The sequence below is a fragment of the Pinus tabuliformis genome, chromosome 8, assembly GCF_031772625.1.
Source record: "Pinus tabuliformis cultivar Carrire ecotype Pingquan chromosome 8, CPIR1, whole genome shotgun sequence".
NCBI lineage: Eukaryota > Viridiplantae > Streptophyta > Pinopsida > Pinales > Pinaceae > Pinus > Pinus tabuliformis.
This window is the reverse complement of record NC_142294.1, coordinates 214,938,672-215,010,760: the sequence shown is the minus strand read 5'-3', so window position 1 is coordinate 215,010,760 and position 72,089 is coordinate 214,938,672. Positions and strand designations below refer to the sequence as shown.

The following is a 72,089-nucleotide window of genomic DNA, read 5'->3' as shown; positions in this document are numbered from 1 at the left end:
CTTTTCCAGTTTCCACAACCATAAATAAATCACAAGTGATTCCCACTATAATGTTTTTCCCTTCATTCAACTTGGAATACATGTCCCATGACCTTGGTCTTATTTTATTTACATGGAAAATAAACCAATGGTTATTACAAACCCCTCCCCCTTGGGTGAACATTGTTCTCCATGTTTAATGACATTTATAACAAACAAAACATGTTTCCATGGAGATTTATAAAACACCTCAATGCAACATTTACATCATACCAAACTGTTGAAACCATGAACACCATACTTCTTATTGGAGATTTGTAACAAAACGCGATGCAGTATTTATGACATACCTCTTATTGGAGTTTTATAACATAACTCATTGTAATATCTACGTTAGACATATGCATAAACATAAACCGAAACACATAAATCAAACTCATCTACTCAAGTAGTAAATAAAGAAGGATACATAGCCCACATCTGATCATCCATCTCCCATGTAGCTTAATCGGGGCCAAAGTGCTTCCACTACACTTTAACCTTGTCGATTTCTCAGTTCCAGAGCATGATTTGTTTCCGTTGCAAAATTCACTGAGGTTTTGGATGGAATTCTCCCTCTGGTTTCACCTGTAATAGAAACCAATCAATCACATGATCAATGCCCTAGACATATCTCTTAAGCAATGAAACATAGAAAACATCATGGACTTTCATTGTTGGCAGTAGTGCAAGTCTATAGGCCACTAGTACAATCCTCTCAATATCTCAAAAGGCCCATAATACTGAGATGTCAACTTGGCACATGATCCAATCCTCAAGGATCTCCTCTTCGGCTTCACACACAAGTACACATGCTCTCCAACCTGAAACTCCTTGAATGATTTATTTTGATTTGAATAACTCTTATTATTGTCCTGTGTTTCCTTCAAATTCCTATTAATAACCTGCATCTCCTACTACAACTTAGCTAACATATTTGGAGCAATCAACACCCTTTTCACTAAATGACTCTAGTTTATGGGAGCATTACAACTCCACCCGTAAAGAGCCTTAAATGGAATCATCCTCAAGGATTCCTAATGCCCATTATTATATGAAAACTCTGGCAGTGGAAGATACTCCTCCCACTTCCTTTGTTGATGCATGACATACATGCTCAAGATGTCCTCAAGAATCTTGTTAATCCTCTCTCTCTCTGTACATCTGTCTGTGGATGATAAGTTGTACTGAAATCCAACTATGTCCCCAAGCCTACAAACAACTACTCTGAAAACTTAGAAGTGAAATTGGCATCTCCTTCTGATATGATCTTCTTGGGAACACCATGCAACGTCATTATCTCCCTGATGAAGATCTGAGCTACCTCCCTAGCTAAATTAGTAGGCTTCACTACAATGAAGTGAGCTACCTTACTCAACTTGTCAACCACAACCATGATGGAATCATGTTGTCTTGATGTCCTTGGAAAACCTATAATGAAGTCCATGAAAATGAATTCCCATTTCCACTCTGGAATCAAAACAGGTTGCAATAAACCAAATGAATTCTTACGTTCAACTTTCACCTACTAACATTCTAGGAATCTAGCGACAAACTCAGCCACCTCTTTCTTCAATTTCGGCCAATGATATAACTTATTAACTGTTTTCAAAGTATCCTGATATCCTGGGTGACCTGAATATGACTTGACATGAAACTCCCTCAAGATAAGCTTCTTGAGCTTACTACTATCATGCACATAAATCGTTTTCCTAAATCTAACCAAGCCATCTATCGTGAGGTGATACTCATCATCTCTATCACCTTCACCTCACTGTTGCAACCACTACTTCAGTTGTTGATACCTATCATCATGTTTCCCTACCTGCAAGATCTCCTCTAGTAAATCTGTCCCATAAGAACTCACAACTAAAATATGATTCACCTGCACTCTTCTTTTAAGAGCATCTGCAACCCTGTTCTCCTTTCCCTTAATGTATCTGATCTCAAAGTCAAACTCACTGAGGGTATTCATCCATCTAGCTTTCCTAGCATTTAGATTGGGTTGGCCAAACAAGTACCTTAGCCCACTATAATCACTCATCAAAACAAACTTCCTGCCAAGAACATAATGTCTCCACATCTTCAATGCATGAATGATAGCTTCCAACTTAATATCATGAGTCACATAGTTTTGATCATGCTCATTCCACTTCCTTGACCCATAGCATACCACCTGCCCTTCCTACAACAAGACTCCACCAAGTCCTTGCCTGCAAGCATCTATACACACCATGAAATCCTTATTGGGATTTGAAATCTTCAAGACAGGAGCATTTGTAAGCAAATGCTTCAACTGCTCAAAACTAGTTGCACACTCACCATTCTATTCAAACTTCTTCCCTTTCCTCTATAAAGACTTAATAGGATAAACAATCAGTGAGAATTTTGTGATGAACCGCTTGTAATAACCTATTATTCCCATGAATGATATGACCTCATCCACATTCCTAGGATTTGGCCCTTGCATGATAGATTTAATCTTTTCTGGGTCCACTGATATCCCTCGTTGGAAACAACATGTACGAAGTAATGAATCTGAGACTGAAAGAAACTGCACTTGCTAGGATTATCATACAAATGATGTTATCTCAATAATCTCAACACTGATCCTAGGTGCTCTACATGCTCCTCCTCATTCTTAGAATACATCATCAATGAATACTATCATAAACTTGTCCAGATAAGGATGCAATACATTATTCACCAAACACATGAAAGTGGCTGGAGCATTAGTAAGACCAAAAGAAACCACCACAAACTCATAATTCCCATACCTAGTACAAAATGTTGTCTTGTAAATGCCTTCTTCTTTGATGCACACATTATGACATCCTAATCTCAAATAAATCTTCGAAAATAGTGTTGCTCCATTTAGCTGATCAAACAAATCATCAATCTGTGGTAATGGATACCTATTCTTGATAGTCACCTTGTTCAACTTCTTGTAATCAATACACAACATCAGAGCACCATCCTTCTTCTTCACAAACCACATTGGTGCACCCCAAGGCAACACACTTGGCCTTATGTATCCTTTATCCAACATTTCCTTAAGCTTCAACTTCAATTCCACCAACTCCAAAGTACTCATTATGTAAGGTGCCTTATATTGTTGGTGCTACTCTCGACATCAACTAAATATGAAAATATACTTCCCTATGAGGAGGGAACTTTGAAATCTCTATAGGAAACACATCCTGAAACTGCTGTGAAACTGAACACCTCTTCATAACTTCATCATCCTAAACATCCTTCCCTTTGTCAATAGAAATATGAATTCCAAATAATAGACATTCCTTTGTGTAATTATGCTTCACCTACATAGCTATAACCATTCTCACTAATGTAGGATTCTTCTTTCCCTGCAAAATTCTTCTTTCCCCATCATCCCAGGAACTCAATAGCCTTGTCATAGAAATCTACCTTAGTCCTGTGAATGAAAAACCAATCCATACCTAAAATCATAATATATGATCCCAAAGGAATCACATTTATATATGTTGATGTAAACATACCATTCAACTCAAATGCATAAGATCTCACCTAATAATCAACTCTCCTCTTAGTCCCTATAACCAACTTGTTGGTGGAAAAAGTTCCCTAAGGCAAGGGTTGAAAACCTCAATAGAGTAGGATAAGATAATGAACAAAAATCACTCATACAAGAATGCCAAACATATGAACTACCGAACATGGATATGGAAACATACCCAGAGGCCCTATGTATGAAGATGTTCCGGTAGGGTCCAAACCCTTTTCTTCCTCCAAGATGTGAAGATTTGCAAATCAATCACTTAAGAATATTCATAATAGATAATTCAATGTGCATACATAGTAATATGTTAGAACATCATATATAAATGTATAAACCATCATTCATAGGATGAAAACATATATTAGGAACAAGACATGAACTTCTTTATTGATTAACAACAATAAGTACATGAAATATACAACTTGATCCAGGCCAAAGGCACCAACGAAGCCTTCCTCCATATCTTTCTAGCCCGAGCCATGAAGACAACCTCTCTAATAGGTGCAAGTAGATGCTAGATAAGGATGTTGAGAATTTACACAAAGGAAATTAGGGTTTGCTAGAGATTTGGAGTGCATGAGGCACGAGAAAAGTAGACCTGACCTGGGAGAAATTTAGTATAATGTCGATATCCTTCTTCTTATATGTATTAGGTCTACCCAAGGGGTGTATATATACTACCTCAAATTGGTTATTTAATTTATGCCACAGGCTCCTGTAGGTGGCCTTTTGGTAAAACCCGTAAATCTTGCCTGAAAAATAGCATTTTATTTTATTTTTTCATATTTCAAAAGGTGTACGCGTGTATGATGTTATGGTACCCACATATGTACACAATTTAGTAAGCAAAGAGTCTCATTTGGAATTTGAGATATTTTTTTAATATAAATTCAAATCTTCATAGGGAAAGGGACTTCCTAGGGCCATAAAAGATCAAAAAGTCTACAAGAGTGTTGAATGATTCTATAACGGATGCCCCATAATATATGAGGTCAGAAGGGGAACATGATGGATCAAATATATTTAGTATAAAGAGAGGAGTCATTCGAAAACCCTGGAGGAGATCACCAGATTCCAACCCATTGAATACATGTAGAAGGAGTCAGAAAGAAAACTCATGTTTGAGGTAAGCATACCCATGCTTAGAAGTTGTAAAACATGTTTCTTGGTCAAGCATAAAGCCGATCTAGAATGTATATATAAGTGTACAAAAGGATTTGAAGAATACATAGTGGATCATCAAATCATAGTAGTGAATGAACACAATGAAGCTATGTCTCAATATCACATATAGTAGAATATCTTATCAATCGTAACAATTCTCCCTTCATTAGGAAAACATAGATTGCGAAAAAGAGATGATCCCCGTTAACAACCTTGCCCCATACAGAAGTAGGGAAGGCAGGTATGATCCCATTAGGCCTATGCGAATGACCATTGAATGCAGTTAGTAGAGTAGGAGAGTGAAAAACTTCAAGGGATCAGATAGCTTTCTAATATGACATGGACATGACACATGAGGAAGCCCCTTCATCAACTATGGTTCGAAAGATGGTTGTCTTATGATACATAGATTTAATATGAAAATCCATATGATTAGGGAGTCTCTTTTTAGCATTTGACGTATCAAATATAATCACTAAAGATTTTTTCAGGACAACTACTATGATCACAGTGAGAAAAGAACTCCTTTTTGTAGGACACAACTAGAGTACCTCTAACACTAACATAACACATGGGATTTGAGCTAAATCTTCAACAATGGAATAGTTTTGAGCAACCCTAGCATTTGGATTGTAAGTAGACCGTTTTGGGGAGCCTTTCTACATCTGAGGTAGAGGTTGAAATATGGGTATATCTATATGAAGAGGTTCTAGAGTATCGAAATCATTTTTAGCCTTAGAAGATTCTGGCTCTCCATAATCATGAGCTCTAGTTCAAATATCAACATGAGACTTAACCATATAGACATTCCATGTAGATTCCCCTTCCTGGTTGCCCCCTATAGGGGTTCCAATATTAGCATTCACCCAACAAATAATTGTTTCCCTTGGGAAAAAGGGTTAGTAAGCATAGCCTATAAAATACAGAACCTTGCTAAGCTAACAAGCATTGAGCATCCTAAATCTTGGGGCAAAGATGAGTAAGATGATCCCTATTGCATAACTTGCATGGGAATTTAACCTTCTTTCTAGGATCTTTCTTGCCCTCACCAGTGTTTTCACTGGGTTTATTCGAATTCCCCTTCCCTCCCTTATATTTTTTCTTTCCACAACCCTTCTTCTTCCCATCAGATTGTTGATTTCCTTTGGGATTTGAGGACTGAACAACATTCACCGCTAAAGGTTGGGAAGTAGGAGACACAAACAATGTAGTCATTGTCACAGAAGCAAAATGTAATGAAAACTATTGTAATTTATTGAAAAAACTAGCCATATTACTATTGATTGATCCTACAACTCTATCGACATGGGGGACTGGTTTCAGTTTGGCGAGATCGATTTTCGATCTAGAAGCATTAGGAAAAATCTTATAGTGGACTACATAATGACATAAAATAAGCTCTAATTGTTGGGCTCTAATGATAGCATGTTCTTCAGTGAACACTCCAAAAAGTGAAACATCCTTAAATATATCTAGTTGTAATGTTTTCAAAAACCATTCTAGAAGAAATTCATCAGGGATATAAGCCTTGATCAACCTCTTCTTTTTGCGCCACTCTTGAATGTGGTAAGAAATATGGGTAGCCTTGTCTTGCTCAAAATTGGTCAGAAGTTTAGTTCTGTCATCATAATAGATAGGCAATTGAAAATGGTTGAGAAAAATTGTAGCTAACTCACCAAAGTAGAAAACGACCCCCCCCTTTTAACTCGATATACCATTTCACCATATTTCCAGTTAAGGTGTGTTGAAAGAGTCTCAACCTAATTGAATCATTAATCAAGGAATTTAATTAGCACCATAAGTGAAACGTGGTTACATGGTCTCCCAGATCCTTGCCAGACTTCCCTTCAAATTTGGGTATATTATACGTAAGTTTAGTAGGGGCCGGAGGCCAAGCAGGGTTTTAACAAATAAGATCATTAGTCAATTTTGAAAGATCTAGAAAATTAAGAGTTTCCATGAATGGTAAGTGCAAATGAACAACATAATTCCAAGCTTCGAGAGTGGAATTCCAAACATTATAAAAAGGGTATCTTGGATTTTAAGAGGCACCAGGCTACCAAGGATTACTTGTAGAAGTGACTGAACCATAAGAAAACCTTGTAATCTAGCGGTATACAGAGTGTATCCACCCCATACTATAGGATTACTAGTCATAGGAAAAATTCCTCCTATTGGAATATTATATGAAGGGGAGAGACTTTGGTAAGGTCTCCAAGCACTAGCTAATGGAGGAAAAACCTGTGACGTACCAGTAGTAGGGAAGGGCATACTCCCCTGCTGACTAAATAAATGAGATAGATTCTCAGACCCGAAAACAATGGCAAGAGGATATACCAAGCACTGACTTCCTTGACAAGGATTAATGTTTTGAGCATGGCCAGAGAAAAGCATTGATCCTACATTCAAATATGGATTGGAAGGAGGAACATGTCCACTTCCAAATGAAAAACCTTGTAAAGATGTTGAACCACTAGCCATCGAAGTCATAGATACAGAAGCAGTAGAAGGTAAGGTTGATGAGGCTAAAGGAACCCCATTGGATGGCATTCCAAAAGGATAAGCACCAGTGAAAGGCATAGAAGGTTTGGTTCCCCCACTCAAACCTATAATGTAGGTAGACCCAACAACTATTGTACTAGGTGTAAAAGTAGAGATAGAAATAGTTCCTCTTCCTATAACTGAAGAAGGAGTATATACACCAGCCATATTGGCATCCATACTTGCACCACTAACATTGACCATTAAGAAGAAAGAAGGAGAGTGAACAGGGCTAGTCGACCTATGAGTTAGAGTACCCACATACGATACAACGTAAGGAAGATGAGACGAAAGCGGTTCCATAGGAGTCATAGGGGACTCAGAAATGTCTTCAATTTCTACTTCATCTTCCAATTGGAAGAGTATTCTAGTGAGCACTAGAGCATTTATGCCCAGATTATGGACTAGACTAGTTTCACCCTATGAAATAAGAGCCCTCAGAGAAGGATCTGTCTCCGTTGCATTAGTTGGTATTGGTTCAAAAGAACCAACCAAATTACTCCTATGCATTCTAGGTGAAGGCTCAACACTCTCATGTGAAAGCACACAAAGCCCTCTAGATAGATGAACTGGTTGATCAACCACTTTGTTATATAAAGGACAATTAAAGACTCAAATCACCTATGGCAAGCTAGAAGCGCAATGTACTCTTTAAAAAAAGTCCTAACGATAAAACCAAGCAAGAAACTTTTAAGTATTTCCACTCTAGTTGATTATGATCGGACACTAAAATAAAAGAAAATGAAGATAAGGACCCCACGAAGGTAGTTTGGGATGATGAGGGCCCAAGCCTACCAGCGAAGGTATTAGAAGAAATTATGATGACCTCCATAAAATATCCTTTGCCGGTGCAAGTACCCAAGCTTTGTAAGGGCACCCTCTAGAAGTAATATGAAAGCGATGCAACCATGGAAAATTTTAGGGGCTAATATTCACAAATGGGCTAATTTTCCATGCTTTTTCGAAAAAAACGTTTGTTAATTTCCATTTTTTCCAAAAATTATTTGCCCAAATTTTATAGTATAAAATTATTTTACTTTAAAATCACCAAAATTTAATATAGAGACTATATAAAATTATTAGAAATTTAAATACTTTTACAAAAACATCGCCACACATTTTACAAATTGCATATTATGTACTAGTGATATTCGCTAAGGTTTCTAAACTTTAAAATAAATTTCCATCCTTAAAATTTTCCCTGGATGCAACGTCTTCCTCAGGTACCACAGGCGTTCCCCCCCCCCCCCACAGTCACCTGTGTGGTCCATAGGAAAGGAAACTAAGGTCACCAACTCGTGATCAGATGCTGAGTGGAGCACACATGGGTGGGTAATCCAACAAATATGAGAGGGGTTATCTCTCTTTCCTTATCTTCACATGTCCTCATGCTTGACTCGTGTGTTAGAGGAGCTTTCCGAGATAGCTTAACGACATTGGATTTCCACTCATTAATAAGATTTTATACTTTCTGTTTAAGTGACCTTGGAGAGTTTACTCTCCACATACCTATTCCAAGGCTATAAATGCCCTAGACTAGTTGATGTTCCTTTGACAAAAAGAAAATGTCTAGTTCATTTTAATTTTAAGCACTCATTTTAGTTGGCTGTTATTTAAGACAAGCGTAGAGAAAGTGCAACTAATGATGTTTGACACAAAATAAATCAATAGAAAACCTAGGGTACATTAAAATGAAACACTTCTTTTTCTTCAATGAAAGAGATTTCTAAAAGGGTTTTATGAGAAGCCTAAGAAAGCAAAAACTCTTTTTCTTTTTCTTTTAAGCACTCACACATTTAAAGCCTATAAAAATACTAAATGATGTCTAAAATGCACCTACCCTAATGCACACTAGAATGTAAATGCAATATTCAAGAAAAGGCTCAAAGATGAGCAAATGTGATCACAAAGACAAGGGTCAATTTTAACAAACAAGGAGAAACAAATTCCAAAAGAAAAAACACTCCTTAAAACAAAAAGACTCTCAACTGTTCAAACAAGGTTTCACACAATTGCGAAAAACTCAAAAGGAAATAAAGCCAAAAACAAAAGAAAAGAAAAACAAAACAAATTCTTTTCATTTTCTTTTCAAAAATTTAAAGAACCAAAAAATTCAGAAAGGGAAAACAAGCAACAATTTCAAGACCAAAAAGATGAAAAAGACTCAAATCCCACTAGTCACCAACAACCACAAAGACAAAAGACTTGAGCAAGATAAGAGACTTAATCAATTAAAATGATTTGCCTAGAACGATGCAAAAGATTATGAAAATTAGAAAGATTTCGAAGGACTGAAATCTCTCATTCATCCAAGAATCACAATCCATTTTCGAAAACAAGGAAGAGAAAGAAAAAAGAAGACAAATTTTAGGTTACAAGAGAATCAAATCAAAGATTGATTTATCAGTGAGAAACAAGAACTATTCCTGAAGCACAAAACAAACAGACACTTCACCAAGAATATCTAGAACTCTACTTTAAATACAAAGAGCTTCAAAGACTACAAACCCTTAGGTTGACATAAGCATTTCTCAAACAAAACGTAATACACTGATCCTGGTGGATATTGGTGGCCACCTGCCAATTCCACTTATACCCCCACCATTGTTTCTTTGAGTTTTTCAGTTTCCTTAATTGTAGCATAGTTTACTATTTTTAGTAGTTTTTTGGGTCCTAAACTTCTAGAGTCGTTTTGAGGCCCTAAACGATGTTTTTTTGGCAAAGTGATTCTAGTGCTTTTCTACTAAATATTGTTTTTTTCGTTGTATTCCTCAGAGAGATCTTTCTAATGGGGTATCATGCGCGTCAAATGGAGATAATATGACCAAGTCATGACCCTAGGAAGTTGGTTGTCCAGCTAACCCCAATGGGGCCCATAAAATCTTGGTGTTACATCTCCTCGGGCTAGAGTTTTGGCTGTTTAGGGCTTGCTCTTATTGTTCAATAATAAAAAGGCCCTTGAGCCTCATTGTAACACAGTTCATAGGCATGTAGCCACCACATCTCTTGTCAGAGCTAAGCTACCATTGCTCGAGCTAGTCTTATTTCCATTTTGTTTGTAAGCATATTTCAGTATTTGATATTAATGAAATGAAGTGTTATTTCTACTGCCGCTTTATATTTATGGTTAGATCTGTAATTTGTTGCATTCTTGTTTAAATCCAGATCAGTGGTATCAAATCGGTTTGCTCTTTCTCTATTTTTCTTTGCATGTCCCCAATAAGGTCGAGATATAAGGAGTTAGGGCTTGAACTAGTCGAAACTTTGCAAGACCAACCTCGCAAATCCCGATGGCCTCCCATGGCGGATGAAAAGAAAGATGAGGGGGCAGGAGATGCTATCAAAATCTTGCTCGAAGAAGCCCTCGAGTGGCAAAGGAACACGATGATGGACAACTTTGCCCAGATCCTTCAGCAGCTACCCAAGGGCGACACATCTACTTCTAGCAGCTACTCCGGAAGCGCCACACCCTTTAAGGTACAAGTTAACTTTGACATTCCCATATTTGAGGGTCAGATAGATGCAAACGCTATAGGTAAATTGTTAAATCTGTTACAAGGATATTTTTCCATTCATGATTTTTCCAGCCATGAAAAGATCACTTTTTCACTTCTCACAGCAGCCCCCCATGTCAAGGACTAGTGGGAAACCTACTGTGAGTAGAACGATGAAAGTACGAACTCATTGTTTTCAGCTGCACCCACTTGGAACTCATTTCGGGATGCCATCAAGGAGCAGTACTACCCTATCGGGAGCTATGAGGATAAATACATAAAGTGGACAATGCTGCGATAGGGAAGGGACCAAGATGTGCTAGAGTTTACCAATGTTTTTCATACCCTTCGCACGAAGTTGGGTATCAAGGATTTTGAGAAGCATTTGGTTCTCAAGTACCGCAACTTCTTGCACAGGTACATCCAAGACGAGATGGAATTCCTGGACATCTCCTCGCTCAGCACGACATATCGATATGCCATCAAGATCGAGAAAAAGTTTAAACAGAAGAAGCAAGACTTTGGATCTGCGAATCCAAAGCAAGGGAAAGGTGCCCCCAAACTGCAGAACAAAGGACAAAGCCAAGGCGGGGTGACCTAGGATAACCTGCCAAAGCTACAAGCAAAGAACAACACTGCGAATCCGAAGAAGGACACGGGAAAGTGGTGTGAGTTCCATTAGAGCTCCACTCACAACACAAGTGAGTGTTAGGCCAAGCAGTCACTGGTGGCTGAGCTAAAGGCTTTGGAATCATATGCATGTTCCAACTCTCAGTCAGAACCCGACAAGGGGAATGAAAAAAGGAAGAAGATTATTGATATGGAGCCTAATGCAAGCATTGCCACCACGAAGATCCAAAAGGAGGAAGCCAAATATGCAGAGGAGGAGGAGCACCTCTTCCACTCCCAGATGTGGGTAAAGGGCTCCCTGTTATAGTTCACTGTCGATAGTGGGAGCCAAAAGAACCTCATTTGGGTAGAGGTCATGAAGCGACTGGGCTTACTGACCACAACACATCCACAACCATACACCATCGGGTGGCTTCACCAAGGATGGTACGTTCGCGTTATCCAGCAATGTCGCCTTCCATACAACATCTAGCCCTTCATGTATGAGGTATTATGTGACGTTTCTCCCCTTGATTTTTGTGATGTATTATTAGGCCAACCATACTTATGGAAGTGACATGTTGCGTATGAGTCAAGGCCTCGTGCTATTATTGTTACTTTGGGAAATAATCTGTATAAGATACCGAAGGTAGCACCGCCTACCACTATCTCTTTGGTTACTGCAAAACAATGCAGTAAGCTCATTTCCAAAACCGGGAAATTTGTTTCCCTGATGATACACCTTTAGGGAAAGAAGAATATGGTGGCCATGACCTTAAGACAGGGCCCCTCCACACGATTACAACAGATGGACAAGGTCATGGAGGAGTAGGAGGACATCTTCACCTCCCCCGCAGGGGTGCCTCTGCACTGTCAGGTCAAGCACTCCATCGATATGACCCCAGGTGAGCCATTGCCCAATGGACCAATCTATCAGCACTCCGTTCTGGAGAACGATGAAATCAAGAGGAATATTCAGGAGTTGCTGCAGAAAGGTCACATATGTCCGAGTTCATGCCCTGTGGGAGCCCGATCGTGTTGGTACAGAAGAAGGATGGGACTTGGAGACTCTGTATTGACTATCGAGCGCTGAACAAGATCACTATCTGGAATAGGTACTTGATCAACCAGATTGATTACCTTTTAGACCAACTGAAGGGGGGAAAATATTTCAACAAGATCAACTTGAAATCAAGATATCAGTAGGCACCAATCGAACCCTCTGATGTGTGGAAGACTACCTTCAAAGCCAAGGAGGGCCTTTTCAAATGGTTGGTTATGCCTTTCGGGTTGACGAATGCTCCTGCAACCTTCATGAGGCTGATGGATGACATCTTGCAGCCATTCAAAACTCATTTGTAGTGGTATACTTGAATGACATCTTGATCTTCAACCAGAGTTGGGAAGAGCATCTCCACCACATCCGACATTTTCTCCAAACACTGCGGCAACATAAGCTATGTGCCAATTTGGAGAAATTCTCTTTTGGCATGACCTAGGTTCAGTATCTGGGATACATTATTGATAAACGGGGGGTGCATGTGGATCCAGCCAAGATCCAAGTCATTCGGGATTGGCCAGCTCCAACCAGTCTGACAGAGCTCCGCAACTTTATGGGTCTTGCCAATTTCTACTACAGGTTCGTGTTGGGATTCTCTCATATCACTTGGCCCTTGAGTCAAGTCACTAAGGGGGAGAAAAAGAAAAATTATTTTGGTCTGAATCTCAACAGAAGGCATTCACAGAGTTGAAACATTGCCTCTTCTCTGCACCAGTGCTCACATTACCAGACTTACAACAGCCATTTGAGATGATGCCTCTGACTATGCTATTGGGGCAGTCCTTACTCAATAGGGGCATCTGGTGGCATATCACAATGAGACACTTTCAAACATAGTCCAGAAGTATCCCACTTATGACAAAGAGATGTATTCCATTGTGCAGGCCTGTCGACAATGGAAGCATTACATTTTGGGAAAGGAAACAGTCATCCAAATAGACCACCGACCCTTGTAGTTTATATAAGCAAAAGGGAAGTTGCAGAATGATCGCCATCAGAAGTGGACACATAACTAAAACAATTCCATTTGAATATCAAGTATAAGAAGGGAAACACTAATAATGTTGTAAATTGCCTCAACCGACCATCGATCATGGCTTTAACCACCATGCTCAACTCTTGTGGGCACAAGACTTTTGATTCGTTACTTCTCTACAAAAGTGACCTAGAATTCGGCCACACATATCAGAAAGTTCCATATTTTCACCTCCAGGATGCCCTATTACTCCACCCGGGACACCTTTGTGTTCCTTCAAGCAAGCATGCCAAGATGATTTTGGAAGCACACTACAATCGGGTCGCTGGGCATTTTAGGGTTGAGAAAATGGTGGTAGTACTACACAAGTATTTCTATTAGCCGAATCTTCGACAGGATGTCGGGAAATACATCAGATCCTGCACTTCCTGTGCCATTGCCAAACCGACCATCAAGAAGCAAGGCCTCTATACTCCACTACCTACCCCTAGTCGACCTTGGGAATCCATCTCCATGGATTAAATGTCAGGCCTTCCTTCTACTAAGCATGGCAACGACTATGTTTTTGTGGTCCTTGACAAATTCTTGAAGATGGCCATTATGGCTACCTACAAGAAGAATATCATAGCGGAAGCCATTGCTAAACTATTCTTTGAATGAGTGTGGGTACACTTCGGTATCCCATAGTCTATCATCTCAGATCGGGACAGTAGGTTTCTCAGTACATTTTGGTCTAGTCTCTGGTCGATGCTGGACACCAAGCTCACTAAATCCACAACTTTCCATCCCCAAACTAATGTCCAGACAAAGGCCGTGAACAGGATGATCGTACACATTTTGCACATATACAACTCAAAGCATCCATGCACATGGGATGAGAGCCTCCCATATTTCCATCATAGCTGTAATTAGGCTCTCCACAGCTCGATTGGCCACAACCCTTTTCAGGTGGGCTTGGGATTCCAGCCACTATGTCCCGTTGATGTGGCCATGCCATTTGTAGCTACTCAAGTAGTCTCGGCTCATGTCTAGTCTGAAACCGATAAGGCAAACAACTTCATTGAGCACATCCAACTTATCCCCCAGTGGGTCCACAACATTCTGGAGAAATCAAATTCCAAGTATAAGTAGCGACATGATCAACATTGGGTGCCACACAAGTTTCTATTGGGCAACAAAATCTTGTTGAATTTGCAAAAGGAATGCCTTACCGGAGCCTATCGGAAACTCAGACTACTCTGATATGGTGCTTACACCATTACCAAGGTTGTGGGAGACAATGCATTTGAGCTTAACATTCCCCCATTCCTTGGCCTCTCCCCAGTGTTCAATGTGGACTGCCTTTGAACATACTTCCCACCATTGCTAGACACATCAAACATTGTAGAACAACTCACACCTACAGAGTTAAATCCAAATTGCATGGAACAAGCCACAACTAATTGGATCATGGACACGTAGATCAAGCACACACACCAGCAGAAGATGCAACTATATCGAGTTGTCAGTGAATGCCAACTCCTTCAAATGGGCAAGTGGCTCACAAGGGACCTAGTTCAACAGAAGTTTCCCCATCTCAAGGAGGAACTCAACGCAATGTGGAACATTGCTTCCTAAGGGGGGAGGAATGATCCAGGTGGATATTGGTGGCCACTTGCCAATTCCACTAGGACCCCCACCATTGTTTCTTTCAATTTTTCAATTTCCTTAATTGTAGCATAGTTTACTATTTTTAGCAGTTTTTTTGGGTCCTAAACTTCCAAAGCCCTTTTGAGGCCCTAAACGACATTTTTTTCAAAATTGATACCAACAATTTTTTCCCTTAAATTGTGTTTTCTTTTGTAGTCCTCGGAGAGATCTTTCCAACAGGGTATCATGCACATTAAACGGAGATAATATAACCAAGTCGCGACCCTAGGAAGTTGGTTGTCCAACTAACCCCAATAGGGCCCATAAACTCTTGGTGTTACATCTCCTTCAGCTAGGGTTTTGGTTGCTTAGGGTTTGCTCTTATTGTTCAATAATAAAAATTCCCCTTGAGCCTCATTGTAACGAAGTTCAAAGGCATGTAGCCCCACATCTCTTCTAAGAGATAAGCTACCATTACCCGAGCTAGTCTTATTTTCATTATGTTTGTAAGCATATTTAAGTATTTGATATTAATGAAATGAAATGTTATTTCTACTACAGCTTTGTATTTGTGGTTATATCTGTAATTTGTTGCGTTCCTATTTAAATCGGGATCAGACACCAACAATGACAGACATCAAGTTGATATAGATATATACAGACATCAATGAGAGAGAGAGAGATAGATATAGATATATATAGATATATATATATATATATGTACGTGACTGCTTAAATACAGTACTATCTGTATACACGACTATGTCTTGAAAAACATGCATATACACATGTTTCTTTGGAAAGAACTACATGTATACACTTCTATTTATAAGAAAAAACACATATAAATGGAAAACTATGGAAAAATTAAAAAGAAATCCCAAACCTAGAATATCAAGCTAACTGAGCAAATTCATTCAAACTCAAGAAGGTTGGAAAAAACCAGGAAATAGAAAACTGAACCCTGATCAAAGAAAAACAACCCCTGCTAGGAAATACTTGATGGTATTCCCCAGCAAAGTTGCCAATTCTGTTGGCGGGAAAAGTTCCCTAAGGCAAGGGTTGAAAACCTCAATAGAGTAGGATAAGATAATCAACAAAGAGCACTAAGACAAACATGCCAAACATATGAACTACTAAACATGGATTTCGAAACATACCCAAAGGCCCTACGTTTGAAGATGTTCCCGTAGGTTCCAAACCCTCTACTTCCTCCAAGATGTGCAAACTTGCAAATCAATCACAAAATCATATACATAATAGATAATTTAATGTGTATACATAGTAATATGTTATATCATCATATATAAACATATAAACCATCATTAATAAGATGACACCATATATCAGGAACAAGACATGAGCTTCTTTATTGATTAACAACGTTAAGTACAGGAAAGATACAACCTGTTCCATGCCAAAGGCACCGATAAAGCCTTTCTCTAGATCCGTCCAGTCTAAGCCACGAAGAAAACCTCTCTAATAGGTGCAAGTAGATGCCAGATAGGGATGTTGAGCATCTATATAAAGGAAACTAGAGTTCCCTAGAGACTGGGAGTGTAGGACGCACAAGGAAAACAGACTTGATCTGGGAGAAATCGAGTACAATGTCGATATCCTTCTTCTTGTATATATTATGCCTATCCAAGGGGTGTATATATACCATCTCAAATTAGTTATTTAAGTTATGGCATGGGCTCCTATAGGTTGGTTTTCAGTCAAACCCATAAAACCCATCCAAAAAATAGCATTTTATTTTATTTTTTCATATTTTAAAAGGTGTATGCGGGTATGATATTATGGTACCCGCATATGTACAGATTTTAGTAAGGACAGAATCACGTATGGAATTTGAGATATTTTTATTTAAATATAAAGTCAAGTCTGCATAGGGAAAGGGACTGTCGAAGGCCATAAAAGAGCATAAGGTCTACATGAGTGCTAAATGATGCTATAAAACAACTGCACCAACCAATATTTTTCATGCACTTCTTTATTCAAGAAAAACGTATCCACCAGGTTAGGACTGATATAGCTATAATTAGATTTAGGTTCAATAAAAATGGAAACAAATTGATTACAAAACATATCTTTCATTCCAATAATGGATGTATGATGATCAACCTGCCTATTATCCACTATTGCATAAATCCAACGAATTCTCTACCCAACATCCCCACTTGTATGCGCCCCCTGAGCACTAGAAATATGAGGTTTTTCACCCTAGTGCAATGGACAATCTTTCCTGCGATGCTCTCCACCACAAGTCCAACACTACAAAGGCTTCCTTCCATCACCCTTATTATGCTCCTTAGACTAAAATCCATGTTCTTTCTCAACTGCATTGCACTTCTTATAAGGTGTCACATTCTCCTTATCACTTTCATCCTCAGGTCTTCATCACTTCATATCCCACTTTCTTTTAATATTTTCATTACCTTTCCAATCCCGCTTAGGCTCCGACTTGCACTTAGACTACTCATAACAATGCTTCACCTTCCCAGTGACTTCCTCTAATGACCGAGGCTCGTCGTACTAAATCCAATCTTCAAATGCTAAAGGAAACACACCGATGAGCCTTTGAACCTTCATTTTATCATCCTTAATATATGGCACATACCTTAATATTTCCAGAAACATAATTGTGTACTCTTTATCTATCATAGAACCCATCTTAAGGTCATAGAACTCCTTAGCCTTTCTATCATAATAGCTCTCTGATGAGTACTTCTTCCTGAAGAGTCTTTTAAACTAATTCCAACTCAACTCCTCCATCATGATGCCTCGAAAATGATTCACATCTTCGCACTAGATATATGCTCTTCCCTTGAGACTGAATACCACTATCTTGTTTCATATTCTCTAAAAAGTTATGCATCTCGAAGAACTTCTTCATCCCAAGAAACCATGCTTCTACATCTTTGAGTTCCTTCATCTCTCCATCAAGTGTAGGAGGCTCGCATTTCTTGAACTCATTTGGCACATAATGCTTCTCATTCCTCATATAAGTATTTTGGTAGTAATGACAATGATGATCTCTCTCTAAACCAAAACTAGAATGGAACCCATAAGCACTACCTTTCTTGTTGGGTTTATCCAACCATCTTCTACCTATGATTATATCATCCTTTTCCAACCTATATCATGATCGAGACCTACTACCATATGCCCCATTAGCCCTTTCCTCATGTCCATCACTGATCCATAGCTATCCTCGCTTCTGCAAATATAAAAGACTCTGAAGGATCATTCCATTAACCTCTTCTTACTTTTCCTAAGCTCTGGAAAGTTTTATTGCGACTCAATCAACTTTTATTGTGAGCCTTGCAACTTCTGATTTATGCCTTCAAACTTCTCAGTGTATCTGCTAAATCAAGAGAATACTCATCTCCTTGTTGCCTAACTAATTTGTAAGGAGACACACATGAACTGTAATCCACTAATGTTCTCGTCATCTCTGATCTTCTATATCCTACAAACATGCCATGTTAGATAAACCAAATATAGACAATCAAAATCATAATTTAGTGTATTTTAGGGGAGGCTATCTCATCGGCACAATCAATCCATATTAACAAAATATATATACATATATATACATATACATATACATATACATATACATATACATATACATATACATATACATATACATATACATATACATATACATATACATATACATATACATATACATATACATATACATATACATATACATATACATATACATATATATATATATATATATATATATATATATATATATAATGACACCAACATCATCATGATGACACAAACTATAATAATGACCACCATGATGCATGTCTGGCCTACTATGCTTGGTAACCATAACAATCACAATGCACCCAACACAAACACATCAACAAATTGTAGGTTTTAACCTCATACAAAAATTTCCTACATACGAATTCTAAAACACAGAAAATAAACAGTGCGAGAGCATAACACATAAAACACATATACATAGAGATTTTCCCCTCGATCCCAAAATCGGGACTACCAGCTTGATTTTTCATTATGTTCCTTTCAATGTTACAATACATATTTATACATGTCGAAGCATCTAATACCTCGGACCGAAAACCATTGCATTTAAAACCATGGACCGAAAACCATCACATCCAAAACCATGTGCGGAAAATCATGCACAAAACCATAGGTATGTCCACCCAACCTAATTTAGGGTCCAAAAACAAAATTTTCTGGGGCACTGCCCCAAACCCCATAGAGTGGGGTTATCTGCACCCCTCAAACCCCATGTGACTCCCCCACTATGCAATTGGCGCAACGAAGGGGGGGCTCTGCCCCCTTCTAACCCCTCGGTTAACTATGTGGGCTAGTCATGGAAAGAATATAACACAACCCAACATTCTCCAACATGTTGTTTTCTTTCCACAGGGGACCACAAGTGATCTTAGTCATTTATCTAGCCCTGCAATGCCCATTTTTTATCTACACCAAGAGAAATTCTCAGAGCTCACAAATTTTGTCAATGCATCTGCAGTATTCTTCAAAGTGTCCACCTTTACCAGCAACACCTTTTTGTCTTCTATCATATCCCTCACAAAGTGATATTGAACATCAATTTTCTTTTTCTTTGAATGATATGCAGGGTTCTTTGCCAAGAAAATTGCACTTTGGTTGTCATAGTCTATCCTTAATCTCCCTGTACTAACCCCATACTTGAACACAGTATCTACAACCAAACTACTTCCTTGCTTGCATGAGTGGCTGCCATGTATTTCACCTCTGTAGTTGATAGTGCCACTACAGATTGTTTATTACTCATCCAACTGACTACACATCCAAATAGGTTAAACACATACCCACTTGTAGATCTTCTCTGATCCAGATCTCCAGCCCAGTTTGAATCAACAAAGCCATGAATATCCAACACTCTATCTAATCCTAGTCTTCCTTGGTCAGACAAACCATAATCACTAGTGCCAAGCAAATACCTAAAAACCTGCTTGACTGTTGTCTAGTGCTCCTTCCCTGGTTTTGACATAAATCTGCCCAATACTTCCACTCCATGTGCAATGTCTGGTCTAGTAAAGACCATTGCATACATCAGGCTACTGACTACACTTGGATATGGAACACAGGACATGTCCTCTTCCTCTTCTTATGTCTTGGGACACTGTTCAGCAGATAACCTCACACCTACAGGAATAGGAACCTTCACCGGTTTACTATCCTGCATATTAAACCTATGTAGTATTGTCTTGACATACTTCCTTTGGTTTAACGAGAGCTTCCTCTTTGCCCTGTCTCTTTTAATTTCCATGCACAAAATATAGTTTGTAGCACCAAGATCTTTCATGTCAAATTTGGAGGACAATTGGGTCTTCAAATCCTGGATAATTTCTTTGTCATTTCCAACCAGCAACAAATCATCCACATACAAGACTAGATAAATAACACGGTCACTAATTAATTTAAAAATACACATAGTGATCTACTTTGCTTCTGGTGAAGCCAAGTCCCCGTATAAATGTATCAAATTTCTGATACCACATCCTTTGTGACTGCTTTAACCCATACAGAGACTTCATTAACTTGCATACCATTTCTTTCTTACCCTTCACCACAAAACCTTTAGGTTGCTTCATGTAGATCTCCTCATCCAGATCCCCGTGAAGAAATGTTGTCTTCACACCCATTTTTTCTACCTCAAAATCAAAAGCAACAACAACAGATAAAAGTAATCTAATAAAAGTTACCTTGGCAACAAGAGAAAAAATATCACCAAAATCAATTCCCGACACCTAGGAATAACCTTTTGCTACCAACCAAGCTTTGTATTTCTCCACCTTTCCTTCTGCATTTGTCTTCTTCTTGAACACCCATTTTCGACCAATGGGTTTCCTTCCAGCCGGTAACTCCACCAAATCCCAAGCCTCATTTTTGTGCAAAGATGCCATTTCATCAACCATGGCCTCTTTCTAGAGTTTTCCATCCTATGAATCTACTACTTCGTTCACAATTTTGGGATCATCATCAATATAGATAAACAAAATTTGAACATAAAGCAGATGGACTATACCTTTCTGGCTGCATTCTTTCTCGAACTGATCTTCTCACACCCGGAGTTTGTGGCTCTTCATCTTCTGTTTCGTCCTCTGCTATAGAGTTTGATTCTTCCTCCTTTAGCTCAAACTCTATCTTCTCAGGTTCCTTTGGTTGGAATTCATGTTTAATAACATATTTTACCTCTCTGAACACCACATCTTGGTTGTACACAAACTTCCTTGTTACTGGGTTCCAAAGCTTATAACCCTTTAAACCATCCTTATACCCAATAAAGACGCACTTTTCATATTTACTATCCAACTTGGTTCATTTCTTCTTTGGAACATGTACATATGCATCACATCCAAATACCCTCAGATGTGAAAGAGAGGGTTTCTTACCAGTGCACACATCTTGTGGAGTCTTATCCTCCAATGCTGATGAAGGTGATCTATTGACCAGGCAACATGTTGTGTCCACTGCCTCTGCCCATAATTCCTGTCCTAACCCGGCACCACTAAGCATGCTTCTTGCCCCTTCCATCAACGTCTTGTTCATTCTTTCTGCAACTCCATTTTGTTGAGGTGTATATGGAGTACTCTTCTTTCGTGCTATACCACACTTCTTACAGAATTGTTCAAATTCCTTACTGAAAAACTCTCCACCATTATTTGTCCTCAACACCTTTATCTTCTTCTCTATCTGGTTTTCCACCAGAGCCTTAAATTCTTTAAACCTGTCAAAGACTTCAGATTTCTTCTGAAGGAAATATATCCATGTATTCCTTGATAAGTCATCTATAAATGACACATAGTACATAGACTTACCCAATGATGGAACCTTCATAGGTCCAAACACATCACTGTGCACAAGCTCTAATATTTGTTTCGCCCTCTTACCACCAAAGGGGAAACTCACCCAATTCTGCTTCCCATATACACAATTTTCACAAAAATCAAAATCTAGAGAGCTATTACTCATAAATTCTACCATACCTTTACCATGAAGTATTCGAAGGGCCTTCTCTCCAATATGTCCAAGCCTTTGATGCCACAACATGGTCTTCTCTCCAGAGACCACTAGATTTTCTGCTCCACTTTCAGGAACGACAGAACAATTACACCCATCAACAACAGTTCTTTCTTGTAGCTTGTACAAAGTTCCAATCCAAACTCCTCGCATCAATACCAGTGCTCCCTGAACCATCTTGCAGATATCCTTCTCGAACACTATTTTTACACCTGCATCATTTAGCTAGCTTACAGAAATCAGATTTCTAGCCAATGCAGGAAAATGTAGAACACTCGGAAGTGTTCTAACCCTTCCACCTTGCAACTTCAACTTTACTTTTCCACGACCAACGATTCTAGCCTTCCTATCATCCCCTAAGAAGACATCATGACCATCATATTTCTCATACTGACAGAACCACTCTCTATGGGGAGTGAAGTGAAAGGATGCACCTGAGTTAATCAACCATGCCTCATGATCTACATGTGTACATGAAGAAGCCAGGTAGACATCCCCACCTTCATCTGAGGTGGTTTTCACCTCTGTAGAAGGAGAATCATCATCCTTTTCCTTTGTCAGGAGATTTAGATTTGCAGTCCCTTTTGTAGTGCCCTTCCGTTCCATATTTCCAGCACACCACCTTTACAAGTTCTCGTGGAGATTTAAATCTCCCTCTAGATTTAGATCTCCCACTCGATGACTTATTTTTGTTTCTGTTCTGGGACCATCCTCATATAAAAAAGGCATCACCATTCTGGCTCTCCATATTTTTCTGTCTCATCTCCTCTATCAGCAAGGATGAGACTATTTCATCAAACTGCAAGGTAGTTGCATTGCTACCTATTGCAATAACCAGACTATCCCATGAATCTAGTAGAGAACACAACAAACTAATGCACTTATCTTCATCTGAAATTTTGATATCAACAGACAATAACTGACTTACCACAATATTAAATGCATTCAGATGCTCTGTCATCGAGTGTCCATCATTCATCCTCAGGTTATATAGCTTTTTCTGTAGGAAAAATTTATTCAATAGAGACTTAGATTGGTACAAAGTCCATAACTTGTCCCACAAAGCCTTCACCGTAGCTTCCCCTGATACATTCAACAATACTGAATCTAAGACACAAAATTGTATTGTGCTCTTTGACTTCCAATCCAACTTCTTCCATTCTTCATCAGATACTACCGTTGGTTTAGTACCTAGATCTACCGCGATTCACTGATATTTATCCACCAATAAATCCTCCATCTTGAGTTTCCACAACTCAAAACTCTGACCATTAAATTTCTTGATCTCTATCTTTCCACAACTTGCCATCTTCTTTCACTACCAAAATCGATCCCGCAGATCTCCCACTGAGCATTAAATTTCTTGCTTGGCTCTGCACCTTCCGTCTTTGCAGTTTTCACTTCCATAATTAAGTGAGTGCTCTCGTTCTTTGGATGTTCCTACTTGGATTCTTCTTTATCTGCCTTGATTGAAGATGACCCAGTTTGTGGCAAGAGGTCAATACTTGCAAGAAAATCAAACCAAAGAATTTTCTTTATTTCAACAACATGCTTAACCATGATTGTGATCAAAGAGAAATGAAACAGACTTGAAGCATGGTTATTCTTTTGAATTTGTACTTTGGTGGCCATTCTTTCTAGACTCTTAAGAAAGAAGCAAGGGAGGCTCATGGACTTTCTTTCTATGAAATTCCATAGCAACCTGATATGATACTGGTATATTCTACTGAACCTACCTTTGCAAGTGAAATATCTTTGGATGACCTTCAGAAGGTTTACATACGGCTCTTGGAGATAAATGCTAGGGGAGGTGGAGACAAACTTGTCAAGATACTCTGGTTATACAAACTTCTTATAAGCCAAAATGTCTAAATCATCCCCCTTGAACCATTGCTCCCCTGCTGTTCGGAGATTGGTTGCATCAACTATGAAATTTTCAATCAATATGATGTCCAGGTCACCTAACTTCACTCTGCTGTCTTGAAGATTTAGAGCAAATAACCTGGCTAGTTTGGCATTATGAGCTACTTTTTGAATCTTTTGGCAGAAAGGTATGCACCCTGTGTTCTCAAAAGCCACTGTAATGGCAGGGGATCAATTGAGCAGACTCAAAGTACTAGGTTCAGTGCGAACAAGGTCAACTAATTTTTTGATGGCAGTAGGAGCCATCCTATCTCTACACCTAGATGATGTATTTTGACTTTTGGATTATGACTACATGTGCAGGCCCAAAGGAATGAGAATAGGCTTGCATGACAACAAAAATACACTTAGGTAGTTGTAAAAATAAGGTGGTGACAACACATATTATGCGATGGAATACAAGTAGGAGGCTTTAAACATTTAAAAGGTATTTAAAATCAGATCTTGACGAAGAAATCATCATTCGAAATTTAGGTTTTGAGGAGTAAAATAACGCTCTTGGAGGTAAGACTGTGCTTTCTAACAGGACAAGGTGTGGGCAAAACGTGTTTTCTAACAATGATAGGTAAATCTTAAGCACTGCGACCAAGAGAATTATCAATAAGAATTCACAGGAAGGATGGTTGTCTCCCTACCTCTGCAATTTTTTTGTTTCAATCTGTACACTGAAGACTAGCTTGAGATGACTTATTTCATTATACAGGAAGAATGTCGTGCGATGCTCAAATTGTCTACAGCTTGTTAACCTACCTAATACTTCTGATCTTCTTTGCACCTTCTGAACTCTCTTTCAACCTTTGATCTGAAAATAAACTAGTAATCTCATCCTCTGCATACCACTTGCAAGCAGTCACACAGAAAATTGGTGGCCTGCATAATGATTTGAAATTATGGTGCTGATGTAAGAAATATGAACGTGAAATCCGCATTTCTTATGATATTTCACATGCTTGAAAAGTGTTGTTCAAATGTTGTAAGGTGGTGGAGGATTTAGCTTGATAACTTCGATAATCAAAGTGTGTCTCAGTCGATAGGAAGATAAACAAATCAAGGTGGGTAATGATGTTTAGGAATGGGAATAGGTTTAGGCCTAGGGAAATGTGGTTTAAGTGACAACGATGATAAAGGTTTAGGCATAAAGTAAATCGATATGATTAAGGTATCATTAGGAATTGAGGGGAAGGAATGAAATGAGGGAAAAAGGAGATAGGTGGAAGGATTTATAAAATATTTAGTAAAGGTGTAGGTCAAAGCATTAATAATTAGGGTATTTTTGAGATCCTTTCCTCAGTAGCTAATACTTAGACAATGTTACCCACATATCATCACCTAATACCCGAAACTCAACAATAAAACTTGACAAACATTAGACACTCTTTCCCAATGATTGACCTTGATGACCAAAGTGATAACCCGATTGAAGATGACTCCATTGAGCAATGACAGGTCAAAACATAACAATGAGAAAATTTTATGATTTTGACCTTCTTCTAAACATAAAATAATTGACTCGAGGTACTTTTCGACTAACAAACTAACCCACTCTAACACTCTCAACATTGGCTATAGAGTGATTGCTTGGAGCAGCAAGAAACAAAGTATTATTTCCTTATCTTCTGCAGAAGCAAAGTATCAGGCAATGTGTGGAACCACATGTGAGCTATTTGGTTGAGGAGACTTCCCCATGATGCTGAAGAAGAACAAAAACATGAAACAATAATCAGATGTGACAACCAAAGCTCCATTACGCTGGCGAAAAATCCTGTGTTTCACAAAAACACAAAGCATATTGATATTGAGTTTCACTTTGTTAGAGAGAAGATTCAGTATAATGAAATTCTTGTTGAATATAATTTTTAATACTTGTGATAATGCAATAGATATTTTTACCAAACCCCTTAGGAGGATTAAATTTGAAATGTTTAGGGAGATGTTAGGAGTACAATTGAACCCTTTCTCCATTAAGGGGGAGTGTTGGAAATAATGGAGAATATTGTACTATTGGAGAGTGTCTGTGCATTTATTGTACGAGTGTACGTAGATTAGGATTAGTTCCTATTTTCTAGGAGTTAGTTCTAATCTCCCTAAAATTGATGTAACTTATATATTTCTGATTTTATGATTAATTGAATAGAGTGCTCTATGCTTTGGGCAGTCTCCAGGTGCATCTTGCTCACCTGTGAGCTGCTAGTTTCAGATTATAAGTTTAAGCTCCCATATTTTAACAAGTTTAGATAAGTAGGGAAAACATTTAACTCATGTGATCATGCAAAATCTTTAACATTTTTTCCAATTTAGATCTAGGTTGGTATTGTAAGAAATCCTATTTTCAGATTAAGAATCTTCATGATAAAGTGGAGATAAATTTCTATAATTACATTAAAATTCTAGAAGCCCTATTGCAAAATCTTCATGATAAAGTGGAGATAAATTTCTGTAATTACATTAAAATTCTAGAAGCCCTATTGCAAAATAAACACATTGTAGACGTAATTATGCAGAAAGGCATGTCTATTTTGGCACAAGGCTTCTATAATTTTAATTGAATTATCAATAATTATTAGGTGGAAGGTAGAGATTTAATCTCTGGAATATTCTAGAATATTTTTAGTGGTATTCACAAATCAAAGACTGTGATTTAAATCTTCAAAGTAGTTATGTCATTTCAGTTATTTTAATTAAACTAATTAATTAAAAAAAATAAGCCTCATATGAAATGAATTATGGTTTTTTGGACATATATCATTAATAAGCCATGATATTATTTTCATAATAAAGCGGGTATGAATCTTCATAGTAAACAATCTTATTTTTTTAAATGTATATAAATTTGACTTATATATTAATTATTTTATCATTAATAAATATGGCATATACAGAGCTATTTCAAAATTGAGCTTCTATGATTTTAATTGATTTAACTTAAAAAGAATATCTAGAAAATATATACACATTAAAGTTTATATTAATTTTAATTTTTTAATTGAAATACAAGTCATCCTTTTAACTGAGATTCAATGAATATAATAGGTACTACATCTTCCATAAATAACCAGTTACTAAAAATAACTTTTGGCCAAACCTCCATCCCCACAATACCAAGGAAAACAAAAACCTAAAGGGGGCAACTTGGCTTCATAAGCTAAGAAATTAGAACAATTTCGCTTCACAGGGCTAAGAAATTAGAAATGATTGAGTCAATTACGTGGCCCACAGATAGTTACTAGTCATTCATTCCTCCTTGCTAACAAACACGTTGCATTCATAGTGCATAGAAATTATTGTTTTCACCTGTGGATATTTTTTAGATACGATGTTGGTCTGTGTATTTATTTTGGCGATGGATTCTAAAATAAAATATGTGAAGTTAATGATAAATGTTTGGTTGTGTTTTTTTAAACTTATGATTTTTCCTTTTTAACTAGAGAGTTGGGTGTTTAATGTTTCTCTTTTAACTATAGAGCTATGTGTTTGCTTTTTTAAAGTTCGATGATTTACATGTCTTAGTTTTATTACAAAATACTCGTAACTTTTAACACAGATGACTTCAACAACTTTTTCAGTTGGTTGTAACTTCTGATTACCATTACAGGAGAGCTTGCTTCCTAGAAAAGTGTAAATAACGGCACATGTGGGCGCCTCCACAGAGATAGAAATGAGCTCAAGCAAGAACGCAACTATGCGTAGGTCTGTGTGAATGTATATGATGGTGCAGATAACATATTTCAACCATATATATATATATTCAATATTTATTGCGAACAAAATAAAAGGTTTTATATATATATATATATATATATCTTAGCGATTGTGAAAAAAATAAATAGTTAAAAATAATTGTTTATTGTGTGATTATGTTTTTATTATGGTATATTTGTAAAAGTTGGATAATGGCTTTTTTCAAGTTTATTTTTTCAATATGGGCAATGTGAGATGTATAATGAGATACGTTGTTTGATGTTTACCCTCTATAATGTGGTCCTCGTAAGTCTTGTCCTTGTGGTCCTCGTAAGTTTTGTCCTTGTGGTCCTCGTAAGTCTTGTCTTCACTATTTCTTAATTGGTTTGATGCTTATTATGAATTGATATCTATTCATTTTTATCTGCCATTTAATTTATATGATTACATTAATAAAAATATTTTAAAATAAAATCATAATATATCATGAAATAAATATGTAATTGATGTTTATATGCATTTACCAATTAGTTAATTTATATGAAAATACTAATTTAATAGCTTTAGTGAATTTTTTGAATAAAAAATATGTTCAAAATATAAAATTTAATTAAAATATTTAAACTATAATGTTTGTGTTTTTTGAATTACAGAATAATTTTTATTAAACAATATCAAATTTATAATCTATTTTAAAATTTACACACTAAAACTTATAAGCATAGATTTGAAAGCGTATCTATTTTCATTATAAAATGATTATTCTATGAGGACACAATTTTGCCCTGATAACAAATCTTTTGTGGGAATCTGGTGAATTTTTTTTCAAAAAATCTGAATAATAGTGGAAATGGATTCAGCACCATAAAAAAGGCAAACACCCAAACATCCAAAATCCTGAAGGCTAATAATTGTAACCTAAATTTCCAAAAAATTTAACCGAATTTTATCCAAATTTAACTGCTGATGACATCATTGACTACTCTCCATTTATCAGCCCTGCAGACTCTGACAATATTGAATACAGAAAATAAGGCTCGACATTCAAAATGGCAAATACCGCGATGTAATGGGGCCACCTTCTTCTCTACGTCAACACCAACTTTACGAATATCGACAGAACCCTCACTTTTAAAGTCAAGTCATTTGGTTTGGTTTCGACAGAACGCTAAAGTCAAGTCATTTGGCTTACCTCCCACTGTTCCAGTCCGACCGATCATCCAAACAATTTATGTCCACAAATTGCAATACTTGGTGACCCCAAAATACTTGGTAGACACTGCAACTTGCGATATTATGAGGACACTATTTGGACTGGCTAGGCATTGGATGTGTATCCATAGCTTTTTAGGCGGAAGACCTGACCTGGTTTGGAAGGAAATAATAATTGAACTTTGTGATGGCAAGGTATTTATGCACGAGCGATGGTAGCTAACCAAACACTGGAGTCTTTTCTGGATACAATTAGTTGTGAAGAATGGCAAATTCATCAGCAACCATGAAATACATCATAGTTGGTTCAGCCATAATGTTATGTTCTATGGTGAATTTTGCGGGTGCAGATGGTAATACTTGCTCTGGTAAAGACAGTGCATGCAGAAACAAGACAGAAGCTCTCCATCTGAAGATTGGGGCACTCGCTTCTATTCTTGTGGCAGGTACTATTGGGGTATGTTTGCTTGTTCTGGGCAGGACTTTCTCTGCTTTAAGGCCTGATAAGAACATATTCTTTGTCATTAAGGCTTTTGCTGCCGGTGTGATTCTTGCTACTAGTTTCATTCATGTTCTTCCTGATGCCTTCGAATCTCTTACAAGTGAATGCTTAAGTACGAATCCATGGAGCAACTTCCCCTTTGCTGGGTTTATAGCAATGATTTCTGCAGTTTGTACTCTCATGGTCGATGCTCTAGCCACTGGTTACTACGAGCGCTCCCACTTTAGAAATCAAAACAAAGGTAATGAGGGTACAGTTCTTGGTGACGGCAATGACCCAGAACATGAAAATCATCTTCATGCACACTCACATGCTACACATGGCCACGCCCATGGATCCAATACTCTAGACCTATGTTACTAGAAACGGGACGACGACAACCGTTTCTATATAAAAACGCATTAGAAACGAGACGGTACGGAAAATGCCGTTCCCAACGTCGTTTTAGTCTTTTTTGGTGCTAAATTTGTTTTTTTTGAAATGGATCATTTTTTTGTACAACAGTTTTATGCCACAAGGTTTAGTCATCACCGGTTTCTCCTCGGTTACATCTTAGAAACTCCGGTTAACTCTCGTCCCAAAAAAGCATTGCGCAAAACACACGGCATGTAGAGAGACAACTACTTTCATTTTCCAGTTGCACAGGTTAGAGGAACAATTTAGGATGAATAAATTTTCAATGATTGAAGTAATGATTTGGTAATTATTTTTAATGTCAAGATTTTAATATCTTTAGTTTCGTTCTATATAGATCATGGATTGAAACTGTGAAACCTGCAAACCTGTGACACCTGCAAATTTGGAATGTCTCAGTTGGGCGCTATTAATTATGTTAGATAATTATTCAATAAAATTATTGACAAACCAATAGATATGTCTCATGGAAGAAGACGAAGAATTTAACCCCACAACTTTTTGGAATGAATCAGATGGTCATTCTATAACTGAGATTTTTACTTCTTATTATAACCAGCAATCCTCTGTACAAACTGATCACAGATCTTTCCCCATCTGTCCACCTAAATACACAAATCTATGGTTCTCAACAGAGAGCAATCCCCACTCAACAAATACATAAAAGCAAGATGACATTTCTACGTATTTAATTACTTTCATTAAATTGTTAATTCGTTGTTGGTGTTTTGTTTTGTTGCATGCTAAAGCCAATAGTTCATTAAAGGATGGGTTTGGAATACTTGGTATTCTAGTAAATATGTTTTTAAAGTAATTTTAATGTTTTTTCTCTCTCCTCGTTTCTTGAATGCGAAACCTGAAAACTTTGTTTCTCATTTCGTTGTCGTTTCTCATTTCGTTTCTCGTTTCTCGTTTCTGGTAATATAGCTCTAGATGAAGATTCCTCTATTTGTTATCATGTCATTGCACAGGTAAAAATCTAAACTTCAAACTCTGAAGTATAGCTTTCAATAACCATATTATTAAATTTAACACCACGAATGGAATATGGTTAATGTCAGGTGTTAGAGTTGGGTATCGTTGCTCACTCCGTTATTATTGGAATGTTAGTGGGTGCATCTGAAAGTCCATGCAGAATTAGGCCTTTAGTGGCAGCCTTATCATTTCACCAATTTTTCGAAGGAATGGGCCTTGGTGGATGCATCGTTCAGGTAATTTTTCTCCATTAAATCTTCAAAGATTCAACTTGTATGAAGCAGGAATATTTACATTGATAATAAGGTTGATTGGTTGAATGTTGTGCTTTTTGAGTGGAGCAGGCGGGTTTCAAAGAATAAGTCGGCAGCAGTTATCCTGATGACGTTTTTCTTTGTTGTGACAACGCCATTTGGTATTGCATTGGGTATTGGGTATGAGAACAGCCCCACGGCACTGATTTTTGAAGGAGTATTTAATGCAGCGTCTTCTGGAATTCTGATATGTTAGAAAACTAATAAACTTAAACAGCGATTCTGCATGCGGAAAGAACTGAAAAGAATCACTGAAACTTAATACCCAGGGATACGAGTTACCTCCAGCCATTGGTGATGTTTTGATGAAGGCCATAGTCCACTTGCCTGCTACTTCTTCTGCACTCCAGCTTCAATCCAATCAAAAGAAAAAGAACACAAGAATTCTGAAGGCACTTCCAAGCTCTGCTATCTCAGCTAGATGGTGTAGAACTGAAGGGGATTGAGATAGGAGCTTGGGGACCAAACAGATGAACATATAGCTAAGCTTCCATCAAGCTTCTAAAAGCTATGTGTTAGAAAAACCACAAATCAAGGTAGAGATCAGATCAAAGTGATGGACCACTTTAGTAGCTCCCAATTATAAATTTAGTAATTGCAGTTGATTTTCTTAACTTAAGGAAACTACTGCAGCTGGTTTCCATAAGTTAAGAAAAGCTGCAATTCCATAAATCAAGGTAGCTTTTGTTTAAAATCAATGGAGCTTAACATTCTCCCACTTGGTCCATACTTCCAAACTTAATGTCTCAAAAACCATTGACAATCTTTATTAAGTAATAGATACATGAATCATGGCGATAAGTCCTCTTATGACGAGTATTATCTTCCATGTATTACTATGCATTTATTCTTATTATAATTTATGTGGCAACAATTTCTTAATGAATAAACCTTATGTTTATTCTTGGTCCTTCTTAAATGAATTTTCTCAAATCAACTTAAAGTGCACATAAATATGAGAAAAAACATCACAATAATTAAGAATTTCATTAAAATATCATTGTCCATACAATGAAAACCTTCATAATGGAACCAAGTCCCATATTAATACATGATCCTTGAATTTAAATGGTGGCATGCCCTTAGTCAAAGGATCAGCGATCATTAACTCAGTGCTGTCGTGCTCAATGACCACTTTATTTTCTTTAACACGTTCCCTTATAGCTAAATACTTAATGTCGATGTGTTTATTTCGACTCCCACTTTTTTAGCCATAAAACCGGCAGCTGAATTATCACAATATATTCTCAATGGCTTAGATATAGAATCCATAATTCTAAGCCCAGAAATGAAATTCTTAAGCCATACACCATGTAAAATAGCCTCAAACAGGATATACATAAGCATGTAGTCTTTGGTCCCTTTGAAGGTACCTCATTACTTTCTTTGCAGCTCTCCAGTGGTCTAAACCTGGATCACTCTGATATCGTCCCAACATTCCCACAACAAATGCAATGTCAGGTCTTGTAGATACACAACATAATCATTAGGAATTGCTGATCTCTTATGTCTAGTAGATCTTCTTAATGTTGTACCATCATCTTCCTGACAAGTATGTGGTTCAACTTGTTGTTCAAAAGTTCTTGGCAACTCTTGAACTCCTTGATCTACTGGAATATCGTCAGCAGCTTGTGGAACTTCAACAATTGGTTGTTCAACACCAGTTTGTACTTGAGGGGTGCTATGAATAATAACCAATCTATCACTTGAAGTGGAAGGTTGAGATTCTGAATGATCTTTCTCAGAAACTATGTTTCTGGTTTGATCGCTCCCACTGATCAAGTCATTTTCAAGAAACTTTGCATTTCTTGATTCCACAATCCTAGTGCTGTGAGATGGACAATAAAATTTGTAAGTATGTATGATTTCTAATATGTCTGAACTCCTATTGGCACCTTTCTTTGACTTGTTGGTCTGCTTTCCCTTTATGTAGTCCACACAAGTCTCAAGATCAGTAAAATCTAGAGTATTGAGTATTCCTTCATTTACCAATCTTTTAATTCTATCTATGGAGATATGACCTAGTCTCCGGTGCCATAATTTAGAGGAATCTTCATTAATAACACATCTTTTAGTGCCAGTGTGAACATGCGTTGAATCATATGTGACTTTGTTTTGTAAATTAATGCAGTAAAGACCATTAGACAAAATACCATTCCCAACATAATCAGATTTATAGAATAGACTGAAAGATTTTTTTTTTTTTGAAAAGTTTAAGGAATATCCAAAAGGTACAAGCCTTGAAACTGAGATCAAGTTTCTAGAAAAACTTGGAACATAAAAGGTCTTTTCTAACTCCAAAACAAAGCCACTACTTAAAGTTAAATAACATGTTCTTATAGCTTCCACATGCGAGCCCATCTTGTTTCCTGATAAGATGCTTTGCTCACTTCTCACTGGCTTCCTTAGGTTTTGTAAACCTTGCAAGGAATTCGAAATGTGAATTGTTGATCCAGAATCAATCCACCATGTGTTAATATTAACATTAACCATATCAGATTCATAACAAACAAACGAGATTACTTCCTCAAGTTCGGGAATGTCAGAACGAATTTCAGAGAAATTTGCAGGTTGTACTACTGCATCAAAATAAAGAATCACATGCTTATGTTGAGGCTTAATAAACTTTCATGTTTTACCAATGTAAAACATGCTAAAAAGAATTGAATCAAATGACATGAAAATTGCCTGTGGGCTAAATTTTCAATTCAAACAGATTCAATAAAACTTTATGAACTTTCATGTTTTACCAATGTAAAGCATGCTAAAAAGAATTGAATCAAATGACATGAAAATTGCCTGTGGGCTAAATTTTCAATTCAAACAGATTCAATAAAACTTTATGAACTTTCATGTTTTTACCAATGTAAAACATGCTAAAAAGAATTGAATCAAATGACATGAAAATTGCCTGTGGGCTAAATTTTCAATTCAAACAGATTCAATAAAATTTTATGAACTTTCATGTTTTACCAATGTAAAACATGCTAAAAAGAATTGAATCAAATGACAAATTTTCAATTCAAATAGATTCAATAAAACTTTATGAACTTTCATGTTTTACCAATGTAAAACATGCTAAAAAGAATTGAATCAAATGACATGAAAATTGCCTGTGGGCTAAATTTTCAATTCAAACAGATTCAATAAAACTTTATGATAAAACTTATTAATTCATAACTCCTGTGGGTAGGTTATGAAATTTTATCCTAATTAATCACATAAATATAATAAAAACTCCCGTGGGATAAAATTTATTATATTCAGTGTAATTAATTACAATTTAATGTCTAAATAATCTTTATGTGATCTTGCCAATCAATATATAATTTTATTTAATTAAAGATGCTGTGGCTATTCTCTAATTAATTAAAATCATATGGATCACCAGACATTATTTTGTTGCATGAACAAAACTTAACCAGAGAGAAAAATAATGTTTACTGAAAGGAGTAAGTCAAAATGACATTTTAATAAACTCCATATAACTGTAATAATTCTCCAGCAAATCAAAATTAAGGTTAAAGCAGTCAGTATTACCAAAATGACTACAAATTGATTGTTCAATTTATAAACTTAACCCGGAGATTGACTGAAGCAGCTTTGATCTACTTTGCACTTGCATAGCAAATGCAGTTCGAAGACTAGTTGGCTTGACTACAGGCTCCGTCCTTAAGTTTATAAAACAACAAAATAGACCAGCAAACAAGCTATTTTTCTCACAAGATAAATGGAATTAAAATCAAATTTACATTCCTTAGTCTAACTGTCCCATAATTTATTTAAGACTAATTCTTAAATTAATTACAAAATGGGCTCTAAACAATTTGCAAACAAAACTGCAAATTTGAAATATTATTTATATATATTTATAAAATTTCATGTGAGCCTAAACACATGCTAACACACAAAATTGTGCAAGTTCCTTCAATCCATAAATCGAAATTTTTAGACTAGAGGTTATGAATATAAGCAGTATTGCCAGTGGAAAATTCACCACCTGTCAAAGATGACAAATCTTCTACACCATCGCCAAAAAAAAAAAATTCCTATAAACATAATTTCCAAAACAGTTGGCTAAAATGTTTATTATTATAAATATTATAAAAAAGAGTTACGCATCTTTTCATTTACATAAAACAAATAAAACTTAAAATTACATACATATATTTTCTCACCAAAATAATTTTAAGGATTCTAATGTCGTAAGGGATTTTGTGAAAATTTGCCAATCAAATTATAATCTGCGCATTGTTATGGCATAAGATTAACGTAAATTCACATTATTATCATGTTAATAATTATGATAATAACAGTTATGGCATTATCAATTATGCATTAAATTATAACAATAAATTAAATTATCGTTATTATCATGTTATTATCATAAATTAACAGTTGATAATGCCATAACAGTTATGACAGTTCTTTGGTTAAAGCTGTGGATATGTCCAAAGAAGAGACGGGGAAAACCCTTAAAAGAATCGGTACACATAATGGCTCTTTTCACTGTGACGAGGCTCTCGGATGCTTCATGATACGCCTCACTCACAAATATGCAGGGGCCCAGATTGTACGCACCAGAGATCCAAAGGTCAGTCGCTCAGTTCGGTTCATTTTCAAAAAATTAAAATATCAAGATGAACATTAATTCCATTTCGATCTTCACAAAATCAAAATTAAAGATAAAGCGGCATTGCGTCTCTGGTTTCACCTTGTCCGGTAACCCCAACCATTCTTCCCACCGCGGTCATATCGCCGAATGGGGCGTCAATGGCTACGGTTCCATGAAGGGGCTAATACGGCTCAGGGACAACGGTTTCGAGGTCGATGCAAGGGGCGACGAAGACTGCTCCATTGACGAGGACGAGCACGCGGAGATGGAGCGGAAACTCCAGATAAAAACCAAAAACTCAACTATCATGCGAATCACATTAAGCTTACTCTGTATACTTCAATGCCAAACTTTGAGCTTAAAAAAATGGAGAAGCTCGATTACAGTCTTTACAAAGCCATAGACCTCGGATAAACATATGTTTGTGCAAAATTCAACTATCGACGCGGCTGATAAAACTCATTAACTTAAATCTCGCAAAGACTTGGATAAGTTGGAGTGGAGGGCACGCCAGTCAAACAAATGGCAATGAAAACAATAACGCATGCATGACATAGTCACTTGGCCAACACACAGCAAGGCAGAGGTAAAAGGGGCTCTGATACCAACTGTTAGAAAACTAATAAACTTAAACAGCGATTCTGCATGCGGAAAGAACTGAAAAGAATCACTAAAACTTAATACCCAGGGATACGAGTTACCTCCAGCCATTGGTGATGTTTTGATGAAGGCCACAGTCCACTTGCCTGCTACTTCTTCTGCACTCCATCTTCAATCCAATCAAAAGAAAAATAACACAAGAATTCTGAAGGCACTTCCAAGCTCTTCTATCTCAGCTAGATGGTGTAGAACTAAAGGGGATTGAGATAGGAGCTTGGGGACCAAACAGATGAACATATAGCTAAGCTTCCATCAAGCTTCTAAAAGCTATGTGTTAGAAAAACCACAAATCAAGGTAGAGATCAGATCAAAGTGATGGACCACTTTAGTAGCTCCCAATTATAAATTTAGTAATTGCAGTTGATTTTCTTAACTTAAGGAAACTACTGCAGTTGGTTTCCATAAGTTAAGAAAAGCTGCAATTCCATAAATCAAGGTAGATTTTGTGTAAAATCAATGGAGATTAACATCATATACATGGCTCGATCTTCTTGCTGCTGATTTTATCGACTCTTCTCGAATGAAAAAGAATGGAGCACTTCAGTTGTGCTCTTACATCGCTCTCTTGTTAGGTGTAGGGGCCATGTCTTTGATCGCCAACTGGGCTTGAAATTTCAGCAGTTCACATAACCTCTATTCCGTAGGGAATCTGATCATATATTTCTTGGTTGGATCGATCTTTGTGTCTACATTTCCTCGTATTCGTGACAATGACAATGGATTGAATTTTCTGTGGGAGGAATATCGTCAATCGATTTAGATTCAATTTATGACGTAAATATGGTACACAAACATTGAATGGAGGAAGCTTAAACTTATTAACTTAGTTATAATAATAATAATAAAATAAATTTATAACTTTGTTAATTTTTATGTGTATTATTTATCAATTATAAAATTAATTAAATTATAATTATATTTTAAATTATTATTAGTAATTTTTATGTGTATTATTTATTAATCATAAAAATTAATTAAATTATAATTTTATTTTAAATTATTATCAATAATGATACTAAATGTTGTATAAGAAAAGTGGCAAGTGGATAGTATATAGAAGAATATTTTACATGAAGACATGTGTGATATTTTACAATTTGAGTGAAAGAGAAATCTTAATGTTGTTGTTGTTCCTAAATTTTCTTGTAATAGATGTTTTAAATGTTGAGTATATTTCTCTACCCAATCTTATGTGGAAATGGGAATCTCGTGATTAGAGGGTCAAGGGGAAACTCTCTTTCTCCTCCTCAATTTTCCTTTGTTGGATTTCAGGTAGTCCTTAACAAGCAAGTTGGTCATGACAAGCAAAGGGGCTAGTGATAGGGGGAAGAAATTCCACACTCGCTTGAGGGTTCGATAATCACTTATCTAGAGGGAAAGGAGAAAGACAATGACCGTATGAGTAATAGAGGGTGAGCTTGGAAATTGTCTTGTGTCCCACAGATCAAAACCCAATAAAAAGTAAAGAACACTTAAACTATTAACAAAATTATGAACCCAAAAAGAAACATGCTTAGATAAATCCTTCCCATCTTTCTTCAAATGCTCAAATAGTAGAATCTAGTGAAAATAGAAATTCCCCGATCAAAATATTGACCATACAAAAACATCAAACCTAAATAAAAATACAAAAAGGCAAAACATATCACATCACTTTCTAATTCTTTTTTAAGTTCATAAAATACCAAGAAATTTTTTTAGCTTTACCTAACCCAACATGAAGCATTCTAGAATTGCAAACCCACTTAGGTAAAGCCACCATTAACACAAAGTAATCATAACATCCCCACTTGACGTAACATTCTCACTGAAACTCCTCATCGTCAATTGATCCTAGGTCAATTAAGCAATCTCTCCTCACACATTTGAATATAATGCATTTTCCAACATATATGTCAACCATCAAAACTTTATACTCCTTCTAACATTCTTAGAGTGCCCCACATAAATAATATCAATATTTAACCCATTAAAAAAATATAATATTGTTTATATATATATATATATATAGCCCACGGGGCTTTGGATTGACGGTGAATGGGTGCGTTGTTAAGGCACTCCTTGCGATAGGTCACCGGTTCAAATCCCCCGTAGGTACTTACGTTAGTCTTAACTAGAATATATATATATATATATATATATAGATATATATATATAGATATATATATATATATATATATATATATATATATATATATATATATATTAAAATTTTATATATGCACAAAGCAAACACATAAGTCTTCATTAAATGTTACTCTGGGAGAAGTTGAAATGACGTTAGATTTGTATATCTAATCTATGTAGCTTTTTTAAGAGATGTGGATGGTTTATAATAAGAGTAGGTGGGAGGTTATAATAAACTTGTTAAGGTATTTATTAAATGTTACTATGGGAGAAGTTGAAATGAGGTTAGATTTGTATATCTAAGTAGCTTTTTTTAAGAGAAGTGGATGGTTTATAATAAGAGTAGGTGGGCGGCTATAATAAATTTGTTAAGGCTGAGAATGTTTAGTGGTTGATTTTTCTTAAATTTATTTTAATTTATAAATTTAATTGATATAATTTTATTTTAATTTATTTTAATATATTTTAAGTTGATCAATTTACTTTAATTAATTTGTATTTATATTAGGTAAAGTTATGTAAGGTTATAATTAAGTCAATAAAGTTTATGTTAATAATTTTTATAAATAGATGAAAATAAGATAAATCCATAATATAAATTTAAAGATATGTAAACATAATAATAATTATTACTATCTATGAAATTGAAAAATAATAATACTATATCTAAATTTTTTTTCCTCTTTGTATTCCATATCTTTTCTGCGCGCATCTGATCTTTGCGCTTTTAAACTCGGCTCTATACACGAGATCTTTTTTGCTGGGCATTCCAGATCTTTTCTGCGCGTCTGATCGGCTGCTCTTCGAATTTTCAGAAGACTGCATCTTACTATGCTTCTTTCAAACATTTTGAAGAGTGTTGAATTCGTTGTCCGCTGCCTCCCTTGCTAATTTGGTTTCCGGATCTGAAAGGTCAACCATATCCATGAAACATGATGCTTGAAGGTATCCACATGAATTCTGCGGCTCTTTCATAATTCCAGATCTGCGGCTCTTCATAGATCTGCTGTTCTTTCAGAATTCCAGATCTGCGGCTCTTCATAGATTGGGCCTTTCCCTGGCAGCCATTGCTAGAATACTGCAAAACAAAAATTCGTGGGAAATTCAAGACAAGCCTGCTGGCTGTTATATGAATAGTAGATCTTGTGGCTACCGTAGATCTGTTGCTCTTCATTGTAACCAAGTCGTGATATAGATCTGTGGCTCTTCACTTCTCTTCTCATTGATTGGGTCTTTTGCCGTTTATAGATCTGCGGCTCTTCTTTATAGATCTGCGACTTTTCTCTTCGCTTCAGCAATCTTCTGTGGCTTTCTCTTGGGCAATTTTTTATACTTAGCAGGAGAGCATTCTCCAGATGGCTCCCAGCTTCGCGAAAATAGCTGCTGGCTCAGTTCTGTCCGCCTCTGGGGGGCAAGCTCCTGCCCATATCGTCAGTGAAGCCCCAGCTCCCACTGTCCAGGTGGTCCAGGCCTCACTCGATGAGGCTTTGAAGTTCTCTGAAAGTGCCCTAATCTGCCGATTCAATGGTTTTTGGCCACGGTTGATAGCTCTCCACAGTTGGATCTCAGAGGTATGGAAGCCTCTAATTCCTGATGCAATTAATATCTACCCCTGTGCTAGGGGTTTCTTTATAGTAGATTTTGAAAACCTTGAAAGCAGACAATGTATTCTAGATTCTGGCCCTTGGTTTTGGGAAAAATCAGGCCTATTCATGAAGCCATGGAACCCATCATTCGATCCCTCAACAACAGTCATAACCTCAGCACCAGTTTGGGTGAGATTGCCAAACTTACCCTTGCATCTTTGGAATTTCTCTTCGCTAGAAGCCATTGGAAATGCAATTGGGAAATTTTACTGCAGGTGCCCAGAAACAAAGGAATATGCCAGAACCACCTATGCACGCATCTGTGTGGAAATGGACTTCAGCGCCGGATTCCCAGCTGAAATACACCTAACAAGTAAAGACTATGTGTGGAACCAGAAACTCGATTATGAAAGTGTCCTCTTCAAATGTCGATCCTGCTTTGAGACAGGCCACCTAGCCAAAAATTTCCCAAAAGCCTCTGCTAGAAAAAATCACCACAGATCTACATGGTGGGAAGGAGCACAAAAAGAACACTACACTGTCATCAAGGAAGAATACTCTCGAGAAAACTTTGAATCACAAGAAATCGGGCAAGAAAGAAACAACTCTCAAGACAAGCAAGTGGAAAGCCCCGCCCAACAACAAAAAAGGGCACTGGACAACCCCTCAAGCATCAACAATTATGAGGATTCGGCACAAAATAAATCTTCATTTAACAGCAAAGTAGATCTCCTAGACCAAACTGCTTCTCCGACTATCTTCAAAAGGACAAACATAATAGATCACAAAGTTAAGACACCAATGTCCCAAGAACCAGAAGAGATGAAGGAAATGCAAGATAAAGAAAGCTGGAAGACCGTAGAGAAGAAAAAGAAAGCTACAACACCAATCTCGCCAAGAAAGACGAGGAGCCAGACAATTAGAAACTAAAAAAAAATTATAGGTCCGATAGACCAATTTGGTCTCAGTGGACGTTAACCACCACCACCACCACCACCATTATGTCCATAAAATCTAAATTGAAAAGTTTAAACCTTGCCATGCCTAACTATAAAGATATGCAAATATAATAATAAGCATTATCATCCATGAAATTTCAAAATAATAATATTATATCCAAAAAATTTGTCCCACCATAGAGTATTATATCCATAAAATCCATATTGAAAAGTTTAAACCTTGTCATGCCTGTTTATTTGAAAGTCATATCATTGAACTACATGTTATTCAAAGAAAATCAAGTTTTCTAAAACAAACATTACACATAAGGGTCAATCTACACTAAATAGTTCAGTACAGATTGGGTAATTTTAACTCAAACTAAAAAATTGTGCTTAACTCAAACAACTCACTTTCCAAAGGTGTACATGATTTTCTATTGATTCTCAAGGGAAATGGGAATGCAACCATTTTCTCTATAGAATCAAATCTCCAATTAAGGTTGAGTAAGTATGTAGTAGCCTATGTGAAACTAGGTTAGTAGAACGTTTGAAAAGTTATTTGAATTGTTGGTCTAAGATTATCAAGGTGTATTGCACATATCGTACCCAAGAAATATTTAGTGACCATAAGACATATATAGTTAATGACAATGTTGGAAAATGTTAATAGAGATCTCATTCAATATTCCTAATAGTAAATACATTGCGGTCCTATTTGAATTTCAACGACTTAATTGAAAATTTTCCAAATGGAAATGTGCTTTAACAGTGCTAGAAAGAAATGTATTATCAATATTAGAACCAAATGCAATTATTGTTGTTGTTTTTTCTCAGCCAATCCTCCCAGTGGATTGATCGCAGCCACTACACTCACATCCATAGCCATTGACTGCATGATGCGAGGGACAGCAGATACGAACACCAGGGACAGCCAAGAGGAACATGTGATCCAAGGATCAAAGCCCAAGTACTTAGCTCGGATATCAAGTGTTGGTTCTGACGGAAACTATGTTTGAAGACCCAACATGGAAAGTGACAATCATTAATGTTACTGGCATGTTTACCATGAGACAATATGTGCAACACATACTCAACCACTTCTTAGACAAAATATTATAGACCCTAGTGCCTAGAAAACTCAAAGTATGCTTTAAATTCTATCTTAGAAGTTCAGATTTCATTGGAAAAAAAATAATTATCAAGTACTTGTGTTGATTCTGCACTATTAGGACAATTCTTCGTGTGTGCAAAAATGTTTACCAAAGACCAAAGAAGGAGAGGGTGAGCCTTCCTTTAATTTATTCCCACTGTTTAGCTCATAGATCTATCACAAGAAGATATGTCATACAAATTTGTCATATCTTTATTTTATCATAGTGAAATATATATATGAAATTCCAGTAATATTTATAAAGTGATTATTACGTGCCAGGATATAAAGTGGTTATTAGGTGCTAGGACTTACGATAATAAACCAAACCTTTTTCAATATCAAAATTTCAGTAGCTTGAAATGGATCATTATCCATGACTTAATAGATCACTGTGAAAATTATATTTTAGGTTTGCCAAGTGTCATTGTCCCAATCATTTCAAGGTATTGATCAACTTCTTGTAATATATTAAATATTCAAGTAACCTCTAGGACATGTGCTATGTGCAAGAATTTGAACATTTTAAAAAAAATATGACAACTCTAATTTAAATAAACTAGGAAAAATTGTTAAACACTCATAATATCCCTAGGGATTTTTTTCCGTTAAGGTTCTAAGAACATAAACAAATATTGCACCAATGTCACAGTTTCCTTTTATTCATCTCAACACATAGACATAATATACAAAATAGAAATTCCAAGACAACAGTGTACGACTTTCAACAATTTACTTGCTAGAACCGTTACAGTACCATAGTAGTCCTCAACAATAATTACAACATTAATTAATAGTATAACTACCACCTTAAAAATTTACTCTTGCTACTTCTTTATGTGCTTGCTTAGTTATGTTGCTTTTGTTGCCTACTCTATTCTGGCTACTTCACTATCTATTGCTTTGAATGTCCTACAATGAGAACCACTAAACTATTGTTTTATGTGCTTGCTTATTTAGTGCATTTTGTTTTCAATTTATAATTTCTAATTCTATGAACATAACCCATTTTTTTTATCTGAACCACTAGAGAGATGTATGTTTGACTCCCTTCAGATAAAATATGGATTGATTCAGTATTGAAAGTTTGGTTCATATGATCAATAAATATTAGAATTCAGTAATACAAGGATATGACTCTACTTCACATCATGATAAATGAAAGTGAAAAGGTGTAAATTATTACCTTCATATATATCAACAAATATTTGTGTAAATTAATCAAGTTTGATCATGTCCATAAAAGAAAACTCCTCAATATTTGATCTTAGATGAAACATGTGTGTTACCATTTGGAGGAGGAAACTTTATGCCAATTAAATGAACACTATGAGTCTATTCAATCTAATATAGTGGCTAAAGAGGATAAATATGGAATGGTTTAGTGTTGAATTAGTTAATTGAATAGAAATTAGAATATCATCATTAGCTAGTCCAATTAATCTAGCAATGATGACCACTAGGGAGAACTATACCAGGGTGCATAATTATAAGACATTAAGAAATTGGGAAAAAGATGGCCATGCAAGGAAAAGTATGCCATGTTCTAGAGTTGGATTGGCAAACAAATTGGGAACTCAGGATGATTCTTTACTACATTGAGAAGTAAGGATCACAAATTGGGAAAATGATGGTCACAAGGGAGAAGCATGCCATGTTGTAGAGATGGAATGGTTTAAGAAAAGGGGAGCCCGAGAGGTTTATTTATTGTAGTGAGAAGAGAAGTACGCCATGGAGTAGAGTTAGAATGGTTTTAGAACTTGAAAAAATGATGGCCATGTAAAGAGAAGTATGCCATGTTGCAAAGTTGGATTAGCTAGAGAAATTAGGAACTTGGAAGATTTGTTTTCTACACCAAGAAGTAAGTATCACAAATTGGAAAAATGATGGCCACAAGGGGGAAGCATGCCATGCCTTATCGCTGGATGGGTTAAGAATTGGAACTCGAAAGGTTGATTTATTGCAGCTAGAAGTGAGGTGCAATTTAAGGAATTTCTACAATGGCAATGGAAAAGAAGTATGTCAATGTAACACCCCCTCCCACATTTACCCACTTTTACCAGCTATCTATGGTAAACATGAGATGGTTGTCACTATGGTATGACCCTACCTCCAAGTTCTTGTTATGGAAGTGGGGCCGACACACTGACAAAAAACAGACATCCCTCAAGAGCACTAGATCACCCAAAAGCCAGTCCACAACCTCTGATGACCAAAGCTTGAGATGTAAATTATTTTTCAAAAGATTAAACCCCAACCGCATGTACAACATAGAATGCATGTGGTTATGAACCTTCAACCGCACTCATAAGCCTTCTTCCATGTGGTTATGACCCAAAAATCTAGTTATGAGCATGCGCTTTTAGGATATGTGCCACCTTTTCAAGCTAGCCTCCTAACCATTGCCCAAAATTTCCTGTAACTTTCCATAATGTAATCAAATCTAATGAAAAAGAAAACCAATCAAAACTCAAGCAAGAACTTCACCCAAAGATTCCTAATCCATAACAGACATTTCATCAAACATATGACAAACATGTAAGCTATGGTTCATGAATGCATGCCTAATCATAAATTGATAATATTAATTTGACGATCACCAAGAAGGCTTCGCGCCCTCTCTAGATAGCTGCAATAAAACTTGTTAGGCCATGCATTCATGAACCATTCAGATACTTATCAAAACATGTTAAGAGCCATAGATAGATTACATCATATAACCAACATATAGACAATATAGAAACCATGGTAAGTTAGTCATAGAATCACCGGCACAATCACTACAAATGCTTATAGATCACAATAAGAAAGTAACTCTTATTAGTTTGTGAAAATTCCAACCAAGTCAGAGACTTCCACATACTACCTGATCATATATTAGGTTGAACCAAATCTCTCTTTCAGCCAATCATCCATGTGCCATATTCCAAGCAGAAATGTCAGATCTCATGGAATAAAACAAAACACAACCAAACTAGGGCTTCCAAAGGCCAAACCACCTCAACCCTCAACCATAGTGATTCCACCTCTGTGGTCCAAAAATCACTAACATCAACAAGATCGTTCTCTACCCAAGTTGTCTAGGCCTCCAGGAACTAGTAACTCAACCCGTAGCTAACTCAGGGCTCCAGAGAATTTGTTCCAACCAGGGCACCAGTAACTAATAAGTCAACCCACCAAGGGCTACAAATCATTTGTCCAAACCTATGTCTCCAGGAGCTACTAACTCAACCCAAGTTGTTACAGGGCTTCTAGAGTGTTTGTTCCAACCCACAACCATATGGAACCTGAGTACTAATTACAAAGCAAGTGGGAAACCCACAACACCATGGCTATCCAAGGAATGCAAAGGCAAGGGTGAAACCATTTTCAATCCAAGATAATCTCCATGCCAATGACAACACATAACCAAAGAATCACATGCATATATCATGCATCCAAAAATCAACAAGGAAATCACACATGCAAACTATTACCTACAAGAAATCCAATTGTAGTTGTTAATCCAAGATTTCTCTTATGCTTCCTTGCTTTCCTTATCCTTCTTTCTCTAAATCCAAGTGAATTCTAGAATGCTCCAAGAATTCTCTAAGTGTGCAAGCATATGAGAGAATGAGAAAATGAAAGGAGAGCTCAACTCAAAACTGTCAAAAAACTAGCAACTATTTCTCTAAATCCTTTTTATCATTGATGCCTCTATTCTTTTCATTTTCCTTCATTATTCTTTTTATTTCCCTTGCATGCAAATTTATGTCTCTTCATCGTCCCTTTCTCCTAATTTCCTTTATTTTCATAATTGAATGCCAATTAGTGCATCTTTACCTTTTCCAGTTTCCACAACCATAAATAAATCACAAGTGATTCCCACTATAATGTTTTTCCCTTCATTCAACTTGGAATACATGTCCCATGACCTTGGTCTTATTTTATTTACATGGAAAATAAACCAAGGGTTATTATAAACCCCTCCCCCTTGGGTGAACACTGTTCTCCATGTTTAATGACATCTATAACAAACAAAACATGTTTCCATGGAGATTTATAAAACACCTCAATGCAACATTTACATCATACCAAACTGTTGAAACCATGAACACCATACTTCTTATTGGAGATTTTTAACAAAACTCAATGCAGTATTTACGACATACCTCTTATTGGAGTTTTATAACATAACTCATTGTAATATCTACATTAGACATATGCATAAACATAAACCAAAACACATAAATCAAACTCATCTACTCTAGTAATTAAAGAAGGATACGTAGCCCACATCTGATCATCCATCTCCCATGTAGCTTGATCGGGCCCAAAGTGCTTCCACTACACTTTAACCTTGTCGATTTCTTAGTTCCAGATTATGATTTGTTTCCGTTGCAAAATTCACTGAGGTTTTGGATGGAATTCTCCCTCTGGTTTCACCTGTAATAAAAACCAATCAATCACATGATCAATGCCCTAGACATATCTCTTAAGCAATAAACCAAATGAATTCTTACATTCAACTTTCACCTACTAACATTCTAAGAATCTAGCGACAAACTCAGCCACCTCTTTCTTCAATTTCAGCCAATGATATAACTTATTAATTGTTTTCAAAGTACTATCCTGATATCCTGGGTGACCTGAATATGACTTGACATGAAACTCCCTCAAGATAATCTTCTTGAGCTTACTACTATCATGCACATAAATTGTTTTCTTGAATCTAACCAATCCATCTATCGTGAGGTGATACTCCTCATCTCTTTCACCTTCACCTCACTGTTGCAACCACTACTTCAGTTGTTGATACCTATCATCATGTTTCCCTACCTGCAAGATCTCCTCTGGTAAATCTGTCCCATAAGAACTCACAACTAAAATATGATTCACCTGCACTCTTCTTTTAAGAGCATCTACAACCCTGTTCTCCTTTCCCTTAATGTATCTGATCTCAAAGTCAAACTCACTGAGGGTATTCATCCATCTAGCTTTCCTAGCATTTAAATTGGGTTGGCCAAACAAGTACCTTAGCCCACTATGATCACTCATCAAAACAAACTTCCTGCCAAGAACATAATGTCTCCACATCTTCAATGCATGAATGATAGCTTCCAACTCAATATCATGAGTCACATAGTTTTGATCATGCTCATTCCACTTCCTTGACTCATAGCATACCACCTGCCCTTCCTACAACAAGACTCCACCAAGTCCTTCCCTACAAGCATCTATACACACCATGAAATCCTTATTGGGATTTGCAATCTTCAAGACAGGAGCATTTGTAAGAAAATGCCTCAACTGCTCAAAACTAGTTGCACACTCACCATTCTATTCAGACTTCTTCCCTTTCCTCTATAAAGACTTAATAGGATAAACAATCTGTGAGAATTTTGTGATGAACTGCTTGTAATAACCTATTATTCCCATGAATGATATGACCTCATCCACATTCCTAGGATTTGGCCCTTCCATGATAGATTTAATCTTTTCCGGGTCCACTGATATCCCTCGTTGGAAACAACATGTACGAAGTAATGAATCTGAGACTGAAAGAAACTGCACTTGCTAGGCTTATCATACAAACGATGTTATCTCAATAATCTCAACACGGATCCCAGGTGCTCTACATGCTCCTCCTCATTCTTAGAATACATCATCAATGAATACTATCATAAACTTGTCCAGATAAGGACACAATACATTATTCACCAAACACATGAAAGTGGCTGGAGCATTAGTAAGACCAAAAGAAGCCACCACAAACTCATAATTCCCATACCTAGTACAAAATGTTGTCTTGTAAATGCCTTCTTCTTTGATGCACACCTTATGACGTCCTAATCTCAAATAAATCTTCGAAAACAGTGTTGCTCCCTTTAGCTGATCAAACAAATCATCAATCTGTGGTAATGGATACCTATTCTTGATAGTCACCTTGTTCAACTTCTTGTAACCAATACACAAAATGAGAGCACCATCCTTATTCTTCACAAACCACATTGTTGCACCCCAAGGCAACACACTTGGCCTTATGTATCCTTTATCCAACATTTCCTTAAGCTTCAACTTCAATTCCACCAACTCCAAAGTACTCATTATGTAAGGTGCCTTATATTGTTGGTGCTACTCTCGACATCAACTAAATATGAAAATATACTTCCCTATGAGGAGGGAACTTTGAAATCTCTGTAGGAAACACATCCTGAAACTGCTGTGAAACTGAACACCTCTTCATAACTTCATCATCCTAAACATCCTTCCCTTTGTCACTAGAAATATGAATTCCAAATAATAGACATTCCTTTGTGTAATTGTGCTTCACCTACATAGCTATAACCATTCTCACTAATGTAGGCTTCTTCTTTCCCTGCAAAATTCTTCTTTCCCCATCATCCGAGGAACTCAATAGCCTTGTCATAGAAATCTACCTTAGTCTTGTGAATGAAAAACCAATCCATAGCTAAAATCATAATATATGATCCCAAAGGAATCGCATTTATATATGTTGATGTAAACATACCATTCAACTCAAATGCATAATATCTCACCTAATAATGAACTCTCCTCTTAGTCCCTATAACCAACTTGTTGGTGGAAAAAGTTCCCTAAGGCAAGGGTTGAAAACCTCAATAGAGTAGGATAAGATAATGAACAAAAATCACTCATACAAGAACGCCAAACATATGAACTAGCGAACATGGATATGGAAACATACCCAGAGGCCCTATGTATGAAGATGTTCCAGTAGGGTCCAAACCCTTTTCTTCCTCCAAGATGTGAAGATTTGCAAATCAATCACATAAGAATATTCATAATAGATAATTCAATGTGCATACATAATAATATGTTAGAACATCATATATAAATGTATAAACCATCATTCATAAGATGAAAACATATATTAGGAACAAGACATGAACTTCTTTATTGATTAACAACAATAAGTACATGAAATATACAACTTGATCTAGGCCAAAGGCACCAACGAAGCCTTCCTCCATATCTTTCCAGCCCGAGCCATGAAGACAACCTCTCTAATAGGTGCAAGTAGATGCTAGATAAGGATTTTGAGAATTTACACAAAGGAAATTAGGGTTTGCTAGAGATTGGGAGTGCATGAGGCATGAGAAAAGTAGACCTGACCTGGGAGAAATTTAGTATAATGTCAATATCCTTCTTCTTATATGTATTAGGTCTACCGAAGGGGTGTATATATACTACCTCAAATTGGTTATTTAATTTATGCCACAGGCTCCTGTAGGTGGCCTTTTGGTAAAACCCGTAAACCTTGCCTGAAAAATAGCATTTTATTTTATTTTTTCATATTTCAAAAGGTGTACGTGTGTATGATGTTATGGTACCCACATATGTACACAATCTAGTAAGCAAAGAGTCTCATTTGGAATTTGAGATATTTTTTTTAATATAAATTCAAATCTTCATAGGAAAAGGGACTTCCTAGGGCCATAAAAGATCAACAAGTCTACAAGAGTGTTGAATGATTCTATAACGGATGCCCCATAATATATGAGGTTAGAAGGGGAACATGATGGATCAAATATATTTAGTATAAAGAGAGGAGTCATTCGAAAACCCTGGAGGAGATCACCAGATTCCAACCCATTGAATACATGTAGAAGGAGTTAGAAAGAAAACTCATGTTTGAGGTGAGCATACCCATGCTTAGAAGTTGTCAAACATGTTTCTTGGTCAAGCATAAAGCCGATCTAGAATGTATATATAAGTGTACAAAAGGATTTGAAGAATACATAGTGGATCATCAAATCATAGTCGTGAATGAATACAACGGAGCTATGTCTCAATATCACATATAGTATAATATCTTATCAATCGTAACAATTCTCCCTTCATTGGGAAAACATAGATTGCGAAATAGAGATGAGACTATGGAATCCATTGCATAAACCCAATTCCAACCCAACAAAAGATTATAATCCATATTAACATTGACAGTCTCTACTTCCACGTTAACAACCTTGCCCCATACAGAATAGGGAAGGTAGGTATGATCCCATTAGGCCTATGAGAATGACCATTGAATGCAGTTAGGAGAGTAGGAGGGTGAAAAACTTCAAGGGATCGGATAGCTTTCCAATATGACATGGACATGACACATGAGGAAGCCCCTTCATCAACTACGGTATGAAAGATGGTTGTCTTATGATACGTAGATTTAATATGAAAATCCATATGATTAGGGAGTCTCTTTTTAGCATTTGACATATCAAATATAATCACTAGAGATTTTTTCAGGACAACTGCTATGATCACAGTGAGAAAAGAACTCCTTTTTGTAGGACACAACTAGAGTACCTCTAACACTGACATAACACATGGGCTTTGAGCTAAATCTTCAACAATGGAATAGTTTTGAGCAACCCTAGCATTTGGATTGTAGGTAGAACGTTTTGGGGAGCCTTTCTACATCTGAGGTAGAGGTTGAACTATGGGTATCTCTATATGAAGAGGTTCTAGAGTATCGAAATCATTTTTAGCCTTAGAAGATTCTGGCTCTCCATAATCATGAGCTCTAGTTGAAATATCAACATGAGACTTAACCATATAGACATTCCATGTAGATTCCCCTTCCTGGTTGCCCCCTATAGGGGTTCCAATATTAGCATTCACCCAACAAATAATTGTTTCCCTTGGGAAAAAGGGTTAGTAAGCATAGCCTATAAAATACAGAACCTTGCTGAGCTAACAAGCATTGAGCATCCTAAATCTTGGGGCAAAGATGAGTAAGATGATCCCCATTGCATAACTTGCATGGGAATTTAACCTTCTTTCTAGGATCTTTCTTGCCCTCACCAGTGTTTTCACTGGGTTTATTCGAATTCCCCTTCCCTCCCTTATATTTTTTCTTTCCACAACCCTTCTTCTTCCCATCAGATTGTTGATTTCCTTTGGGATTTGAGGACTGAACAACATCCACCGCTAAAGGTTGGGAAGTAGGAGACACAAACAATGTAGTCATTGTCACAGAAGAAAAATGTAATGAAAACTATTGTAATTTATTGAAAAAACTAGCCATATTACTATTGATTGATCCTACAACTCTATCGACATGGGGGACTGGTTTCAGTTTGGCGAGATGGATTTTCGATCTAGAAGCATTAGGAAAAATCTTATAGTGGACTACATAATGACATAAAATAAGCTCTAATTGCTGGGCTCTAATGATAGTATTTTCTTTAGTGAACACTCCAAAAAGTTAAACATCCTTAAATATATCTAGTTGTAATGTTTTCAAAAACCATTCTAGAAGAAATTCATCAGGGATATAAGCCTTGATCAACCTCTTCTTTTTGTGCCACTCTTGAATGTGGTAAGAAATATGGGTAGCCTTGTCTTGCTCAAAATTGGTCAGAAGTTTAGTTATGTCATCATAATAGATAGGCAATTGAAAATGGTTGAGAAAAATTGTAGCTAACTCACCAAAGTAGAAAACGACCCCCCCTTTTAACTCGATATACCATTTCACCGTATTTCCAGTTAAGGTGTGTTGAAAGAGTCTCAACCTAATTGAATCATTAATCAAGGAATTTAATTAGCACCATAAGTGGAACGTGGTTACATGGTCTCCCAGATCCTTGCCAGACTTCCCTTCAAATTTGGGTATATTATATGTAATTTTAGTAGGGGTCGGAGGCCAAGCAGGGTTTTAACAAATAAGATCATTAGTCAATTTTGAAAGATCTGGAAAATTAAGAGCTTCCATGAATGGTAAGTGCAAATGAACAACATAATTCCAAGTTTCGAGAGTGGAATTCCAAACATTATAAAAAGAGTATCCTGGATTTTAAGAGGCACCAGGCTACCAAGGATTACTTATAGAAGCGACTGAACCATAAGAAAACCTTGTAATCTAGTGGTATACAGAGGGTATCCACCCCATACTATAGGATTATTAGTCATAAGAAAAATTCCTCCTGTTGGAATATTATATGAAGGGGAGAGACTTTGGTAAGATCTCCAAGCACTAGCTAATGGAGGAAAAACCTGTGACGTACCAGTAATAGGGAAGGGCATACTCCCCTGCTGACCAAATAAATGAGATAGATTCTCAGACCCAAAAACAATGGCAAGAGGATATACCAAGCACTGACTTCATTGACAAGGATTAATGTTTTGAGCATGGCCAAAGAAAACCATTGATCCTACATTCAAAGATGGATTGGAAGGAGGAACATGTCCACTTCCAATTGAAAAACCTTGTAAAGATGTTGAACCACTAGCCATCGAAGTCATAGATACAGAAGCAGTAGAAGGTAAGGTTGATGAGGCTAAAGGAACCCCATTGGATGGCATTCCAAAAGGATAAGCACCAGTGAAAGGCATAGAAGGTTTGGTTCCCCCACTCAAACCTAGAATGCAGGTAGACCCAACAACTTTTGTACTAGGTGTAAAAGTAGAGATAGAAATAGTTTCTCTTCCTATAACTGAAGAAGGAGTATATACAACAGCCATATTGGCATCCATACTTGCACCACTAACATTGGCCATTAAGAAGAAAGAAGGAGAGTGAACAGGGCTAGTCGACCTATGAGTCAGAGTACCCACATACGATACAACGTAAGGAAGATGAGACGAAAGCGGTTCCATAGGAGTCGTAGGGGACTCAGAAATGTCTTCAATTTCTACTTCATCTTCCAATTGGAAGAGTATTCTAGTGAGCACTAGAGCATTTATGCCCAGATTATGGACTAGACTAGTTTCACCCTATGAAATAAGAGCCCTCAGAGAAGGATCTGTCTCCGTTGCATTAGTTGGTATTGGTTCAAAAGAACCAACCAAATTACTCCTATGCATTCTAGGTGAAGGCTCAACACTCTCATGTGAAAGCACACAAAGCCCTCTAGATAGATGAACTGGTTGATCAACCACTTTTTTATATAAAGGACAATTAAAGAATCAAATCACCTATGGAAAGCTAGAAGCACAATGTACTCTCTAAAAAAAGTCCTAACGATAAAACCAAGCAAGAAACTTTTAAGTATTTCCACTCTAGGTGATTATGATCAGACACTAAAATAAAAGAAAATGAAGATAAGGACCCCACGAAGGTAGTTTGGGATGATGAGGGCCCAAGCCTACCAGCGAGGGTATTAGAAGAAATTATGATGACCTCCATACAATATCCTTTGCCGGTGCAAGTACCCAAGCTTCGCAAGGGCACGTTCTAGAAGTAATATGAAAGTGATGCAACCATGGAAAATTTTAGGGGCTAATATTCACAAATGGGCTAATTTTCCATGCTTTTTCCAAAAAACGTTTTGTTAATTTCCATTTTTGCTAAAAATTATTTGCCCAAATTTTATAGTATAAAATTATTTTACTTTAAAATCACCAAAATTTAATATAGAGACTATATAAAATTATTAGAAATTTAAATACTTTTACAAAAACATCGCCACACATTTTACAAATTGCATATTATGTACTAGTGATATTCGCTAAGGTTTCTAAACTTTAAAATAAATTTTCATCCTTAAAATTTTCCCTGGATGCAACGTCTGCCTCAGGTACCACAGGCGTTCCCCCCCCACACAGTGACCTGTGTGGTCCCTAGGAAAGGAAACTAAGGTCACCAACTCGTGATCAGAAGCTGAGTGGAGCACACGTGGGTGGGTAATCCAACAAATATGAGAGGGGTTATCTCTCTTTCCTTATCTTCACATGTCCTCATGCTTGACTCGTGTGTTAGAGGAGCTTTCCAAGACAGCTTAACGACATTGGATTTCCACTCATTAATAAGATTCTATACTTTCTGTTTAAGTGACCTTGGAGAGTTTACTCTCCACATACCTATTCCAAGGCTATAAATGCCCTAGACTAGTTGATGTTCCTATGAAAAAAAGAAAAAGTCTAGTTCATTTTAATTTTAAGCACTCATTTTAGTTGGCTGTTATTTAAGACAAGGGAAGAGAAAGTGCAACTAATGATGTTTGACACAAAATAAATCAATAGAAAACCTAGGGTACATTAAAATGCAACACTTCTTTTTCTTCAATGAAAGAGATTTCTAAAAGGGTTTTACAAGAAGCCTAAGAAAGAAAAAACTCTTTTTCTTTTTCTTTTAAGCACTCACACATTTAAAGCCTATAAAAATACTAAATGATGTCTAAAATGCACCTACCCTAATGCACACTAGAATGTAAATGCAATATTCAAGAAAAGGCTCAAAGATGAGCAAATGTGATCACAAAGACAAGGGTCAATTTTAACAAACAAGTAGAAACAAATTCCAAAAGAAAAAACACTCCTTAAAACAAAAAGACTCTCAACTTTTCAAACAAGGTTTCACACAATTGCGAAAAACTCAAAAGGCAATAAAGCCAAAAACAAAAGAAAAGAAACACAAAACAAATGTTTTTCATTTTCTTTTCAAATATTTAAAGAACCAGAAAATTCAGAAAGGGAAAACAAGCAACAATTTCAAGACCAAAAAGATGAAAAAGACTCAAATCCCACTAGTCACCAACAACCACAAAGACAAAAGACTTGAGCAAGATAAGAGACTTAATCAATTAAAATGATTTGCCTAGAACGATGCAAAAGATTATGAAAATTAGAAAGATTTCGAAGGACTGAAATCTCTCATTCATCCAAGAATCACAATCCCTTTTCGAAAACAAGGAAGAGAAAGAAAAAAGAAGGCAAATTTTAGGTTACAAGAGAATCAAATCAAAGACTGATTTATCAATGAGAAACAAGACCTATTCCTGAAGCACAAAACAAACAGACACTTCACCAAGAATATCTAGAACTCTAGTTTAAATACAAAGAGCTTCAAAGACTACAAACCCTTAGGTTGACATAAGCATTTCTCAAACAAAACGTAATATACTGATCCAGGTGGATATTGGTGGCCACCTGCCAATTCCACTTATACCCCCACCATTGTTTCTTTGAGTTTTTCAGTTTCCTTAATTGTAGCATAGTTTACTATTTTTAGTAGTTTTTCAGGTCCTAAACTTCTGGAGTCGTTTTGAGGCCCTAAACGATGCTTTTTTCGTTGTAGTCCTCGGAGAGATCTTTCCAATGGGGTATCATGCACATCAAATGGAGATAATATGACCAAGTCACGACCCTGGGAAGTTGGTTGTCTAGCTAACCCCAATGGGGCCCATAAACACTTGGTGTTACATCTCCTCGGGCTAGGGTTTTGGCTGTTTAGGGTTTGCTCTTATTGTTCAATAATAAAAAGGCCCTTGAGCCTCATTGTAACACAGTTCATAGCCATGTAGCCACCACATCTCTTGTCAGAGCTAAGCTACCATTGCTCGAGCTAGTATTATTTCCATTTTGTTTGTAAGCATATTTCAGTATTTGATATTAATGAAATGAAGTGTTATTTCTACTGCTGCTTTATATTTATGGTTAGATCTGTAATTTGTTGCATTCTTGTTTAAATCCAGATCAGTGGTATCAAAGCGGTTTGCTCTTTCTCTATTTTTCTTTGCATGTCCCCAACAAGGTCGAGATATAAGAAGTTAGGGCTTGAACTAGTCGAAACTTTGCAAGACCAACCTCGCAAATCCCGATGGCCTCCCATGGCGGATGAAAAGAAAGACGAGGGGGCAGGAGATCCTATCAAAATCTTGCTCGAAGAAGCCCTCGAGTGACAAAGGAACACGATGATGGACAAATTTGCCCAGATCCTTCAGCGGCTACCCAAGGGCGACACATCTACTTCTAGCAGCTACTCTGGAAGCGCCACACCCTTTAAGGTACAAGTTAACTTTGACATTCCCATATTTGAGGGTCAGATAGATGCAAACGCTATAGGTAAATGGTTAAATCTTTTAGAAGGATATTTTTCCATTCATGATTTTTCCAGCCGTGAAAAGATCACTTTTTCACTTCTCACAGCAACCCCCCATGTCAAGGACTGGTGGGAAACATACTGTGAGTAGAAGGATGAAAGTACGAACTCATTGTTTTCAGTCGCACCCACTTGGAACTCATTCCGAGATGCCATCAAGGAGCAGTACTACCCTATCGGGAGCTATGAGGATAAATACATAAATTGGACAATGCTGCGATAGGGAAGGGACCAATATGTGCTAGAGTTTACCAATGTTTTTCATACCCTTCGCACGAAGTTGGGTATCAAGGATTTTGAGAAGCACATGGTTCTCAAGTACCGAAACTTCCTACATAGGTACATCCAAGACGAGATGGAATTCCTGGACATCTCCTCGCTCAGCACGACATATCGATATGCCATCAAGATCGAGCAAAAGTTTAAACAGAAGAAGCAAGACTTTGGATCTGCGAATCAAAAGCAAGGGAAAGGTGCCCCCAAACTGCAGAACAAAGGACAAAGCCAAGGCGGGGTGACCTAGGATAACCCGTCAAAGCTACAAGCAAAGAACAACACTGCGAATCCGAAGAAGGACACGGGAAAGTGGTGTGAGTTACATAAGAGCTCCACTCACAACACAAGTGAGTGTTAGGCCAAGCAGTCACTGGTGGCTGAGCTAAAGGCTTTGGAATCATATGCATGTTCCAACTCTCAGTGAGAACCCGACAAGGGGAATGAAAAAGGGAAGAAGATTATTGATGTGGAGCCAAATGCAAACATTGCCACCACGAAGATCCAGAAGGAGGAAGCCAAAGATGCATAGGAGGAGGAGCACCTCTTCCACTCCCAGATGTGGGTAAAGGGCTCCCCATTACAGTTCATTGTTGACAGTGGGAGCCAAAAGAACCTCATTTGGGTAGAGGTCATGAAGCGACTGGGCTTACTGACCACAACACATCCACAACCATACACCATCGGGTGGCTTCACCGAGGATGGGACCTTCGCGTTATCCAGCAATGCCGCCTTCCATACAACATCAAGCCCTTCATGTATGAGGTATTATGTGACGTTTCTCCCCTTGATTTTTGTGATGTATTATTAGGCCAACCATACTTATGGAAGTGACGTGTTGCGTATGAGTCAAGGCCTCGTGCTATTATTGTTACTTTGGGAAATAAGTTGTATAGGATACCGAAGGTAGCACCGCCTACCACTATCTCTTTGGTTACTGCAAAACACTGCAGTAAGCTCATTTCCAAAACCGGGAAATTTGTTTCCTTGATGATACGCCCTCAGGGAAAGAAGAATATGGTGGCCACGACCTCAAGACAGGGCCCCTCCACATGACTACAACATATGGACAAAGTCATGGAGGAGTAGGAGGACATCTTCACCTCCCCCGCAGGGGTGCCTCTGCACTGTCAGGTCAAGCACTCCATCGATATGACCCCAGGTGCGCCATTGCCCAATGGACCAATCGATCAGCACTCCATTCTGGAGAACGATGAAATCAAGAGGAATATTTAGGAGTTGCTGCAGAAAGGTCACATCTGTCCGAGTTCACGCCCTGTGGGAGCCTAATCGTGTTGGTACAGAAGAAGGATGGGACTTGGAGACTCTATATTGACTATCAAGCGCTGAACAAGATCACTATCCGGAATAGGTACTTGATCAACCAGATTGATTACCTTCTAGACCAACTGAAGGGGGAAAAATATTTCAGCAAGATCAACTTGAAATCAGGATATCAGTAGGTACCAATCGAACCCTCTGATGTGTGGAAGACTGCCTTCAAAGCCAAGGAGGGCATTTTCAAATGGTTGGTTATTCCTTTCGGGTTGACGAATGCTCCTGCAACCTTCATGAGGCTGATGGATGACATCTTGCAGCCATTCACCAACTCATTTGTAGTGGTACACTTCAATGACATCTTGATCTTCAACCAGAGTTGGGAAGTGCATATCCACCACATCCGACATTTTCTCCAAACACTGCGGCAACACAAGCTATGTGCCAATTTGGAGAAATTCACTTTTGGCATGACCTAGGTTCAGTATCTGGGATACATTATTGATAAACGGGGGGTGCATGTGGATCCAGCCAAGATCCAAGTCATTCGGGATTGGCCAGCTCCAACCAGTCTGACAGAGCTCGGAAACTTTATGAGTCTTGCCAATTTCTACTACAGGTTCGTGTTGGAATTCTCTCATATCACTTGGCCCTTGAGTCAAGTCACTAAGGGAGGAGCAAAAGAAAAATTATTTTGGTCTGAATCTCAACAGAAGGCATTCACAGAGTTGAAACATTGCCTCTTCTTTGCACTAGTGCTCACATTACCAGACTTACAACAGCCATTTGAGATCGAGACAGATGCCTCTGACTATGCTATTGGGGCAGTCCTTACTCAATAGGGGCATCTGGTGGCATATCACAATGAGACACTTTCAAACATAGTCCAAAGTATCCTAGTTATGACAAAGAGATGTGTTCGATTGCGCAGGCCTGCCGACAATGGAAGCATTACATTTTGGGAAAGGAAATAGTCATCCAAATAGACCACCGACCCTTGTAGTTCATACAAACAAAAGGGAAGTTGCAGAATGATCGCCATCAGAAGTGGCCACATACCTACAACAATTCCATTTGAATATCAAGTATAAGAAGGGAAACACTAATAATTTTCTAAATTGCCTCAGCCGATCATCGATCATGGCTTTAACCACCATGCTCAACTCTTGTGGGCACGAGACTTCTGATTCGTCACTTCTCTACAAAAGTGACCTAGAATTCGGCCACACATACCAGCAAGTTCCATATTTTCACCTCCAGGATGCCCTATTACTCCACCTGGGACACCTTTGTGTTCCTTCAAGCAAGCATGCCAAGATGATTTCGGAAGCACACTACAGTTGGGTCGCTGGGCATTTTAGGGTTGAGAAAATGGGGGTAGTACTACACAAGTATTTCTATTAGCCGAATCTTCGACAGGATGTCGGGAAATACATCAGATCCTACACTTCCTGTGCCATTGCCAAACCGACCATCAAGAAGCAAGGCCTCTATACTCCACTACCTACCCCTAGTCGACCTTGGCAATCCATCTCCATGGATTAAATGTCAGGCCTTCCTTCTACTAAGCATGGCAATGACTGTGTTTTTGTGGTCCTCGACAAATTCTCGAAGATGGCCATTATGGCTACCTACAAGAAGAATATCATAGTGGAAGCCACTATTAAACTATTCTTTGAATGAGTGTGGGTACACTTCGGTATCCCATAGTCTATCATCTCAGATCGGGACAGCAGGTTTCTCAGTACATTTTGGTCTAGTCTCTGGTCGATGCTGGACACCAAGCTCACTAAATCCACAACTTTCCATCCCCAAACTAATGTCCAGACAAAGGCCGTGCACAGGATGATCGTACACATTTTGCACATATACAACTCAAAGCATCCATGCACATGGGATGAGAGCCTCCCATATTTCCATCATAGCTATAATCAGGCTCTCCACAGCTCGATTGGCCACAACCCTTTTCAGGTGGGCTTGGGATTCCAGCCACTATGTCCCATTTATGTGGCCATGCCATTTGTAGCTACTCAGGTAGTCTCGGCTCATGTCTAGTCTGAAACCGATAAGGCAAACAACTTCATTGAGCACATCCAACTTATCCCCCAGTGGGTCCACAACATTCTAGAGAAATCAAATTCCAAGTATAAGTAGCGACATGATCAACATTGGGTGCCACAGAAGTTTCTAGTGGGCAACAAAATCTGGTTGAATTTGCAAAAGGAAAGCCTTACCGAAGCCTATCGAAAACTCATACCACTCTAATATGGTGCTTACACCATTACCAAGGTTGTGGGAGATAATGCATTTGAGCTTAGCATTCCCCCATTCCTTGGCCTCTACCCAGTGTTCAATGTGGACCGCCTTTGAACATACTTCCCACCATTGCTAGACACATCAAACATTGTAGAACAACTCACACCTACAGAGTTAAATCCAAATTGCATGGAACAAGCCACAACTAATTGGATCATGGACACGTAGATCAAGCACACACAGCAGCAGAAGATGCAACTATATTGAGTTGTCAGAGAATGTCAAATCCTTCAAATGGGCAAGTGGCTAACGAGGGACCTAGTTCAACAGAAGTTTCCCCATCTCAAGGAGGAACTCACCGCAATGTGGACCATTGCTTCCTAAGGGGGGAGGAATGATCCAGGTGGATATTGGTGGCCACTTTCCAATTCCACTAGGACCCCCACCATTGTTTCTTTCAATTTTTCAATTTCCTTAATTGTAGCACAGTTTACTATTTTTAGCAGTTTTTTTGGGTCCTAAACTTCCAAAGCCATTTTGAGGCCCTAAACGATGTTTTTTTCAAAATTGATACTAATGATTTTTTCCCTTAAATTGTGTTTTCTTTTGTAGTCCTTAGAGATATCTTTCCAACAAGGTATCATGCACATCAAACGGAGATAATATAACCAAGTCGCGACCCTAGGAAGTTGGTTGTCCAACTAACCCCAATAGGGCCCATAAACTCTTGGTGTTACATCTCCTTCGGCTAGGGTTTTGGTTGTTTAGGGTTTCCTCTTATTGTTCAATAATAAAAATTCCCTTGAGCCTCATTGTAACGAAGTTCAAAGGCATGTAGCCCCACATCTCTTCTAAGAGATAAGCTACCATTACCCGAGCTAGTCTTATTTTCATTATGTTTGTAAGCATATTTAAGTATTTGATATTTAATGAAATGAAATGTTATTCTTACTGCAACTTTTTATTTATTGTTATATCTGTAATTTGTTGCGTTCCTATTTAAATCAGGATCAGCACCAACAATGACAGACATCAAGTTGATTCCATGCCTCATAGTCATCAATAAATCATAGAGGAACTTGGTCAAGACCTTAGCAAAAGCCATAAATAATATATCTATATCTATATCTATATCTATATCTATATCTATATCTATATCTATATCTATATATATATATATATATATATATATATATATATATATATATATATATATATATATAGATATATATATATATATATATATATATATATATATACATATATATACATATATATATATATATACGTGACTGCTTAAATACAGTACTATCTGTATACACGACTATGTCCACAAAAACATGCATATACACATGTTTCTTTGGAAAGAACTACATGTATACACTTCTGTTTATAAGAAAAACCACATATAAATGGAAAAATAAGGAAAAATTAAAAAGAACTCCGAAACCTAGAATATCAAGCTAACTGACCAAATTAATTTAGACTCAAGAAGGCTGGAAAAAACCAGGAAATAGAAAACTGAACGCTGATCAAAGAAAAACAACCCCTGCTAGGAAATACTTGATGGTATTCCCCAGCAAAGTTGCCAATTCTGTTGGCGGGAAAAGTTCCCTAAGGCAAGGGTTGAAAACCTCAATAGAGTAGGATAAGATAATCAACAAAGAGCACTAAGACAAACATGCCAAACATATGAACTACTAAACATGGATTACGAAACATACCCAAAGGCCCTACGTTTGAATATGTTCCCGTAGGTTCCAAACCCTCTACTTCCTCCAAGATGTGCAAACTTGCAAATCAATCACAAAATCATATACATAATAGATAATTTAATGTGCATACATAGTAATATGTTATATCATCATATATAAACATATAAACAATCATTAATAAGATGACACCGTATATCAGGAACAAGACATGAGCTTCTTTATTAATTAACAACATTAAGTACAAGAAAGATACAACCTGTTCCATGCCAAAGGCACCGATGAAGCCTTTCTCTAGATCCGTCCAGTCTAAGCCACGAAGAAAACCTCTCTAATAGGTGCAAGTAGATGCTAGATAGGGATGTTGAGCATCTATACAAAGGAAACTAGAGTTCCCTAGAGACTAGGAGTGTAGGACGCACAGGGAAAACAGACTTGATCTGGGAGAAATCGAGTACAATGTCGATATCCTTCTTCTTGTATATATTATGCCTATCCAAGGGGTGTATATATGCCATCTCAAATTAGTTATTTAAGTTATGGCATGGGCTCCTATAGGTTGGTTTTCAGTCAAACCCATAAAACCCATCCAAAAAATAGCATTTTATTTTATTTTTTCATATTTTAAAAGGTGTATGCGGGTATGATATTATGGTACCCGCATATGTACACATTTTAGTAAGGACAGAGTCACGTATGGAATTTGAGATATTTTTATTTAAATATAAAGTCAAGTCTGCATAGGGAAAGGGACTGTCGAAGGCCATAAAAGAGCATAAGGTCTACATGAGTGTTAAATGATGTTATAACACAACTGCACCAACCAAGATTTTTCATGCACTTCTTTATTCAAGAAAAACGTATCCACCAGGTTAGGACTGATATAACTATAATTAGATTTAGGTTCAATAAAAATAGAAACAAATTGATTACAAAACATATCTTTCATTCCAATAATGGATGTATGATGATCAACCTACCTATTATCCACTATTGCATAAATCCAACGAATTCTCTACCCAACATCCCCACTTGTATGCGCCCCCTGAGCACTAGAAATATGAGGTTTTTCACCCTAGTGCAATGGACAATCTTTCCTGCGATGCTCTCCACCACAAGTCCAACACTACAAAGGCTTCCTTCCATCACCCTTATTATGCTCCTTAGACTAAAATCCATGTTCTTTGTCAACTGCATTGCACTTCTTATAAGGTGTCACATTATCCTTATCACTTTCATCCTGAGGTCTTCATCACTTCATATCCCACTTTCTTTTAATATTTTCATTACCTTTCCAATCCCGCTTAGGCTCAGATTTGCACTTAGACTACTCATAACAATGCTTCACCTTCCCAGTGACTTCCTGTAATGACCGAGGCTCGTCGTACTCAATCCAATCTTCAAATGCTAAAGGAAACACATCGATGAGCATTTGAACCTTCATTTTATCATCCTTAATATATGGCACATACCTTAATAGTTCCAGAAACATAATTGTGTACTCTTTATCTATCATAGAACCCATCTTAAGGTCATAGAACTCCTTAGCCTTTCTATCATAATAGCTCTCTGACAAGTACTTCTTCCTGAAGAGTCTTTTAAACCAATTCCAACTCAACTCCTCCATCGTGATGCCTCAAAAATGATTCACATCTTCGCACTAGATATATGCTCTTCCCTTGAGACTGAATACCACTATCTTGTTTCATATTCTCTAAATAGTTATGCATCTCCAAGAACTTCTTCATCCCAAGAAACCATGCCTCTACATCTTTGAGTTCCTTCATCTCTCCATCAAGTGTAGGAGGCTTGGATTTCTTGAACTCATTTGGCACATAATGCTTCTCATTCCTCCTAGAAGTATTTTGGTAGTAATGACAATGATGATCTCTCTCTAAACCAAAACTAGAATGGAACCCATAAGCACTACCTCTCTTGTTGGGTTTATCCAACCATCTTCTACTTATGATTATATCATCCTTTTCCAACCTATATCATGATCGAGACCTACTACCATATGCCCCATTAGCCCTTTCCTCATGTCCATCACTGATCCATAGCTATCCTCGCTTCTGCAAATATAAAAGACTCTGAAGGATCATTCCATTAACCTCTTCTTACTTTTCCTAAGCTCTGGAAAGTATTTATTGTGACTCAATCAACTTTTATTGTGAGCCTTGCAACTTCTGATTTATGCCTTCAAACTTCTCAGTGTATCTGCTAAATCAAGAGAATACTCATCTCCTTGTTGCCTAACTAATTTGTAAGGAGACACACATGAACTATAATCCACTAATGTTCTCATCATCTCTGATCTTCTATATCCTACAAACATGCCATGTTAGATAAACCAAATATAGACAATCAAAATCATAATTTAGTGTATTTTAGGGTAGGCTATCTCATCGGCACAATCAATCCAGATTAACACAATATATATATCTATATATATATATATATATATATATATATATATATATATATATATATATATATATATATATATATATAATGACACTAGCATCATCATGATGACACAAACTATAATAATGACCACCATGATGCATGTCTGGCCTACTATGCTTGACCACAAACACATCAACAAATTGTAGGTTTTAACCTCATACAGAAATTTCCTACATACGAATTCTAAAACAAAGAAAATAAACAGTGCGAGAGCATAACACATAAAACACATATACATAGAGATTTTCCCCTCGATCCCAGAATCGGGACTACCAGCTTGATTTTTCATTATGTTCCTTTCAATGTTACAATACATATTTATACATGTCGAAGCATCCAATACCTCAGATCGAAAACCATCGCATTTAAAACCATGGACCGAAAACCATCACGTCCAAAACCATGTGCGAAAAATCATGCACAAAACCATAGGTAGGTCCGCCCAACCTAATTTATGGTCCAAAAACAAAATTTTCCGTGGCACTGCCCCAAACCCCATAGAGTGGGGTTACCTACACCCCTCAAACCCCATGTGACTCCCCCACTATGCAATTGGCGCAACGAAGGGGGGGCTCTGCCCCCTTCTAACCCCTCGGTTAACTACGTGGGCTAGTCATGGAAAGAATATAACACAACCCAACATTCTCCAACATGTTGTTTTCTTTCCATAGGGGACCACAAGAGATCTTAGTCATTTATCTAGCCCTGCAACGTCCATTGTTTATCTACACCAAGAGAAATTCTCAGAGCTCACAGATTTTGTCAATGCATCTGTAGTATTCTTCAAAGTGTCCACCTTTACCAGCAACACCTTTTTGTCTTCTATCATATCCCTCACAAAGTGATATTGAACATCAATTTTCTTTTTCTTTGAATGATATGCAGGGTTCTTTGCCAAGAAAATTGCACTTTGGTTGTCATAGTCTATCCTTAAGCTCCCTGTACTAACCCCATACTTGAACACAATCTCTACAACCAAACTAATTCCTTGCTTGCATGAGTGGCTGCCATGTATTCCGCCTCTGTAGTTTATAGTGCCACTACAGATTGTTTATTACTCATCCAACTGACTACACCTCCAAATAGGTTAAACACATACCCACTTGTAGATCTTCTCTGATCCAGATCTCCAGCCCAGTTTGAATCAACAAAGCCATGAATATCCAACACTCTATCTAATCCTAGTCTTCCTTGGTCAGACAAACCATAATCACTAGTGCGAAGCAAATACCTAAAAACATGCTTCACTGCTGTCTAGTGCTCCTTCCCTAGTTTTGACATAAATCTGCCCAATACTTCCACTCCATGTGCAATGTCTGGTCTAGTAAAGACCATTGCATACATCAGGCTACCGACTGCACTTGGATATGGAACACAGGACATGTCCTCTTCCTCTTCTTATGTCTTGGGACACTGTTCAGCAGATAACCTCACACCTACAGGAATAGGAAGCTTCACCGGTTTACTATCCTGCATATTAAACCTCTGTAGTATTGTCTCGACATACTTCCTTTGGTTTAATGAGAGCTTCCTCTTTGCCCTGTCTCTTTTAATTTCCATGCACAAAATATAGTTTGTGGCACCAAGATCTTTCATGTCAAATTTGGAGGACAATTGGGTCTTCAAATCCTGGATAATTTCTTTATCATTTCCAACCAGCAACATATCATCCACATACAAGACTAGATAAATAACAAGGTCACTAATTAATTTAAAAATACACATAGTGATCTACTTTGCTTCTGGTGAAGCCAAGTCCCCATATAAATGTATCAAATTTCTGATACCACATCCTTTGTGACTGCTTTAACCCATACAGAGACTTTGTTAACTTGCATACCATTTCTTTCTTACCCTTCACCGCAAAACCTTTAGGTTGCTTCATGTAGATCTCCTCATCCATATCCCCGTGAAGAAATGTTGTCTTCACACCCATTTGTTCTACCTCAAAATCAAAAGCAGCAACAACAGATAAAAGTAATCTAATAAAAGTTACCTTGGAAACAAGAGAAAAAATATCACCAAAATCAATTCCTGGCACCTAGGAATAACCTTTTGCTACCAACCGAGCTTTGTATTTCTCCACCTTTCCTTCTTCATTTGTCTTCTTCTTGAACACCCATTTGCGGCCAATGGGTTTCCTTCCAGCCGGTAACTCGACCAAATCCCAAGCCTCATTTTTGTGCAAATATGCCATTTCATCAACCATGGCCTCTTTCTAGAGTTTTCCATCCTATGAATCTACTACTTCCTTCACAATTATGGGATCATCATAAATAATAGATAAAGCAAAATTTGAACATAAAGCAGATGGACTATACCCTTCTGGCTGCCTTCTTTCTCGAACTGATCTTCTCACACCCGAAGTTTGTGGCTCTTCATCTTCTGTTTCCTCCTCTGCTATAGAATTTGATTCTTCCTCCTTTAGCTCAAACTCTATCTTCTCAGGTTCCTTTGGTTGGAATTCATGTTTAATAACATCTTTTACCTCTTTGAACACCACATCTTGGTTGTACACAACCTTCCTTGTTACTGGTTTCCAAAGCTTATAACCCTTTAAACCATTCTTATACCCAATAAAGACACACTTTTCATATTTACTATCCAACTTGGTTCGTTTCTTCTTTGGAACATGTACATATGCATCACATCCAAATACCCTCAGATGTGAAAGAGAGGGTTTCTTACCAGTGCACACATCTTGTGGAGTCTTATCCTCCAATGCTGATGAAGGTGATCTATTGACCAGGCAACATGCTGTCTCCACTGCCTCTGCCCATAATTCCTGTCCTAACCCGGCACCACTAAGCATGCTTCTTGCCCCTTCCATCAACGTCTTGTTCATTCTTTCTGCAACTCCATTTTGTTGAGGTGTATATACCACACTTCTTTTGTGCTATACTACACTTCTTACAGAATTGTTCAAATTCCTTACTGAAAAACTCTCCACAATTATCTGTCCTCAACACCTTTATCTTCTTCTCTATCTGGTTTTCCACCAAAGCCTTAAATTCTTTAAACCTGTCAAAGACTTCATATTTCTTCTTAAGGAAATATATCCATGTATTCCTTGATAAGTCATCTATAAATGACACATAGTACATAGACTTACCCAATGATGGAACCTTCATAGGTCCAAACACATCACTATGCACAAGCTCTAATATTTGTTTCGCTCTCTTACCACCAAAGGGGAAACTCGCCCAATTCTGCTTCCCATATACACAATTTTCACAAAAATCAAAATCTAGAGAGCTATTACTCATAAATTCTACCATACCTTTACCATGAAGTATTCAAAGGCCCTTCTCTCCAATATGTCCAAGCCTTTGATGCCACAACATGGTCTTCTCTCCAGAGACCACTAGATTTTCTGCTCCCCTTTCAAGAACCACAGAACTGTTGCACCCATCAACAACAATTCTTTCTTGTAACTTGTACAAAGTTCCAATCCAAACTCCTCGCATCAATACCAGTGCTCCCTGAACCATCTTGCAGATATCCTTCTCAAACACTGTTTTTACACCTGCATCATTTAGCTAGCTTACAAAAATAAGATTTCTAGCCAATGCAGGAAAATGTAGAACACTCGGAAGTGTTCTAACCCTTCCACCTTGCAACTTCAACTTTAATTTTCCGTGACCAACGATTCTAGCCTTCCTATCATCCCCTAAGAAGACATCATGACCATATATTTCTCATACTCACAAAACCACTCTCTATGGGGAGTGAAGTGAAAGGATGCACCTGAGTTAATCAACCATGCCTCATGATCTACATGTGTACTTGAAGAAGCCAGGTACACATCCCCACCTTCATCTGAGGTGTTTTTCACCTCTGTAGAAGGAGCATCATCAGATCCTTTTCCTTTGTTAGGAGATTTAGATTTGCAATCCCTTTTGTAGTGCCCTTCCGTTCCATATTTCCAGCACACCACCTTTACAAGTTCTCCTAGAGATTTAGATCTCCCTCTAGATTTACATCTCCCACTCGATGACTTATTTTTGTTTCTGTTCTGGGACCTGTTGAGGACCCTAAAATCAGGTCAACAACAAGGGGGATACCCACCTGGTCGGGAACCTGGTTGGCGGCTCCGTGCCCGTTTGGTGTAGCGGGTCCGACTGGGGATAACGGGACCAGCTTCCCGTTCTAAGGGGTGTGTGTGTGTGTAGAAAATGGTGATGTGTGTGTGTGTAGAATATGGTAATGAAAATATTTAATTATTTCTAAGCTAATCTAATTCTAAACTCTGAGACTGAATTTTATACTACTTTAATCTATCAAGAACAACACATCTAATCTACGCTAACCCGGGATAGAACTTTTTCCATTATGCGATCTAGAAAGATTTCACACAATAACTAGTAATGAAGATTATTCAGCTATTATGAGAATATAAATCAATTAAGATGAACCATCCTGCATAAAAAGTTAAGCAAAATGGTTGTGAACAACATATCGCATAATCAGTTATTCATGTATTAAGCACCAATCAATGACCCCACCGTACAAAAGTGCCAAATGGTAGTCCACTCATTAATACATTAACATATAAACAACATCAGCTGTATATTACTCTAAGAATGCAAGCAGAAACTAGTCAAGAGATAAAAGTACCATTTATGACTGATTTTAAACTCACAGACCTTAAGCAATAACAATCTATTTCTACTTGCTTCTAATGCCTACTAAGAGTACAGAAGTGCAACATCAGTAGCAGGTATTAAAATGCAAACATAAATAAATCTTGATCCGTCCATTCATCAAAAACCCCCTCCGAGGGTGCAAAAGTGCATGTTCTGAGGACAAGTTTTTTGACAAATTTCCGGACCCTTCTCCAATGCAACGAGAAGGGTTAAATACTACTGACCGGCTAATTTTAATTACACAAATTTAGGGAACGGCTTCAAATGACCGCCCTTTTACTAAAACAAATTTATTTCTAAAAACTGAATCTAATTTCTAACCATTTATGTATCTGCTCCTTAGTGCTGTAAGCGATCTGCTGTCTGCCGTGAAAGAGTCGGCTGCTTGTCCTTTCCTTTTTTTCAAGCTTGAAAATTAGAAATAACAAGAGCTGGCACCTCTTTCTAACAAACTAGAAGATATTTTTGAAAGTGTTCTTCTAGAGGAGTGTCTTCACGGCGTGTATACTTAGTACAACTCAGATTTCTTTCAAACTGATTGTGCTGTTGCTATTTCGGTTTCCGGCCGTGTGAATGACTCAATGAGCTGCGGATTTTGTTGCCTGAATGATTTTCTCAATTGAAACTTGTTTCCATTCTTTGTTCCAGGCTTTTCTGAGACGTCTTTCCCCTTAAGCATTTTTCTTTTTGCTTTACCCAATTTGGGACTCAGGATCTTTCATAAACGCTTTGCTTTTGTGCGCCTTTGACTCTGAGTCCTGGATAGCCTATTTCCATCAGCATTTGTTGAGTGATACTCTGGAATCCGCGGCCCTGCTGTATGCGGCATCCATCTGCGAAGTCATCTCCTCTCTGTTCTTCTAGCTCTGGCGCTTTTCCTTAGATGTTTCCTGCATATAGATTTATATCAGTTGCTGACTTATAGTTCAAGTAAATGAAAAGAGTCAGAAGAAAAGATTGACATGAAAGCAATTAAGTTCTAATGAATGCATAATCATGTCACCCATCATGACTTGACTCTTCGAAAAATGCAACATAATCATCTTTGGATACACAGGTGTACAATCATTAATTTCCCATAAGGTGCGCGCCTAATTTTGGCTTCACAGATCATGCCGAGGAATGCCTGCGATGAATGATTTCTGCGATTTGCATCGCAGCATTGAAGATTGCAATGTCATTAAGTGGCGTCGCAACAATTGACAGTCTCATTCGTCGCAAGCCATAGATCGCAGCTTCGCATGGTCGCAGATCGCATATCGCAAGATCGCTAGATCGCTAGAATTTCGCTTTGTCACTCTGTGCTGCTTATGCGACATTGCGACGTGCGACGTCGCATATCGGCCGTCGGCGATTCTTTAGATTTTTCCTTTTCAAGCGCTTTTAATGCACGCGATGCGATGGGTTCTCGCGTCGCTCCTTTTCCATGCGTTTATGCGCTTTGGGAAAGCGCTCCTTTTTCTATTGCGACGCGATATAGCTCTTAGGGAGTTAATACAAAAGATTTTTTCAAACAAAAATATTTTTTGGATTTTTTGGTTAAGGGTCCCCCTTTGCTTGATGTTATTACTAATATCAAACAAAGAGGGGGGTTGTTGATGACCACAACAATGGCGATTCACTGTGAAGAACCAGTTATCTCTGTATTTCTATTGACCGTTCACTTCCGAAACAACAAAATTTTTTGTATGTCTAAATTTTGTTATGGATAGATAGAGTAGATTACCCCTCACCTTGTCGACGATATTTTGTCTCAACCCTTTTAAATCCCAATCGCTTGCTTCCTCAGGCTTTTTCTTGCATTCGCACCAGACATTACTTGGTCTTGATTAAAGATAAAATAAGGTCTTCTCTGCGTACTGGCTTAAAAGTATACTCATTTGTCGTAGGTAGAGCCTCTACTGCCCGCAAGCATCCATAGCCTCGACAGGGTTACCATGTTATCCAGCAATGATCCTTTTTCCTGCTTGAGGTTACTCGCAACATTCTAGAGAAAAATCCTTTTTGACACACTTTTCCTTTTTTAATTCTCTAAAGAACAATGTCTTGGTTTGGTGGCCAAATTATGACACAGTCATTCACTCGATTTACACTTTTGCTGAACAAGCCGGCTCATGATGAGACCTCTTGTCTTTTGATTGCAACAATCTTAAGTCGTTGCCCTGTTTTGATAGACAGTTTTGGCAAAGTCAGCAAGTTATAATATCTGTGATCATGACAAGCCGGCTCATGATGAGACCTCTTATTCTTTGAGATATAGTGTTTTCCTTGGATTTTTTCTCTGAACGCTGTAATTTCCTTTTAGCAGGGAGGAAGTCATTGTTTTTCCTTAAGAAAGCTCTGGACGACAATAATTTAGAGTTTTTGAAAACAACAACTTTACAGAGAGTATTTATTTTATTATTGATGATACCTTTCATTGTGCTGATACAAAACAATTCTTTCACCAAAGGCTGCTTTTGTCAAAGTTTCTTAAAGGTTGAAACGAGTATCGTAATCAAAGTGAAGTTAACTCTATTTGTCAATAATAAAATTCAGACTTTTCAAAAATTTTGCTATTTGTACAAGCGAAATCAAAATCTGATAGAAAATTGACGTGCTCTTTCATGAATCCTTTTTAAATGATCATTTACAACGGGTTTTATTCATAAAAAGAGAAAAACAAAACAAAATGAAATCTAAAAACTAAATCTATCCTACAAAAATTAGAAGAATTCTCTTCTATGGAAAATATAATTTAAGAATCAGTCCATTGACAGGTAAAGAATCTCTCCTACCTGTCAGATCCTGCAACACGAATGTAGATGGGCCTACGACTTCTACAATCTGAAAAGGGCCAAGCCACAGCTTTTGAAATTTCGTATGTTTGCCCTTTTCTTCATGAGCTTTATCCCATTTCAAAACTAAATCACCCATCTGAAAGTTTTTTCTGGTTATGATGCTTGAGTCAAAAGAAGATTTTATTAGCGCTTGGTGATGTGCATGGGTTTTCCTAGCTTGTTCTCTTTGTTCTTCTAGTTTGATTATTTCCATTTGTCTTAATTGTAATGAGGAAGTAGATACTTCATCGATGTATTGCACTAAAGACAAAGAGGGAATGACTAAGTGAGTCGGAAGAACCACTTCTCTCCCATAAACTAAATTAAAGGGAGAAGTGCCGATTGAAGCTTTCTTTGTGATTCTATCAGCCCATAAAGCATTTATCAGCGCTTTGTGCCAATTCTTTTGGTTTTGGTCGACTGTTCTTTTGATAATTCTGATTAGGTTCTTGTTTGTTGATTCAGCCAATCCATTACCTTGCGGATAGTAATTGGCAGAATATTTCAGTTTGAAACCTCTTTTAAGCGCAAACTCAGTCATAGTATTTCTAGAAAAATATGAAGCGTTATCAAACATTAATGCTGTTGGAAATCCAAACCTAGTGAT

General features: G+C 37.3%; 1 protein-coding gene across 1 annotated transcript; it reads left to right on the top strand.

Moving 5' to 3' along the window:
- The first annotated feature begins 28,970 nt into the window (after window positions 1–28,970).
- LOC149234902 (zinc transporter 1-like) lies at window positions 28,971–42,057 on the top strand. Its single transcript, XM_089368407.1, has 7 exons — window positions 28,971–29,731; window positions 30,751–30,794; window positions 30,885–31,034; window positions 31,135–31,303; window positions 35,552–35,706; window positions 35,798–36,059; window positions 41,876–42,057. The coding sequence occupies exons 1-7, from the start codon at window positions 29,173–29,175 to the stop codon at window positions 42,055–42,057; spliced, it is 1,521 nt and encodes a 506-aa protein (XP_089224533.1). The 5' UTR covers window positions 28,971–29,172.
- Window positions 42,058–72,089: the final 30,032 nt, after the last annotated feature.

Coding starts and splice junctions, on each gene's coding strand:
- LOC149234902 (XM_089368407.1), top strand. CDS start 29,173: ATGGCAAATTCATCAGCAACCATGAAATACATCATAGTTGGTTCAGCC. Junction 30,795..30,884: donor GTTATCATGTCATTGCACAG/GTAAAAATCTAA, acceptor GGTTAATGTCAG/GTGTTAGAGTTGGGTATCGT. Junction 31,304..35,551: donor GTCTTCTGGAATTCTGATAT/GTTAGAAAACTA, acceptor CTTTGGTTAAAG/CTGTGGATATGTCCAAAGAA.